The sequence below is a fragment of the Polypterus senegalus genome, unplaced genomic scaffold (genome assembly GCF_016835505.1).
Source record: "Polypterus senegalus isolate Bchr_013 unplaced genomic scaffold, ASM1683550v1 scaffold_31, whole genome shotgun sequence".
Classification (NCBI taxonomy): Eukaryota; Metazoa; Chordata; class Cladistia; order Polypteriformes; family Polypteridae; genus Polypterus; species Polypterus senegalus.
Window position 1 is genome coordinate 57,267 of NW_024380666.1, and position 67,161 is coordinate 124,427.

The 67,161-nt window shown below is 40.3% G+C and overlaps 1 protein-coding gene across 1 annotated transcript; it reads left to right on the forward strand.

The window, feature by feature from the left end:
• Nucleotides 1–16,633: 16,633 nt before the first annotated feature.
• On the forward strand, nucleotides 16,634–60,283 carry LOC120520277 (tripartite motif-containing protein 16-like). Its single transcript, XM_039742773.1, has 6 exons — nucleotides 16,634–17,289; nucleotides 23,988–24,083; nucleotides 25,484–25,717; nucleotides 26,918–27,077; nucleotides 37,663–37,728; nucleotides 58,384–60,283. The coding sequence occupies exons 1-6, from the start codon at nucleotides 16,708–16,710 to the stop codon at nucleotides 58,935–58,937; spliced, it is 1,692 nt and encodes a 563-aa protein (XP_039598707.1). The 5' UTR covers nucleotides 16,634–16,707; the 3' UTR covers nucleotides 58,938–60,283.
• The last annotated feature ends 6,878 nt before the right edge of the window (nucleotides 60,284–67,161 follow it).

The following is a 67,161-nucleotide window of genomic DNA, read 5'->3' on the forward strand; positions in this document are numbered from 1 at the left end:
ACAGTCTTGATTCACTTGACTCATTCCCTTTTCTAATTTTAAATACTTCAATCATGTCTCCTCAAGCACAAAAGTTTATAAACATTGACTGAGCTTTTTTAGAGTGAATCATGCCATCCACTGCCATTACCCCCCAATTCTGTATTACAAACCCCCTTTTCAACGACATTTTGCAAACAGCACACATTCTGGATTTTAAGTTGCTTAATCTTTATTATTTACGAAAAGTTCCATAAAGATTAGCATAGCCATTTCAGAATAATGCACCATTTTTGGGTTGAAATGCCATGAAGCTTACATTTTAAGTTGGACCAACAGAAACCTTTGATGACAACTGATTCATCTATTTTTGTGTAATTAGCGAACAAACAAATTGACAAACAAACAGACAAGATGAGATCCTTAGTGTGCGAAATGGGTCAACAACACAACACAAATGTGAGAAATTCAACAGACAGACAGACAGACAGAGGAGTCAGGGTTTTATTTATGAAGCTCACTAGCATTAAATAACAGGAATCCATTAACAGACATCACTGGCTTTCAAAATGAAAAGTGACAACCGTCCTGCTGCTTCACTTTATTGACTTGCTAAACCCTACATGCTTTTTGTAAGCTGGCAGTCATTTTAATGTTTAAATGAAGTCAGATGTTTATTCAGTGTGTGGATTTGTGAAAGTATTGCACATTTTACAGCTGTAACTCTTATTTTTCAATGTTTAGTACTCAGTTTTATGAGCTCATGTCTCTTTTAAATCCTCATGTGCTTGAAGAAACTCTCAATAATATGGCATAACATGGCAAATCTCTTAATCCATCTTCCTAACCCGCTTATCCAGAGCAGAGTCGTGGAGCAGAAACAATCCTTGCCCTGGGCGCCAGTCCATCACTGATCTTTGTTAAAATCAGCGTCTCCCATTCAGAGGACACAGCAGTAAAGCCAACAAGTTTACTTCTCAGCAGAACTCTTGTGGTGGTCACCGATTTGTTAGGACGTTCACAAAGCTTTTCAGTGGCACTCAAATAAAAGTGCAGCTGTTTGGCTTGTGGAACCAGTTCAGTTCATTCAGTTTTTTATTTTTGTATAGCATCCTCCATTGAGTGCAGGCTCAGTGTGTTGTAACACGGGTAATACAATTATAAGCTTTACAAATGACTAATTACATAGCAATTACGGATTGGTTTAAAGCACACGACTGTATCTTAATCCGACTCACAGCCATAGCCCTCCATATTGCTGGTACTCTTCGCTGTGAGCTGCAGAAAGGGGTGTGGCTAAACATGGGGCCAATTTAATTGTTTAATATGCTCAGAGGTGTCCCGCTCCCATCCTGCATGCTGGTAGTGACAGTCAGGCTACAGCAACTCTAAGTGTGATATTCCAGCTTACATGATCTTTAAAATTGGAGTTGTGGGATGGTTATAACAACTACTGAGTAAATCAAGTGCCATAAATTAGTAAATAATATTCTTTTCATCATTTGCGTGTATCAAGTCTCGTCTTTCCTGTCTAGTATAGAGCTCAGCATAACCCAAACACATGATGTCTATGAATTACAGTGGGAATTGAATGTTTAACCCTGTCCATGTTTAGAGACCACCCATTCCATTTGCTGCAGTGAGGACCTTCTTGAGGACCCACTGGGCCAAGTCGAGTAAAAAGGGCGGGTGTGGGATTGCTTCACATTTTTAGTTTCACAGAGCAGACCAGTTAATTCAAATAATAAATATCCCCCTTAACAAAAGAATTGGTGTCTGCTTGTGGGTCCGTGTGTCCACCCAGTTGCTATATCTCTGTTATATGCCATTTGGTTTGGGGTTCATGAGAGCAGTGCTAATGTTTGTGATGCGCCATTGGTTACAATGAACAATGAAACACATTTTTTTACTAAATGCATTACAAAACCTTAGTATGGGATTTGTAAAATCAGTGATAATGTTTGTGGTGCACCAATTGTTAGAATGAAAAGTGCAATCCATTTTATTACTACATGAATTATAAAAATTCAAGCATCTATCTCTGCAGCCTAAAGCTTCCATCCTGGAGCTCCAAGGTGGGGGAGTTGACTCTATTGGGTGGGAATAGACTCCAGATGGAGGAGTGACATGTGTGTGTGGTGGGGGGGGTGCTTTATAGGGTTAAGCCCCTGATCTTTTTCTTGATTACGTAATAAGTGAACCCCCCTAACTCTTCTGTCTTATATTTTGATAAGACAATTGCAAACCTTCAAGGGCCAGCTGCACCACAGTTTTCTGTTTTATACATTGGTAAGATAACCATGAAACTTCTAGAGGGACCTGACCACCCAGCCCCTTCTCTTCGGTTTTATATCTGAGTAAGACTTCACATAAATAAGACACAGGAGGGAGCTAAGACCCTGATATCTGCAAATTATAGAGACCCCCAACCTACAGACCTCCGGAGCCTCACACAGTTACAGTGAGGTTAATGTTAAGGTTGTGGAAGGCTTATCAGACTAAAATACTGATGTCTGTCAATTAAGTCAACTAACTCCACCCACTTGGAGCTCCAGGGTGAAATCTCCAGACTGCAAAAATCTGATATGGGAGTTGTAAAAGCAATGCTAATGTTAGTAATGTGCCATCTGTTGGAATGAAGAACACAATGCATTTTCTATGAGAGTCTAATGGATGGTGCCCTGCAAACAATTCATCTCAATACGTTGAGGCGGTCATTGATTACTTAGATTTCAACCCGTCTTAGATAAATAACACAGCTAGTCGTAATAAACAAATGGAGATGCACAAGATGCTGTGTCTAATCCTGTTTGTAAAGTTACTGGTCAGCATTACAACTGATGTTATTATTTGAGTGTTTGTGCCCTGTGATGGAGTGGCGTCCCAATATGCGGTGTTGGGGTCTGTCACTACAACAAGTCAATAGCAACGAGCCCAAATTGAGCAGAGCAGGCCATGCTGCAGAATTAACACCTGGCCGACTGAGAGGACAGGACAGGACAGGATGGGGACTCCCTTTGACTTGGGCTGCTAAAACTCACACTTATGCAAGATCAGCGTTCAAATGAAAGTGAAGGCAAACTCCTTAAACTATTTAGGGCTACACAATGTCTAATTTAATTCATTTAAGTTAAACACTCACATGGGAAGAAGCACCAAAAACGAGTGCCTGATGGCCTTTTTTCTGTTGCTTTCTGTTTCATTAACTGTGTGGTAAAGACAGACCCGTTACAACGTGAATTTTACACTAAATTAGTCTTATTTGGATTGTCTCCAATATTTTAGCAAATGTTCATTGAATTCATGTTCAGATGTCGATGGGCTTCATTACTAAAGTGGCAGCTCTGAGTCAATACTTTCATGTTTTTATTTCTGATTAATCTGAAAATCAGTGGGTGTTGGAAAAAAAAGGCCCACCGGCTCATGAGTAGTGCTGGTTACTCTGATGGCTGAATTTAAACAGACCCCTTGTGAATGTGAGTGTTTGTCCAGCAGTGGTCTCGTGCCCCACCCAAGGTCTGTTACTGACCTGCATTTCTTTTTGAGGGCTAATCAAATAAATGTGTGAGTGATGACATGACATGAGAGATGAGGGGACATCACATGCAGTTCATATTAACAGACCACCTGTGTAACAAAAATAAACACACACTGGCACAGAGAGCTAGAAACACTCGTACAGACAGCAACACTTCACTAAAGTGTCATTTAGGACAGAAGTGACGATGAAACAAAACCCCCAAACTCACGCAAAGTCCTTCACACAACGTAATTAGGTGTAATTCATGGCAATTGAATCAAAAACGCTAACATACAGGCAAGAACTTCTCACTTAGATATCAGTCAGCCAGTCAGTCAGTCAGCCAGTCAGTCAGTCAGTCAGTCAGTCGGTCAGTCAGTCAGTCTCTAACCTGCTGTGTCCTGAACAGGAATGCAGGGGTCTGCTGGAGCCTATCGCAGATAGCATGGGGGGCAAGGCAGGAACAAACCCTGGACAGGATGCCAGTCCATCACAGGGCAAACACACAAATGCGCATACACACAAACACATTAACCCCAAGCACACACTAGTGCCAATTCAGGACCACCAATGCATATCTTTGGACTGTGGGAGGAAACAGGAGACCCTGAAGACACCATGTGGACACAAGGAGTTCATGCCGACTCCATGCAGGGAGGACCTTAGATGTGAACTCTGCTCTACTTGAACTGATGAACTTTTTTGTAAATATGAAACAAAGCAGGATCACATTTTTGTGACCTTGTAACCATTTTTAAAAACCTTGCTTAACATCCATCCATTCATTATCCAACCCGGTATATCCTAACTACAGGGTCACGGGGGTCTGCTGGAGCCAATGGAATAAATATAAAATGACAATTTCTGATTGTAATAAAACTCTTCTTGAAAAGGACAGAAAAGGAAATTCAAGTGCAAGTGTGGCTAAGTTAGTTTATTATGTATTATATTTTTGTGAACATTCTCAAAACTATTTTTTTAATACTGAAATTCTTCTGGTTTATATATTGTGAATTTTGTTTAATGTGAATGCAATCATTGTATCTCTTGTATATAGTTCCTGTTTGCCTGTTGTAGTGGGGGGGGACTTTAATTAATGTAACACCCATAGGACGCACATATAGTGTACAGCAGACTCCTGGGAAAAGCTGGATGACGCTTTTGCAGGTAAGGCGCTTTTCAATACTCTCCGTCTCTTGTATAATCTGACAAGTTTTGAATTAGTGTTTTCTGTCTGAAACTGCATAGCAAAATCACATCATGTGGTTATTGGTGTGTCTTGAGGTTCTGTCGTGACTTTTGGTCAGCAGAAATGGATTTTAAAAGTGTTTGGTTTAACGGAGATCCAGCCTCATTAGTATATTGTTTGGCTTGCTACAGGAGACTGAGAGAGAGAGCGCCTGTCGCTGCGTGTGCTGACTGTGCCCCTTACTGCTCATCTTGTAGTTGGATGACATTGTTGCAGAATAAACAGCAGAATCCAGATATTGGTGTGTCTGTCTTCTTTCAAATCATCAGCAACCATTTTAAAGCTACCACTCAAGCACAGAATTGAAGCTGAGATCCTCTAAAGTAACAAGCTGCGCCCCTCAATGTGCCCCCTCTGCCCTTTCCAGCCAGCGCCTACCTAAAGGTCTCCACACGTCACTTCACACTGTTTTCTGTGGCAGGCTGGTCGTGTGTTAAGATGGATTGTGTCAAACTCTTCATAATCTGCTCTTCAAATGTCTTTCATGGCTTTGCTCTCCCACTTCCCTCTTCATGTTACTGGGCTCTCAGGTGCCATCTGCTGGTGAAAGGCATGCAAGTACATTGAAAGAACAGAAAAGGGTTTGTGTCTCTCGGGCCACTAGCATGGCATGACAGACTATGCTAATGGTTAACAAAACGTATCAAATAACTGGTATTTTATATAGTGCCTTTCAGTAGTGCTGCTCCAGCAGGACCACAGGCCTGTCGGCCTTAACAGGTGACATTCAGTGACACTCAGGGGACACAGCATTTGTTGGGATGTCAGCCTGAAGCACATGTGGCTGTGAACTAACAGTGACCCCCTGCTGGTATTTGTAGGTCTGAGGTGTCTCTACCACTCATTATGACACACACACACCTGATTGGTTACTCACACCCAATAATAATGGACCCTGACAACCACACCCTGCATTCTCATCCCTGTCGTGTAGAATTCTTTTTGACTCCAAACTACAAACACAAACAGTACCTATGCTTGTGGGGTCATTGAGTGACTGGTGGAGGGTACTGGTCAGTGGTCACCTGGGGCCTCATGTATAAACTGTGCGTATGCACAAAACTGTTGCGTAAGCCCATTTCCATGCTCCAATCATGATGTATAAAACCTAAACTTGGTGTAAAGCCACGCACATTTTCATGGTAGCTTCAACCCTGGCGTATGCAAGTTCTCCGCTCGGTTTTGCAAACTGGTGGCCCCCAGCATCAAAGCAGTGCTGCTGTTCCTGTGTGGTTTCCCTTTCTTTTTTACATTCACAACGCCGGCTTCATCAAATACACTGAAATTAACCACATTGTTAATAAATTTATAACACCTGATTGTAATCAATCTGTAACAATATAATTGTGCACAGAATGGCCAAACTATTGCACTGCCATGGCTGCTTTAGTGTTGTTAGAGGACATCACAAATGGAAGGATTAGAAGAGAACGTGTATTCAGAGATCATACTGATTTCTTGGCACATGATGACGACTGGCTTCTAAGTCGATTTGTATTTCCAAGAGTTCTCCTCTTGGCGCTGTGTGCTGAACTGGTGCCGGCTTTACAAAGGCAGACATTGAAGACTTGTGCTCTACCAGCTCCTTTATAAGTTCTGTTCACTCTCGGATTTTTAGCCACAGGAGCTTTTCAGCGTGAACAATTTCTAAATGATGACGCTCTGAACCATTTCTAGATGGTCATAAAACTGTATGCCTATCTATATTTGTGAATTTCCCCTTGGGATTAATAAAGTATCTATCTATCTATCTATCTATCTATCTATCTATCTATCTATCTATCTATCTATCTATCTATCTATCTATCTATCTATCTATCTATCTATCTATCTATCTATCTATCTATTATACAGTGCCTTTCACTATATCTATCTATCTATCTATCTATCTATCTATCTATCTATCTATCTATCTATCTATCTATCTATATCGTGCCTTTCATCTATCTATCTATCTCTGAGCTGAAAATGGGTCTTTTAAGTCCCTGAGTACTGTGGCCTGTTCTAAACACAACTGACACAATTATTACACTGCATCTCAGTTATAGCAAGAAAGTTCTATCTCTTACTAACTTATAGGGGGAAAGACAATACCAATGTCTATAACTATGAAAAAATTATATTCTATTCTATTTAAGCAAACATTAATATGGGTTTAACTCAAAACTTTAACTTTCTAAGATTGGCTCTTACAGTTTTATTCTGTCAGTGACGTTCATGTGTTACAATGGACTTGCCTCTCCCTCTCTGAGTCAGCGATGACCACAGTTGGTACTGTGCTTGATGCCTGCTCAGAACTATTTGCTGTACCGACAATCAAAGATACGATGTCCCACGACCATTATCAGAGATGGGAGAAAGGCAGGACTGTAACAACAGACAGCTTCTTCACAGCACTTCAGAGCAGCGGCTAAAAGACTGCTGCACTGCAGTGCAACTCTGCTTGGCACCATAAGTAAAATGGGACTTCCACCTGCAGCTAAAGTCACTTTAGTACACGAGCAATTCGCCACGCTAGTGTTTATATCTGGCACTGCCATGCTTTTGGTGTATCAGTCCACTCCACTTCCTTGTTTGAACGTCACTGAGAGAATAAAACTGAGTAATAAAAAACAAGTGCTAACTTTTATACTGTATGTAGCCAAAATTTAGACCGGGTGTTACAGACTGAAATCAAATGTATGTTTTTATTATATTACAGTAAACCCTCGTTTATCGCGGTTAATCCGTTCCAGACTCTACCGCTATAAATGAATTTCCGCGAAGTAGGATTCTTTATTTATAAATCGAATATTTTCGCAGTTAGAGCATAGAAAACCTGTTTACGACCTTCTAAATACGTTTTTTAACATTATTAGAGCCCTGTAGACATGAAATAACACCCTTTAGTCAAAAGTTTAAACTGTGCTCTATGACAAGACAGAGATGACAGTTCCGTCTCACAATTAAAAGAATGCAAACATATCTTCCTCTTCAAAGGAGTGCGCGTCAGGAGCGGAGAATGTCAGAGAGAGAGAGAGAGAGAGAGAGAGAGAAAAGCAAACAATCAAAAATCAATAGGGCTGTTGGGCTTTTAAGTATGCGAAGCACCGCCCGACAAAGCAGCTGCAAGGAAGGGATCAATGTGAAGGTAGTCTTTCAGCATTTTTTAGAGGAGCATCCATACCCTCTAGGCCAGTGTACGAACAGCCCCTCTGCTCACAACCCCACCGTCAGGAGCAGAGAATGTCAGAGAGAGTGAGAGAGAGAAAAGCAAACAATCAAAAATCAATAGGGTTGTTCGGGCTTTTAAACATGCGAAGCTCCAAAAGGGGAAGTATATCGTATATCATTGAGGAGTTTTATTTAATACGTAATATGTGCTCTGATTGGGTAGCTTCCCAGCCATCCGCCAATAGCGTCCCTTGTATGAAATCAACTGGGCAAACCAACTGAGGAAGCATGTACCAGAAATTTAAAGACCCATTGTCTGCAGAAATCCGTGAACCAGCGAAAAATCTGTGATATATATTTAGATATGCTTACATTTAAAATCTGTGATGGAGTGAAGCCATGAAAGTCAAAGCGTGATATAGCGAGGGATCACTGTATAGTAATAATAATAGCAGCTCACTACTCAAAACGCGGAGCACCCGGCCTCAAACCTTTTGATTATAAGACAGCAGTTCTTACCTCAGCGCCATTCCAAGAATGCATATAAACTTTCTGTCAATAGACATTTGATCTTGGGTTTGTAACTCATTGACAGCAACATGTAAGTTGAATGATTTTTTTTTTACTTTGGTTATATTCGTGAATAAAAGCGCACGTGTTTATTTGATATTTGGACTAAAGTCTTCACACATTATGCACTTTGCATCATTTTAAGTATAACATGGAAGACGTTTCTGTTTTAGTTATGTGTTCAGCATTTCCTTTCATCCTACACTTACCCAGATCTTTGTAGACACGGGACACACATGAAATACATGTATTCCAAACAACGATATACTGGATTATTTACCCTCTACAACTCCAGGCACATCACACGCAGATAAGGAGCCTTGGCTTGAGCCAGGAGAACTTTTTGCCCAAGCTGAGCTCCGACAAGGCAGGTGCTTGCTGCTTGATGCCAGTGCTGATCGATACATTTACAAAACAAAAGACGCTGATGGCGAGGTGTGAAGGAATTTAAAGTGGGCAGCGATTACAAGTTTTATCGTAGGCTTCAGGGATTCTAGTGTTAAGTGCTAAATTTTAAACATGTGATAGTTTAATCTCTAATTGTTTTACCTAGATTATGCATAACAAAATCAGCATCAGGAAGCCTGCTAACTTTTATATTAATAATTTCTCAGTCAGGGGCAGAACAAATAGCAGTACCATTAACACCAGGTAGGTAGCTGCTGATTGATGCAACTGCTCTGAGGTCAAACATAAAAGGTTGAAATAATGGTGTCATAAGTACAGTATTAATACACTAATGTTGTATTTTGGTAGCCTTACCCCACTCAGCAGTCAATTAGGCTCGGCACTCCTCATTCTGAAGGTGTTTTGTCTTTGCTCTGTATAAATTCCTTCATTGATTCAAAAGAAAAGAAATATGCATGCTGATGTTAGGTCTAGATATTTAAATTGCATTTTTTTTTTTGTAGGACCCAACCAAATGTACAATCCCACTGGCAGGATCGCCTCTTTACATCATGCCAGTACACACAGTATCTGTTTTCAGGGACAGTCTTCATCATTTGCAAATCAATCAGTTGTGTGGGTCCTTATGGCTCTTCGGGTTGGCTCCATGCCCCCTTGTTGCTTCCAGGGAGCCTCTTGAATCCGAAACCACTGATAACATACCCAAGGATGAGCTAGGCAGATGAAGACACACGCAGAGTCAGCAAAGGGCTGGTGCAAAGTGCAAAGTGCTTTTATTAAAACCAAACAGTGTTCCAAAAGTGTAGCTCTTCAAAATTAATCAATAAATAAATAAATAATTAAAACAACAACGCCAAGTGACGGTTAAACAACTCCATAAAACAAGGTTAAAATCCTAAGCAGATTCTAGTATTAAAATAGTGACAAACTCCCTTTGCCTCTCTCTAAAATCTGGACTCTCCTCAGCTTATCTCCTCAGGACCTTGTAGCATGAGCAGATGCCAACCGATAGGTGCATGAAGGCCACAGTTATATATTGTATAATCTTTTCTGTTGACCTTAATAAAAATATCAAGAATTCAAGAAAGTGCATTTTAGTCCAGTTAAATTCTTACCGACATGAGTGGTGGTCAATTAATGAACTTGTAACAACAATATTTATTATAATTTTTAAAAAATATTCATATAGTGGCTGTAAGGCAGATTTCTATTGGCAAATGTTCTCCTGCTGCCCAAGGATGGAATGTCAGCCAGTCACTGCTGTCACTAGTGGGCTGCAGAAGAACGGTAAAAAGCTGATGAGTGAAATCCCAGGGGATCTCTGCTTAACTGCTGTTTTGGCCACCACCGGCTCTCTAGTGGTCTCTGGACCTTTGCCATTTCAGCAGTTCCAGTCTGACTTTCACCCTATCTATAGTACAGAGACAGCTTTGGTTAAAATCACTAATGATTTGCTAATGGCTGCTGACTTTGGACTGCTTAACATTTTGGTGTTGCTTGACCTGAGAGGAGTGTTTGATACAGTCAACCATAATTTTTGTTAGATAGTCTCCATTGGAATCTGTGATATTTCGTACATTTGGTTTGCATCATATCTCTCTGGTCATACACAGTTTGTTCAACTCAAAAATTTTAGAGCTCAGCCTGTCCCAGTCACTAGTGCTGTTCATATAAGTCGCATGCGGAAAAGTCATGCTATTGATCCAAGAAATTATGATATGCTAACGCCCACCTGAGAGAGTAACCCTGGAGCACACTACTTTTTTTTCTATGTATTGTGCCTACATGACCACACGGTAATACCCAAACTATTCTGAAGAGACGTTTGCACTGTTTTGTGTTTTTTGTATTTCGCACACTCATACACCTTATCTACAATGGAGCGTTCGATCTGATATTAAATTAAAAGTCATTGAAGTGGTAAAAGAAATTGGTAACTGCGCTGCTGCAACAAAATTCAATGTGTCTAAGAAACTGATATGAGATTGGAGGAGGCAAGAAGATATAAAAAAAAAATTAAGTGTTGCATTTTTGAATGGGCGTATAAGTTGGAGTCTGATTTTATGATCGATTTTTCGGGTTTGAAGACCTGACTTATATGCAAGTATATTATGGTATCTTCTACTGCTCGGCAAAATCTTTAAGAGATTTGGTGTTCAACAACAGTTAAACAACATTTATTTCTATAGCACATTTTCATGTAAATGGTGTAGGTTAAAGTGCTTTACAAGATAAAGAAAAAGGTTTATATGAAACAAAAATAAGATTAGGCAATACTAAGTAACAAAGCATAAAGTAGGGTCAGATGGACAGGAGAACAGAAAAAAAAGCTCCAGATAGCCTAGAAAAAAAAAATCTGCAGGGGTTCCATTGCCAAGAGACCCCACTGGGCATTCTAACTAACCTCAGTGATATTAATCAGTCCTCATGGCTTTCAGGCTTCACGTGAAAGAATTTGATGGTGATGGTCATGTGGACATTTGACCTTCAATCCATCAATGTAAGAACTGCAAGGTGCCCTAATCAAGTGGTGGTGGCGCAGATCACTACCACAGAAAAACTAGAAAAAGAACAGCAGAGAAAAGCAGGGATTAGTACTGATTGAAGAACCGTGATAAAAACGATAATTCAATGCACATTTAGCTTAACAGGAATACACTAAAATGAGAGACCCATGTTAACATAATGAATTTTTTAAAATGCTCCCCCATATTAGCATGGCGAACCTCTATTGGTCAGCTATTCCAGGTTCAGTTTCACTGTTACACTCATGACACACAACTGTATTTATCGACGAGAGCCCAATTCTGCCCTTCCTCCCCTCATCCTTTCTGACTGTCTTTCTGAAATAAAAACCTGGTTCTCTTCTAATTTTCTCAAACTTAATAATGATAAAACTGAGGTTCTCCTCGTTCACACTAAATATGCTCTCACCAAACCTGACAGTTTTTCCTTGAGCATTGATGGTTCTATCCTCAGATTAAGAGCTTGCATGTCATCCTCGACAGCACTCTATCTTTCAAAGCTCACATATTACCCATATAATAATATTACCCAGTCCACATATTTTCACTTCTGCAATATAAATGGTTGCCATCCATTCCTCAAACCTATTAGTACTGTTGTTCTTGTCCATGCTGTGGGAACATCACGTATTGATTACTGTAATTTTATATTGGCGGGTCTCCCTCACAAGCTTTTGCATAGACTTCAGCTGGTCCAGAATTCTGCAGCTGATGTTATTACTGCAACCACCTCCATAGAACACATTATCCCGGTTCTTTGTCAGCTTCACTGGCTCCCTGCTAAATACGGTATTAATTCCAAGATTCTGCTATTAACATGCACAGTTCTTCATAGCCTGGCACCTTCAAATTGTTCATATATGCTACATATGTATACACCTGATGGCACTCTTAAAGTATTCTTATGCCCTCTGCTCACTAACCATGGTCCTTAGCTCCTTTAGCTTTGTAGCACCTCGCCTCTGGAACTCCCTGACTCAAGATATCCGCACCATTGATTCACTTCCCATCTTCAAATCCAGACTTAAAATGTCTTTTTTTTAACCTGCCTACTCCCTTTGATTTTATGATCACATACATATAGTATTATTTTAATTATTGTATTATTTTATTTTTATTGATTATTTATTTTAGTATTTATATTATTTATTTAATTATTTGATTTGGCAAAATTTCTTTTGACTTTTTATAAGGTGTTCTTGAGTGCTTTGAAAGGAGCCTTTAAATAAAATGAATTATTATCACTATTATTATCATTATAATGAAACAACAAATAAGAAAATTGGGTAAAGAGAACAAGATTTATGAAAGAGGTAAACTCACCAGAAACCCCCAGAATGAATGGCGTGTCGCAAACCAATTTGTATCCAAAGTCCTGCTGCTTCCAACATGAGTGAGTGAGAGGCAGAGACAGAGAGCGTAGCGAGCCAGCAAGTCCTAGGCTTTCTAATCGAAGACATTTATAATTCCATCTCTCAGTTTTTGACCATTTAATTAACCAACCACACTCACAATACAAGCAGTAAATGAATGAGACGCGAGGCTAACAATACTAATACAGCGAGGGAGAATCTGTGAAACGTAAAGAGACTACCATAGGGAATGCTTACACATCACTTCATTTGTGTGGATTCAGCATAGTGCTTGGCCAACAGTAAATTTAAGTTTTGTTTTCTGAAACATTCTACATTTTTTTTCAGCTGTACAAAATTCTTGGGGGTTATGTTCCTAGAGCACCCACGAATTATGTAAAAACTGTGAATTTTGGATGTGGTTATAAAGTGCCTATTTTTTAGTTTAATTCCTGAATATGTCCCTAAAACACATTTTTTAAGGTAAACCCGTATACTGCACAGATATGTCACCCGCAGTGCTAGAATGTACAGTAAAATACCGATGTTACCGCTATATGTACTTGTAGCATGCGGCCGGGGCTCTTTCCCGGCTGGGATGCCTCCACACTGAGAAGACCGGGGAAGCAAGTGGGGCCAGAGCATTACCTCCCCCGGGACGCTAGACGGCAACCCCCCCCGGGTTGCAGCGGTGCCTCAGACTCCTGCAGGGCTGCATGGGAGTTGGAGTGTTGGGCAGCCTTGTTGGGATCTACAGGCGCCGCCAAGAGGTGCTGCAGCAGGAGCTGCTGGGCCATTATGGGCAGTTCTTCAACCACACCCGGAAGTGCTGCCGGAAACCAGTAATCAAACACCTGGAGCACTTCCGGGTGTGTTATATAAAGAGCCAGCAGCCACTACTCGGGGAGCCAGAGTCGGGAGAAGGAGTGACGAAGCTTGACCCGAGGAGTGAACATGAAGAAAGATAAAGAGAAGAGACGCATCGTATTGTGTTGTGCTTGTGCTTGGACTGTGTTATACTTGTGGGGAAAAAAGGAAAAATAAAACCAGTGTGCCGTGAACTTGTGTCCCACACGTGTCTATGTCGGGTTCAGCTGGCGGTGCCAGCCTGGTGGACCACATACTGTAATTCATGCAAGTGTGTTTTCATTGCCAGAAGCCTTAGAAGGTGCAGGGCATTTCGACGGCATCTTGGGGCTTTAAGCCTTAAATTGCCACATACTTGGGGTTTAATGCATCCCTGGACGCAAAATACTTTTTTGCTGCACTTTTTAAGTAAACATCACAATTCACAAAGAAAGTGAAATTTTAATTTTCATTTGCATTTTTTTCATGCAAAGAACATTACAATTACTGCAACACTGACCATTTTACACACTGCTAATGAACTGTAAAAACTATAAAAAAAGAAACCACAGGAACAATATGTACAAGATGCAACTGATGCCATGGATGAAGTCTCTTGAAATGGCTGCACGCAAACACACAGAGGCCAACGCTGATGCTTGCAGGCTCATTTGAATCCCAGAGATAGTGCGGCTGCAGTGCTGCAGGGGCCAGCAGTGGTCATGAGCTGGCTGCTCAACAAATGTACGGCACTGACTGATCAGCTGCGGCGTGCTGGTAAATTGCACTGGGAACAGACAATAGCCAGTTGCGGCAGTCTTAAGAATTAAGAAGAACAAAACGGAAAACACGAGAACACTCAGCTGGAGAGGCATCACAGAGCAGCAGTCAATCAGCAGCATGGAGAAATGAATAACGCCGTAACGGTCCGGTGCCGCTAAGATTCACACTGTCGAGAAGACAGCAATTTATTTATTTTTATGGTGGAGATTCCAGGGACGCACCCAGCCTTGACCTGACCTGCACACGCTCACAAACAGAGACAAAAACAAAGCAAACCCGTAATCAAACAGCAAATAAAGAATGTAATGAAAACAACAATACCTCCCCTGTTCCACTAACCGTGATTACACATTAAATACAACAAAGCACCAACAAAACACACACAGTAAAGTCCATGAAAAACGACAATGGATGAAATGTAGTGGTGAAGATAGAGAGTCTGCTGAATGAAAATGTAAAGATAGTCCTAACGGTAGTTCCTGAAACGGTGAAGATGGGTGGACGAGTTCAGCAGCGCTCCTTTCTTTGCAGGATAGCCATGAATCCACTTACAGTCCTCATGTACACAGGCAGACGGCAGACAATCCAGACGCCAACCACGAAACGATCCAGGACAAAACGAATAAGTACAGGTAACCCCACAGAAGGCAAGCAGAGAGACAGGAACTTGAAACACAAATTACAAAAAATTTTTTTTCTTTTGGTCACCGGCCCCCTTTTTTAAAAGCCGCACTGACATCCTTTGACCTCAACAGCCCCCACACCCTCAGCAGAAGACCAATCAGAGCCACTGCAGGGACTGCTGGGAGTTGCAGTTTCAAATTCTAGTGGCTACTTTCACCATTCCAAGCCTCGTTTTGCTCTACAGTTGCTTCCTGTTCTCTCTACAGTGCAGTATTGCCACGAAAAAAGCCATAAAAAATTGCGGAGGATATTTGCGGTTTCGTTAACAATTAGTTAGGTTCTAAGGAAAATTTGTGAATGACTGAAGCCGCGAACCCTGAACCACATCTTCATGAGGGTCTACTGTACTCTTTAATAAATCTTTAAAAATGTAATGTAAGCTGAATCCCAAATAATTACTTTTGTATGGTCAATATGTAATGTCGGTATAGCGCAATCATGAAGGTTCATTCATTAAGTAACGAGGGTTTAAAGAACTAAATCCAATGACAAGCCCAAGACAGGGCCCTACAGTCAGTCAGGACCCCTAGGCTATAGCCTAGGCTCCTCTATTCATTAATCTGCTCTTGGATTTATGTTACTGCAAACAGGGGTCTGGATTTCTCACAACCTGTCATACTCCAGATAGGCACACATGAAAACGTACTGGAAACAGTGTTATCAATGAGCGTCAATGGTATTGACTTTTTTAATATGTACAAAAGTTATACACCTACACCCTTTAAAACCTCTGGTGCCAGTATAGGGATAGTGGATATTGTCAAATTTCTCCCAGATCAGTTCAAACAAGGAAGTGGAGTAGACAAGAAGAACCACTGAGGGGAACACTCAAAACAATGGAATCCTCAGTGTCTGTTTTGCTCTTTTCATGGGTGATAAGAAATGTATAGGACAAGCCAAGCCAAGCCAAGGAGGAACACTGGAAATATCAAGGAGATGGTCAAGAAAGTGAAAGAGTGGACTGTCCATTCCAATTTGGTGAACCCCAAAGGACGAAGGAAAGGACAGTTTGTCCATGAACACTCAAGGGTTAAGAACTCAGTAGCAGATTTTTGACAAGACAGAATGTTTTAAGTCAAGAGGACCTCACTGCAATGGTGCTGAGCTCTACAGAGACAGCTGAGAGAAGAGGACTAACTGTGGAAAAGAGAATTTGTGTAATCAACATGGTTGAAAGGAAGAAACCAGTTTAATAGCTTCTGTGTTGGACTGTGGAGGACGGCCTGGTGCTCATAAAAAAAGATCTGTTGATACTGATTTATGTGTTGTGCTTTCATTTTCACTAATTTACATGTGTCAATGTATAGAGAGTCAAATAGGAACTTCAAAATGTGCATTACAGTGAACAGTGAATTGAACTGAATTAAAGATTAACAGACACCTCAGTACTGTTTACTTTTTCAGTTACTGGATGTCCTGTCATCACATTGTGATCTTCAGTATCAGTGGGCTCACATCTCACATTAACCATTAATCCTAGATATCTCCTCAGATGTTCTCTCTGTTTGTGCTCTCAGGTTTCTCTTTAAACCTCCTCCTCCTCCTCACTGAGCACAGACAAACTTTCACTTTTGCTTCTTCACAAGTCACTTCTTTGTTTGTCTGACTGATTCTCTCTGCCTGTCTCTCCTCAGCCTAATGATGGCCGAAGCACAGTTGTTTGTATCACAGGACGAGTTCACCTGCTCGGTGTGTCTGGACACCCTGACTGACCCTGTCACAATCCCCTGTGGTCACAATTTCTGTCTGAAGTGCCTCACTGACTATTGGGATAAGAAGCGAGTGTGCAGCTGTCCTCAATGCAGAAGGACCTTCACTGCAAAGCTTGACCTGCATAGAAACACTGTGCTGAATGAAGTTGTCAAGAAATTAAAGAATACAGCAATCAGTCCTCCTCCATCTCAGAATTATGCTGGCCCTGGAGACGTGGAGTGTGATGGCTGTACTAAAAAGAAGTTCAGAGCAGTGAAGTCCTGTCTAACCTGCATGGCCTCCTTCTGTAAGACTCACCTCCAACCTCACTTTGAAATAGCAGCCTGGAAAGACCACAAACTGATTGATCCTGATGGAAATCTAAAGGAGAAACTCTGTGCACAACATCAGAAAAGTTTGGAAATATTTTGTAAAACTGATGAGATGTGCATCTGCATGGTGTGTATGATGACTAGACATAAAAATCATGAAATGGTGGAATTGGAGACAGAAAGAGAAGAAAAACAGGTGAATGGGGTTTAGTGGTTAATGGAAACTAAATCAATAATAAGAGTTACATGATTTCTAAATATAGTGTAGCAGAAAAAAGTATTCATTCAATTAAAAAATCTGATGTTTAAAGTATGAATGGCAGGGTTTAGGGGTCTACCGCAGTGAGGCTCAGAGTATGGCTTGAAATGGCCGCGTATTATTTACATACAGTCAAGAGAGCTGAGCACTTTTATTAAACTGAGCTGAGTGTCTCTGTGCTCTGATCACTTGTGATTAGAGGGTCTCAGTCATCTTTAAGGGATATATTATGGTCAGATGTCAAATGATCTGCATTGTTTATCAGGAGTAAGTTCATGAATTTTAAAGTAATATTGCAGTTTAGATTTTCTAACTTTTATTAGTTAAAGAAGTAAGAAGAACATTTCAAAAATGAGCACCTTTGAGTTATAATAGCACCTGATGTTTGACTACGAGATGGACTCTGACCTTTAACAGTTTGGAAAACCCCTGCCAAGTTCAAAAGTTGTGTAGAACATTTGCACAAGGAGTCTGTTTGCACATCTGTGTCAACATTAAAATCAATTATCAATACAACTTCTAGTAAGGTCAGATTAACTCATTCAGATTAACTTCTAGTAAGGCGAATTAACTCAGTTATTATTCATGAATATGCAGATTACAGAGTCTGTTTTAATATCGAAAACGTTCAGCTCAAATGGTGTGAAATCCTCCATGTTCATGTGGACAAATGCAGTTCATCTCATAAAAGTGGCCACTTTCTTGACTGTAGGCTGGTATCATGTTTTTAAATTTGATGTCAATCAGATCATTAATACATGGATTCCAATGTAGGATCAGATTTTAATTCCCGGTCGATTTATGTTCTCTGTTTTATGGCTATCAGTTAATTTGGGTTTCATTAATCAGTTTCTGAGATACCCCAAAGACAGACATGCAGTATTAAATGTTTGACTCTTGTGTAGTATAATATGTAGTATCCATTAATTATCTTTGGATGCAGGGAAAACGTTTAATAAAGTTGAATGAAAAGATCTGTTTACCGTATTGTGCAAATTTTGGTTTGGTCTGAATGTTTGTGGGTGGACAATATGGTTGTCAAGAAGTATTAATTTGTATAAACAAAATATATTCTCACTATTTCAACTTAGAATATAAGATCATACATAAAGGGATTAAAAAAAGATTTTATTCTGCTGAAGATATGGTGCAATACAGGCAGTTATCATTTTGCATACATTTTTGCAAATTAATGCAATTTCACAGCCATGAAATGCAGAACTCAAGTAAAACATTTTTGAGTGTTATTTTAAATTTCTCTGTGGTGGATAACAAAACAAAAGACATCTCTCCATTTTCACATTTCTGTGTTTACCTGCATTTTCTTCTACAGGTAATTTAAAGCATGCCACTCAGATTAATTCTGTTTAATGGTTCTTGTTCCCATCAGGCAGTGTGACATAGTGATTAAGGCTTTGGCCTTCAAACCCAGAGGTTGTGGGTTCAAATAAATCCTTCTACTGACATTGTGTCTCTTTGCCTGCCTGTGCTTCAACAGGAAAATCAAAAGAAATGTCACCAGTTGTATCTCAAATGTTGTAAGCCACCTTTGATAAAGGCATCAGCCACATTAATAATAGTAACATCACCACAGAGTAGTGAAGTGTGTCATTTAAAAATGTGACATGCTGTATACTTTCCACATGAAGACACACCAAAATGTACCATTGTGCGTAATACTGGATTTTCTCCACAGGAAAACAGTGCGCTACAGATAAAGTCTCAGCACTCTTATTGTACCTAGCAAGCAAACCTCTCTGTCTCGACTGCTGAAGATGACAGGGAGGATATCATGTGCCAAATGCTGTGGAGGTTTGAGTATCGTTTCTTCTGCTAACACATCTTTCGGATTACGATCACTGAGATCATCTTAATCGGAAAACCACAACTTGCATCCAACAGCACAACTGATTCTTTATACACGGCAGGAAATTACTTTTTTTTCCCTCAGTGGAGTACTTTATTTAAACACTAAATGACAGGGAGATGCATGCAGAATTAAGACTAGGAAAACACTTCCATAAAGGAACTGAACACCTTTATTATTATCTCAATTGCACTAATTATGCTGGTTGCAAAAATATATATATTATGCAAACCTTTTCATCCATCATTAGTGCTTAATATCTTAGAACCACATCATTTCATTCATATTAAATTATTGGGTGAATTTCATAAGATCACTGGATTGAAAATTAATTTGAACATGAGCATTATCTTTTTATGAATTTTCTCACATGCTAAACAAAACTTGATCACCTTTTGTTTATTTTTTGGTTCAAATTCCTAGGAATACCAATTAGAGATAAACAAAGATTTCTTCCAATTCGTTAACAAAAATATACAGAATCACACCTGATAGGATGGCATTAAGCCACCTTAAATTGGAAATATTGAAATGGTATAATTGATAATTACCCCTAATGCTAACGTTAAACTTTGACTCCATAGATCCTTGTCTCACTGTTAACTCCTCTACCTGTGACTGAACTGGTGCTGCTGATTTTGGCCGACTACAGTGAGACCTAAAGGCTAAAGCTGAATCAGAAAATATTAAATTATCTAAGCAAACAGAGTCAGTCTAAATTTCACTATTTGCTCTCAGCCTCCTCCTAAGCCAGTTGTCTAAACCCCATACTAATTTCCAACCAACTGTAAGACAAGGCTGAATTTTGACAAGATATACTATGTTTACTGTTAGCAGGAAAAGTTATGTTGAAGTTATCATGGGGCACACAACTTATGAACATGCCGTCAACATGTAGAGAATGAGCTGAACTTTTCACAGATTCCAACTGATTGGCCATCTTGCTGCTTTTCTTCCTAGCATTTCCCTGCGTCTGTGCAGGTCCACTTGTTCCAATCTAAGGCATCATCAGAGGCAATGTTGACTTCTCACATATCTTTTTTCAGTCGATTAAGCCATCATTTCTTTGTTCTCTTGTATGGTAGAAATGACTGAGGCACAGGCCTGTCTTCACTACTAACTCAGTCTTACTGTGTACCACATGCCATGCTACCAGAGTAATGCTTTGTGCATCTTCTCAATGTTTTCCACAACTTCCATGATTCTTCTCAAGTTTTTTATTTATGTAGTGGTCAAGACAGGTCAGGCTGACAGTCCAGTGAAGCATTCATATTTCCATGGTATCATGCACTTGTTCATGGATTATTGTTGCTGGCCAGCATTCTGCACCATACAAGATGACTGGGTAGACAACTGTCTTTTATACCCTCACCTTGATGTGGTTTGGCATCTTTCAATCACAAATGATCCTAGTGACTTAGCACCATTGTAGTGTTAACTTGTGCTTGTATGTCTGGTGTAGTGTCACAATCAGAGTAGACATGCAAGCCAAGATTTTTGAAATGGCTGGCTTTGTTGAGGTCTTGATTGTAAATGTGTGTGGTACAGTCTGTTTGTGGGCCGCACTCCATATATTCCATCTTGATGTTCAATTGTAGTCCATTCTGTTCCACTCGTGGCTTGAACTGTTGCATTAAAAGCTCAAGGTCTTGGCGTGTTTCCTCCGGGAGCGGGATGTCATAAAGTAGTGTCTATGGATGTAGCATTTGGGTGTCTGCTCTAGCTGTGTCCATTCAGATGATAAGGAGGAAAGGCGAGAGGGTGGATCTTTGGTGAACATGAATGCCAAAAGGAGGTGAGATTACAACAAAACATTATTAGGTGCTTGTGATGTTGTTGTATAGGAGCTGAACCCATTGTACATGGGCGTTAGTCAAGCTGTCAGATTGAAGAGCGTGCCAAATAAATTAAAGTGGGACCCATGTCAAAGGCCTTATCCAGATATAAGAATGCCATGTGAAGTGTTTTATTCTTTTCAAAGTGTCTCTCTGTCAGCAGGTGAGTAGCATTAATGGTGTCAATACTGTAGTTTTACAGGTCTTGATGAACCTGAACTGGTTTGTAGTGATGGCGATGAGATTGTGTTTCTCAAGGAAGTGTTCAAAAGATCTTTATTGAATGGCACAGTAGACAAATAGTGGGGCAGCTCAACAAAAGTTGAAGGGGTGCAAACTGTCTTCAATGATCTTGAGCAAAGTGTTATATAAATGTGAAGAATTATTATTATTTTAAAACATGTTACAAGAAGGTCAGCGTGCCTTTGTCCATTTTACTTCAGCTGGGATATTTTTAAGGTTAGTTGCTGTTCCATTCTTGCAATGGCTGCTGTGACTTCTGAAAAGATGATTGGCAAGACTGAACCAGGAACAGGCCTTATACTTGGTAAAGGTTGGTGAGTAAATTCCTCATTATTGATCTTTGAGAAATAGTAACTCCTGCATTGCAGAATGGAGGTTTCCTCCATTGGGTGTTGTTGGACTTTCTTCTTGGTGTTCTTGACTGGGCCAATATCTTGAGTCAAATGGGGGCATGATTTTGCAGTACTATATATTTTATTTGCACCACCTGGCTTGTCCACCTGGCTGTAGAGATCTTGGTAGTGCTGGCCTTTGCTGTAGCCACCAGTCACTTTGATGCCAACTTCAGCGCTTTGTATTTTGGTGGTAAGTTTCAAGGCTCATTCGTTGTCAGAAATTGTAAGCCACTTTGTTCTCATTAGTGGTTACTTGGACTTTTTCATTCCACTGCCGGGTTTGCTTGTCCATAAGAACTTTTTAGGCTCTTAATCATGAGTAATAGACTGAAGGTGCACATCAATGCTTTAATAGAAATCAATTTTCTCTTTATCTAGGTAGCTCACTTAAGATGTGTAGCAGAAAATGCTCTGCAAGATGGTCAATCCAGAATCAATCTTGATGGAGATTAGCTAGTCAGATTTACGACACACCTCCAACAACACAATTAAACAACTTCTTGCTGACAAGAATATTTTGATTTAATGACTGATAATAACAGAAATGTTTGTAGCCATTGCCAATTTCATTCATCTTCACTCCTTTCCATTTTGTCTCCTTTCTGCATTCATCCAATGTTGATTTGGTGGTGTTTCCAGATGGCGGCTTGTTCTTAACTTCAGCTGGGGCCTCATTCATAACACCGTGCGTAGAATTTGCACTATAACATGATGTAAGCACAAAAGCAGAAATGTGCTTACGCACAAAAAAATCCAGATGCATAAATCTGTGCGAACGCCAACTTCCACGTTCTTCCGCTACATAAATCCCGGTCAGTGTGAAAATTAACGTACGTGCACGCGCCTTCTGTCCCGCCCCAAACTCCTCCCAGAATTATGCCTCTTTGAATATGCAAATCATATAAATAGCCCTTAAGCTCAGAGTTCTGTGAAAAGACAATGGCAAAAGCACGGGGAAAAATAGAAGAATTTCAGCAAATACCAAGTGGAGGCAAAGAAAAACGTACTATTTGTTGGTTTAAACAGTGATATAAACAACAAAAGGAAGTTGATCAAGTGACATACTGTGTCGGAAAAATTCAAAAGCTCAAGTTCACAAAGTCGCACAGTGCCAGAAATAAAAAAGTTGTCAGATATCAAAGTCGCCGTGAAAAGGCGAGTCATATGAAAGCTTATTAAGGTACAGAGAAAAAAAAAAATAACAGGCACACAGTGGGAAAAAAACTTGAAATATCAACTTTAATCTCTAAATTTCCACTTTAATCACGTAGTTTATTTTGTCATTAAAGTAGAACATCATAAACTTCATCTTAAAATCGTTTAATTTACTAGTTTCTCAAATCCCATCGTTGTTCATTTAATTTATCAGCAGGTTTATCTAAACTCATCAGACTCCTCTTCAGTCTTTAAGTTTGAACTCCTGAGAATTGCTTGCATTTCAGTGGCCTTATTTACCTTACTTGACTAAAAAATGATTGATGACAATTCTCATTCTAAATATTAAAATAGTGTTGAACATTTTACATTATGTGTTAAAGTTCTCCTGGGTTTTCAGGTTGCTGAAGACATTTCTTCACCTATAAAGTCCAGTTGCTTTCACGTGTGAACTTATGATTTTATGATTGTCAATGCAATGTTTTCTAAATATCAAGAACTACTGTGTACACTGAGCAGCACGGTGGCTCAATGGTAGCGGCTGCTGCCTCGCAGTAAGGAGACCCGTCTGGGTTCGCTTCCCGGGTCCTCCCTGTGTGGAGTTTGCATGTTCTCCCCTTGTCTGCGTGGGTTTCCTCCCACAGTCCAAAGACATGCAGGTTAGGTGCATTGGTGATCCTAAATTGTCCCTAGTGTGTGCTTGGTGTGTGTGCCCTGCAGTGGGCTGGCACCCTGCCCGGGGTTTGTTTCCTGCCTTGTGCCCTGTGTTGGCTGGGATTTGCTCCAGCAGACCCCCGTGACCCAGTGTTAGGATATAATGGGTTGGATAATGACTGACTGTACACTAGGGTGCCTTAAACTATCTTCTTTATTTGTAGCACTCTTCAACCCCAAACTCCATCTTCAATCAAACTGTTAAATGAAACCTTCCTTTGAATTCTATTTTGTTATTTATATTTTTGAATGAAATCTGTGTGTCACATACTGTGTCAATATGAACTTAAATGTGACAGAAAAAATAAGATGTGTCAAGAAATGCAAAACAAATGTGTTGTAAAAATGTCAGAACTCAAAACAAAAAATCAAAATGTGAAAGTAATTCTGATAAGACCACAAGCTTCTTCTTGTGTTTAAAAACAGAAACAGCTGGGGGTGGAATTGAGCAAAATCAGGAAGACGCTTGAGGAAAGAGAGAAGACACTGAAGAAGACAAGGACGGCAATGGAGCAGATGAAGGTGAGTAGAATAAACACAATGCTTCACATCAAAGAAAACTGAGGAAAGAGTTGGAAATTTGTTAAGGGCGGGTTTTCTCACAATCTCTGAAAGTTTTTCTTTACATGAAGAACCTTAGACATATGGAATAAACTTCCAAGTACTGAGGTTGAAAGTTGGACATTAATGACTTTCAAATCTCAGCTTGGTGAAATTTTGGACAACAGGAATGATGAGCTCATTGGGCTCAGTTCCAATGTTCTAATGGGAATTAAAAACTAAAAATAGAAGAACTGGCAGAGCTCCATAAAGACTCATGTTTCACAAAGTACCTTCAAACACAGAAGCTTTTCTTTACAATACCTGCAACTCTTCTTTTTCCACTCCCAACTACAGTTCACCTGGCTCAGCAGGAGAGACCATTTCCAATTATAGATCCAGGGGTACTTCCAGTATATGAGAGACGCACCCTAGAAGCACATCCAGGTTAGATTCCTCATAAGACAATGGAGTTGTCTCTCAGTAGATCACTCTAATGGCTCCAAAGAATTTCAGAAGATATTGTTGTTCTGATTGAATATCTCATGAACTCTTGGAGGTGCCCAAAATGGGACAAATGGCAGAGGGAAGCTGCTGCACAGCATACTGGATGAACACGCTGCATGAGGATTTTTTAACGTCCTGTGGCACGCGGCTGGGAGTGGTACCCAGCCGGGATGCCCAGGAGGACCGGAGGAGGGCTTGTGCCTCCTCCAGACCACGAGGGGGCAACTGCCCTTGTTGTGTTGGGGGCCACTGGTAGAGGGCTTGGAAGCCCAACCCTGTAGGGGCCCGTGGTCACTGCCAGGGGGCGCCCCAAAGCCTTGGGAGCCCTGGACCTCAGCACTTCCACCACACCAGGAAGTGCTGGGGGGAAGAGGATCAGGGACACCTGGAGGGCTTCTGGTTACACAGCTGGTGCTTCTGCCACACGAGGGTGTGTCGGCGGAGGCTCCTCAGGAAGCACCTGGAGCCCATCCGGTCGTGCATAAAAGGGGCCGCCTCCCTTTATTCAAGGCTGGAGTAGGGTGAGGAGAGGACTAAGCAGGAGAAGAGAGTGGAGGCTGTCTGAAGGAGAAAAGGCAAAGTGTGAGAAAGTACTGGACTTTGGGGGAAGTGGGTTGTGTGCACTTTAAGACTTGTAAATATTAGTATTGTAAATAAACTTGTGGTGGTGAATTTGCCATGTCTTCCTGTCTGTGTCCGGAGCTTAGTCCGCAGTCCTTATATTTTTTTAGTCTCCTGTTCAGGTAAGGAATCACCAAATATCTTGAACAAGATGCCATCAAACCCAAACTATCTTTTATAACATCAAAATGCTCACAAAAGTGTCTCATGACTGGTAATTCTTATTATGTCAATGTCTTTCTGTATCCAATCAGATTTCAGTGGAAAAAGAGGTAGAGGAAAATGAGAAGAGTTTCACTGATCTGATGCACTGCATTGAAGAAGCCCAGAAGAAATTGATTGAGAGGATCAGAGAACAAGGAAAAAGAGAATTGGAGAAGGCAAAACTAGTCACGGAGCGTCTAGAGAAGGAGATTGAGGAGCTACAGAGGAGAGATGCTGAGCTGAAGAAGCTTTCAGACACCAAGGACAACATCCACTTCCTGCAGGTGAGAGCAATGCTACACAGGGAATCTGAGCAGACTGGGCTTTATGAGAACTGAGAATGTTTATAGCCCATGGTAAAAATGATCGACCCACCACACTTACTTCATAACAAATAAACAAATCATAGATATAACAAAAAACAATTCTTGTTTTGTAGTTGAAAATCCTGGCATTGTGAAATATAAATCTAACAAATGTAATTATTTTCATTAATGACAAGTAGACAAAAAAGATATGGAATCAGTTTATGTTGTGGAAAAAATTATGGAATCATCAAGTAAAAAAAAAATCACAATATATACTTTGTTGATCCTCCTCAGGCTTTTATGATGGCCTGAATTTTTTGAAGTGTGGACTTCACAAATGTAATCAATATTCTACCTCAGGCCGGTTCCAATGTTTTCATATAGCAGCTAACAGATCAGCTTTGCAGGATGGAGCCTTGTCATGGCCCAATTGTTTAAATTTTCAGCAAAAATTATAAATTGGATTGAGGTCCAGACTGGTTGCTGGCCATGTGATTGAGCTGATACGGTTTTTTTTCTGAAGAAAAGCTTTAGTTCTTTTTGCAAGATGCATTATCATCCATAAAATGACTTCATCTTTACCACACCTAATATCTTTCAATGGAATAAAGAAAGTTCCCCGAATTTCAGTGTCAGACCTGTGCATTGACTGTTGAGGTAATGACTGCCATCTCCCCTGGTCCTTTACCTGACATGTGGATCCATATCATAAATGGGACAGACATTTTTATATGTTTCATTAGAACGGCACCAGACTGTATCATCTCCTTGGCTATTGCAGATTCACAATTCATCAATAAACATCACTTTCATCCAATCATCCACACTCCGTGATTGCTTCTCTATAGCCCATTGTGTTCTTGTGTTCTTCAGTTCAGGTATTAGTGGTAGTTTTTGTTTTGCTTTTCTAGATGTAAACCCCATTTCATGCAGCTGATTTCTTACAGTTCTGTCACAAACACTGATTCCTGTTTCAACCCATTTGTTTCTCTTGTTATTTGTTGTTCGTTTTCTGTTTTCAAGGCATATTTCTTTGAATTTTCTATTCTGACGCTTTAAAATCTTTCTTGGTTTGGTTGGACTGTCCACCACACTGATCCATTAAAGATCTTCTAACAAATGTTTCTTTTTGTTGGTCCTCACTGATATTTCATCCCCTCTTCTCTCCTGTCACAGACTTTCTTATCTTGCTGTGTCCTTCCTTCTTATCGAGACTCACTCAGCTTCACTGCCATGACTATGTTCTCTTTTGTGGACCTGAGAAAAGAGCTGTCCAGTATGAAGAAGCATCTGGTAAAGATCAGCCAGGAGCCCATTGTGACATTGACTCCATCAGGTACATCAACTGTTCATGCTGTGTCTGTTATTAAAGTCCATAAGAAGACCAGATTGACAATAATAAGGCCTGCTCTTTAAAAGTTACCTATCAGCTTTTGATATCAAGGACCTTTTATTATATATAGTGCCTTTTACGGTTACTGCCTGAGTGATATCACACTCTGATTGCAAACAACTGATTTTAATCTGATCTTTTTAATTTTTAAGCTAAATATTATACCTTTTAAATTGTTTATGTATACTTTCTCAAAAATTCTTTTTAATGTGACATTATGAATACAGTGATCCCTCGCTATATCGCCCGACTTCAGGCTTCACTCCATCATGGATTTTAAATGTAAGCATATCTAAATATATATCACAGATTTTTAAGCTGGTTCGCGGATTTCTGTATACAATGGGTCTTTTAATTTATGGTACATGCTTCCTCAGTTTGTTTGCCCAGTTGATTTCATACAAGGGACGCTATTGGTGGATGGCTTAGAAGCTACCCAATCAGAGCATGTATTACGTATTAACTAATACTCCTCAATGATATACGATATGCTTCCCGCGCGGTGCTTCATTGTTTGCTTGTCTCTGCCTCTCTCACCCTCTCTGACATTCTCTGCACCTGACGGAGGGGCTGTGAGCAGAGGGGCTGTTTGCACAGAGGCTGTTTGCCTAAAGGATATGGACGTTCCTCTAAAAAATTAAGTTTTTTCACGGTGCTTCGGCATACTTAAAAGCCCAAAAGCACGTATTGATTTTTTGATTGTTTGCTTTTCTCTTTCTCTCTCTCTCTGACATTCTCTGCTCCTGACACACATTCTTTGAAGAGGAAGATATGTTTGCATTCTTTTAATTGTGTGAAAGAACTGTCATCTCTGTCTTGTCATGGAGCACAGTTTAAACGTTTGACTAAAGGGTGTTATTTCATGTCTAGGGGGCTCTAATAATGTTAACAGTGTGGGAGAGTTTATAAGGACTTAAAATATATAAAAATAACCATACAAACATATGGTTTCTACTTCGCAGATTTTCATCTATAGCGGGGGTTCTGGAACGCATAACCCCAGCGATCGAGGAGGGATTATTGTATTTTAATTTGCTTTTTTTGATTAAATTCATTTATAAATTAAACTCGCCAACACTTTTCAGCTTGCAAATGAAGTGCATTACATTGTGTCCAATGGTTTCTATATTTTTTCACATTAGAGATCCTGACAGCTTCAGGACAAAGTGAATTTTGGACTGCCTCGGTTTGTATAAGTCAAATGGCTGGTTCTGTTTTCACTTCAGGCCCCTCTGTCACCCGCCTAATCAGCAAGAGAGGTTGGGAGTATACACTGATACAGCATGTTGCTACACCCACCACACGACAAACCACTTCAGGATTCCAGATTAGGACCTGAGCGTAATGTGTGGTCCGTGGTGCCGCGCTGAATTTAAATAAATAATCGTGCCCCGTGTAGGTGCAAACTCCAAGCAGGTTCCAGGGTGTGTGAGTGTGTTTCGCTCCTCAGTTAGTGGAGATACTGACTGGCCACACCGTACACACATGCAGAGTTGGGTGTGTCAGTCAGGTGCCTCAATGATGCCGCAGAGGGTGCAGCTCCTCACACCTGCACCCATTTAGACAGCAGATTTAAAAAAAGCCTTCATGGGTCAGAGGGAGAAGAGAGAGAAGAGCCAAGAATAGAGTGGAGGTTAAAGGAGAAGAGAAGAAGGAAAGAGAGAGAGAAAACAAGCAGGTGTAGAGAATGGAGTCTCAAGGAGGAGCGTGTGGCCATCACACAGGAGGAGGCTGTGGTTCGCTCCAGTTGAGCAACTTGGGAGCAGAAGCGACCATTACACTCCAGAGGTGCTCATGCCAGGTGGAGACAATGGCAGTGGTGGGAGTACAGAGCGCCCGGTTGGGGTGCAGCCAGGATCGGTAACAGTTTGGGTGGAGCAGGGCTTGATGGTTGTCCGCAGACACTTTGGGATTTGCAACAGGGACACAGACCGGATGAAATCGGCGTCTGCATCCATTGGCCAAGGTCTCTCTAGGCTGCAAGATCCAAACAAGATAAGCTGGAGAGGTATCAGTTTTATAGGAAGGCACCAGGGCTTGTGGATTTTAAATGAGTTTCTTGCACTGTGTCTTTTTAACCTCTTTTTTAATGGATTTTCTATTTATTAAATTTTAACCTCCACAGCACAATTTTTTATGGATTATTTATTTATTGACATTTTGGGCACTACACCTTTTGAACACTTTGATTTTTGAACTGTTTTCAATGAAAGCACTGAGCACTTTTTCACCACCCCCTTACTTTGTCCTCATCTGCCAAGCTCACTTGGTTACATTATCGACGATGTTGGGTCCAACAGGCTCTCAAAGTGGGAGCATGGAGCAGACTCGCACCATCACACCAAGTGCCGCCGTACAACAGGCGACACCTCAGCACCACACTAGTTCAAATGGAAAGGAACAGTGTGAGGATTTTTTGCTGTGGCTGGATTGCCAATCCTCCCATCAGCCCCCAAGTTTTCTATGCAGGCTGGAGGACCTACTTGCAGGGCTGGATTAATCTTCTACCCAGAACGGAGCGATTGCAGGTTAAGGGCCTTGCTCAAGGGCCCAATGGAGTCAAGTCACTTCTGGCACTTACGGGATTTGAATCAGCAAACTTCCTAATGGCAGCGCCGATCCCTACCTCAGGGCCACCACTGTGCCTAAACAGTAAATGTTCAAATATACTGGGACAACTGCATTTTTAAAGAAGAATGGTCTCCACTGAATTGGATATTTTACTTAATGTCAGTTGACCATTTAGGGCTCTATCCAGTCTTCATATCCTCTGCTGAAATCAGTGCAGAACATTAGAACAATCTAGACAAGAAAAGGCCATTCAGCCCAACAAAGCTTGCCAGTCCTATCCACTTATTTCTTCCAAGAAAACATCAAGTCAAGTTTTGAAAGTCCCTAACGTCTTACTGTCTACCACACTACTTGGTCGCTTATTCCAAGTGGCTATCGTTCTTTGTATAAATAAAAACTTCCTAATGTTTGTGCAAAATTTACCCTTAACAAGTTTCCAACTGTGTCCCTGTGTTCTTAATGAACTCATTTTAAAATAAGAGTCTCGATCCACTGTACTAATTCCCTTCATAATTTTAAACACTTTAATCAGGTCACCTCTTCGTTTTCTTTTGCTTAAACTGTAAAGGCTCAGCTCTTTTAATCTTTCCTCATAACTCAACCCCTGTAGACCTGGAATCAGCCTAGTCACTCTTCTCTGGACCTTCTCTAGCGCTGTTATGTCCTTTATGTAGCCTGGAGACCAAAACTGCACATAGGACTCCAGATGAGGCCTCACCAGTGCATTATAAAGGTTGAGCAGAACCTCTTGTGACTTGTACTCCACACATCAAGGCGCTATATAACCTGACATTCTGTTAGCCTTCTTAATGGCTTCTCAACACTGTCGGGGAGTTGATAGCTTAGAGTCCACTATGACTCCTAAATCCTTCTCATAAGGTGTACTCTCGATTTTCAGAACTGCCATTGTGCATTCAAACTTCACATTTTTACTTCCTATGTATAAAACTTTACATTTATTGACATTAAATTTCATCTGCCACAAATCTGCCCAAGCCTGTATGCTGTCCGAGTCCTTCTGTGATGATATAACGGATTCCAAATTATTTGCTATTCCACCTATCTTGGTACCATCTGCAAACTTAACCAGTTTGTTACTTATATTCCTATCTAAATCATTTATATATATTAGAAATAGCAGCAGCCCCAGCACTGACCTCTGCTGGTCACCACTCTTAACATCGGCCAGTAATGATGAGGTTCCTCGCACCATCACCCTCTGCTTCCTGTGTCTGAGCCAATTCTGCACCCATCGACACACCACACTCTGAACTCCCACTTCTTTTAACTTGATGCCCAACCTCTCATGTGGCACCTTATCAAATGCTTTCTGAAAGTCCAGATAAATAATCTCATAAGCTCCACTTTGATTGTATCCTTTTGTTGCCTCCTCATAGAATTCCAGCATGTTAGTAAAACACAACCTTCCTCTTCTAAACCCATGCTGACTGTTCAGAATAACTCCTGTCTTTGCCATGTGTTGTTCAATCTTATCATTAATAATTCCTTCCATAAATTTTTCTGTGATGCCCATTAAGCTTACTGGCCTATAGTTGCTCTGATCTGCCCTGTCACCCTTTTTATATAATGGGATGATATTTGCCATTTTCCAGTCCTTTGGAATCTCTCCAGTGTGCAGTGACTTCCTAAAAATATGTGTCAAGAGTTTATATCTGTACTCACTAGCCTCCTTAAGAACTCAAGGGTAAATATTATCTGGTCCTGGGACCTCATGTATAACGCCATGCGTAGAACTCACACTATAACATGGCGTAAGCACAAAAGCCGAAATGTGCTTACGGACAGAAAAATCCAGATGCAGGAATCTGTGTGTACTCCAACTTCCACGTTCTTCCGCTACATAAATCCCGATCAGCGTGAAAACTAACGCTCGTGCACGCGCATTATGTAACGCCCCAACTCCTCCCAGAATTACGCCTCTTTGAATATGCAAATCAATATAAATCACCCTTAAGCTCAGCCTTCTGTGAAAAGACAATAGGAAAAGCATGGGGGAAAATATAAGAATTTCAGGGAATACCAAGTGGAAGCAAAGGAAAAACATACTATTTGTTCAAATAAACCGTGGTATAATCAACAAAAGGAAGTTGATCAAGTGACATAGCGTGTTGGAGAAACTTGAAAGCTCACGTTCACAAAATCGCACAGTGCCGGAAATAAAAAAGAAGTCACATATCAAAGTCGCCGTGAAAAGCTGAGTCGTAGCCCACCATCTGAGTGTCACATGAAAGCTTATTAGGGTACAGAGAAAAAAAGGCACACAGTGGGGAAAAAGCACGAAATGTCAACTTCAATCTCGACATTTCCACTTTAATCACGTAGTTTATTTTGTCATTAAAGTAGAACATCATAAACTTCATCTTAAAGTCGTTTAATTAACCAGTTTCTCAAATCACATCGTAATTAAAGTAGCACGTTAAATGCTTTGTTTTGTATTTGATCTTCTATGTGCTCTATGTGTGTGAATCACTACTTGCTTCTTAAACCAGCTCTCTTCCTCCAACTGGACACAGAATCCATTACATTCGTGATATTACAGCTCTCTGAATAACTAAAATACTGAGATGTATACGTGATGTTATTTTCATGATGATAGGAGTTAAAGCACGTTATTAAACATGGATTTCATGGTGCAGTGATTGTGCACGACCTTCAGTGAAATTATTTATTGCAACAGTACTCAGGGGTGTCTCTAGGCTTGTGGCGGCCCTGGGCAGAGAAAGAATCGGTGGCTCCTTCGCCCGCCAATGTCAGTAAGGTATCTTATGCATGGTGGATGGCCACGTCCATTGCGGACACTGCATAGCCGCCTCGTGCTCATGACACAAGCGTTTAACTTTTGTCGAAATCTGGCGCTGCGTTTTTAGCTGTGTTGTTATTTTCTGTTTCTGTTTTATATTCAATATATATTGGCGTGGCCGCCCCTGCAGTCCTTGCTTTTCATTCTCCAAGTAACCGATCGCAACACAATCAGCTCTGTAATAGACGTTAAGCCATCTGTAAGCTTAGCGCCGATTCTTCAAAACGTTTAAGGAACATTGAAATATCTTCATAGTACATGTTTAATTATTCTATCCTTCACGCCAGTCCCAGTGAAGAATATAGATTATTTAAATGAAGTTAAAGTTTTATCTGTATAATTTAATAAACATATTTTGCTGCATTTCATCTTAAAAATGATATCGTCATCATATGTAAATACGCGCTTTATAAAGTGACTCAGGTTGTGCAATATTATTGGGGGGCAGGGAGTTTAGGACAGGCCAGATTTAGATCTATACATGGAAGAACAAACAATGGTGTAGAAATAAAAATGCATAGTAATGTAAATTTTAAGCAAACACGTAAAGGTAGGATTAACACATTAAAAATAGCTTGTCTTAATGCTAGAAGTATCAAAAATAAGGTAAGTGAGTTGGAGTTGTATGTAGCAGAGCACAATTATGATATTATAGCAATAACGGAAACCTGGCTAAATAACAAAGATGGGGATGAGTGTAACATAGAGGGATACACATTTTTTAGGAAGGATAGACAGAACAGAAAAGGAGGTGGGGTTGCTGTTTATGCCAAACAGGAATTAAATGTAAGTCATCTTCAGTTGGATGATGAGCCCCATCTTAGTGAGGACATGTGGCTTCGCCTGGAAAATATTAGGGAAAAAGGTCTCATTTTAGGAGTGTGTTATAGACCACCCAATTCAGACAGTAATTTCAACACACATCTTTTTAGTAATATCAAAAAGGCAAGTTTACAGGGGGATATTATAGTCATGGGGACTTTAATTATCCAAATATTAACTGGGATAACCTTACAGATGGAGGAGCACAAGAGCAGGAGTTTTTAGAAGTAATCGGCGACTGTTTTTTAACACAGCATGTTAAAGCACCAACAAGGGGTGAAGCCTATCTGGATTTAGTATTCTGTAATAATCAGGATAGAATTGAGGGTGTAGAGGTGATTGAACCACTAGGGTCAAGTGACCATAATGTAATACAATTCTCAGTATTTTGTAAGAGTACAGATGCAAAGACTAAAATTGTTAAGTTGAACTTTAGTAGGGCTAATTTTGAGCAGATGCGACAAAGTCTAAGTAGGATAGACTGGGATAAGCTTTTAAATGTGGAGACAGTCGAGGAGCAGTGGAACAGGTTTAAAAATGTTTTACATGTAATGCAGGACAGATACATACCTAAATTTGGAAGTAATAGGAAACTAAAAAATCTCCACGATGGATTAATAAAGATTTAAAAAGAAGTTGCAAAGGAAAAACTGCTGTATAAGGCATATAAGACTAATGACTGCAAAGAGAACCGTAGGCATATGAGAAATGAGGGCAACCATTAAGAAGGATATCAGAGAGGCTAAAAGACAGTTGGAGAGGAATATAGCAGATAAGGCGAAAGAAGACCCCAAGAGATTCTTTCAGTATTTTAGTAGTAAAAGAACAGTTAAGGAGGAGGTCAAGTTCATCAGGAATAGTAAAGGGAATTAAAAGATACAGACAATGAAATAGCAGATGCCCTAAACTTACATTTTTCTGAGGTGTTTACAAGTGAGCAAGTGGATAACCTGCCAGAGGTAAACACAACTACTAAGGAGGTACTGAGGGATTTGGAAATTGTAGAGGGAGAAGTGCTGCTCAGATTAAATAAGATGAAATCAAACAAATCACCAGGCCCAGATAATATTTATCCTCGTGTTCTTAAGGAGGCTAGTGAGTACATATATAAACCCTTGACACATATTTTTAGGAAGTCACTGTGCACTGGAGAGATTCCAAAGGACTGGAAAATGGCAAATATCATCCCATTATATAAAAAGGGTGACAGGGCAGATCCAAGCAACTATAGGCCAGTAAGCTTAACAAGCATCACAGGAAAATTAATGGAAGGAATTATTAAGGATAAGATTGAGCAACACATGACAAGGACAGGAGTTATTCTGAACAGTCAGCATGGGTTCAGAAGGGGAGGTCGTGTTTTACTAACATGTTGGAATTCTATGAGGAGGCAACAAAAGGATACGATCAAAGTGGAGCTTATGATATTATTTATCTGGACTTTCAGAAAGCATTTGATAAGGTGCCACATGAGAGGTTGGGCATCAAGTTAAAAAAGTGGGAATTCAGGGTGATGTTTTTAGATGGGTGCAGAATTGGCTCAGACACAGGAAGCAGAGGGTGATGGTGCGAGGAACCTCATCAGAACTGGCGATGTTAAGAGTGGTGTTCCACAGGGGTCAGTGCTAGGGCGCTGCTATTTTTAATATATATAAATGATTTAGATAGGAATATAAGTAACAAGCTGGTTAAGTTTGCAGATGATACCAAGATAGGTGGATTAGCAGATAATTTGGAATCCGTTATATCATTACAGAAGGACTTGGATAGCATACAGGCTTGGGCAGATTTGTGGCAGATGAAATTTAATGTCAGTAAATGTAAAGTATTACACATAGGAAGTAAAAATATTAGGTTTGAATACACAATGGGCGGTCGAAAAATCGAGAGTACACCTTATGAGAAGGATTTAGGAGTCATAGTGGACTCCAAGCTATCAACTTCAAACAGTGTTCAGAAGCCATTAAGAAGGCTAACAGAATGTTAGGTTATATAGCACGATCTGTGGAGTACAAGTCCAAGGAGGTTATGCTCAACCTTTATAATGCACTGGTGAGGCCTCATCTTGAGTACTGTGTGCAGTTTTGGTCTCCAGGCTACAAAAAGGACATAGCAGCACTAGAAAAGGTCCAGAGAAGAGCGACTAGGCTGATTCCAGGTCTACAGGGGTTGAATTATGAGGAAAGATTAAAGAGCTGAGCCTTTACAGTTTAAGCAAAAGAAGATTAAGAGGTGACATGATTGAAGTGTTTAAAATTATGAAGGGAATTAGTACAGTGGATCGAGACTTGTATTTTAAAATGAGCTCATCAAGAACACGGGGACACAGTTGGAAACTTGTTAAGGGTAAATTTCGCACAAACATTAGGAAGTTTTTCTTTACACAAAGAACGATAGACACTTGGAATAAGTTACCAAGTAGTGTGGTAGACAGTAAGACGTTAGGGACTTTCAAAACTCGACTTGATGTTTTCTTGGAGGAAGCAAGTGGATAGGACTGGCGAGCTTTGTTGGGCTGAATGGCCTGTTCTCGTCTAGATTGTTCTAATTCTAATTCTAATTCTAATTATAACTGTAGTGCAAATTTACAGTGGGGTGATTGTACTTATAAGTCCTAACAGTTCTACAAGGAGCAATTGATTGAGTGCGTTTAAAGTTCTTGGGATGAAACTGTTTCTGAACCGCGAGGTCCGTACAGGAAAGGCTTTGAAACGTAATGCCGTGGCTGAGGTAGCATGTGCTTGATGCTTTATACCGATAATTCTCTTTCCGATCAGCTGCTGCTGTGATTCACACTCAGATACAGTGATATAAATACTCCGAGTGGTGCAGTGAGAGTAATATGGAAAAAGATGATCCACTGTGGCAACTTCTAACGGAAGCAACTGAAAGAAGAAGAAGGAGAAGTGAGAGTAACAACGCTAAAACAGTTATGGTATTTGGAATACTATGGCTGTTCCCTGGACCATTATATTGTTACAAGTTAATTACAATCAGATGCGTTACACTAATAAACAATATGCGGTTAGTTTCAGTGTATTTATAAAGCCGCGTCAGGAAAATAAGAAGTAACCACACAGGAACAGTAGCACTGCTTTGACGCTGGGTGCCGCCAGTCTGCAAAACCGAGAGGAGAACTTGCATACGACAAGGCATGAGGTACCATGGAAAAGTGTGTGGCTTTACGCCAAGTGTAGGTTTTATACATCGCGATTTGAACGTGGAAAAGTTCTTACGCAACATTTCTGTGCGTACGCACCGTTCATACATGAGGCCACTGGTGATTTGTTTGATTTCATCTTATTTAATCTCAGCAGCACTTCTCCCTCTATAATTTCCAAATCCCTCAGTACCTCCTTAGTAGTCCCTGTTACCACTCTGAGGTTATCCACTTGCTCACTTGTGAAGACCTCAGAAAAATGTAAGTTTAGCTCATCCTCTGTTTCACTGTCTGTATCTTTGAATTCCCCTTTACTATTCCTGATGCACTTGACCTCCTCCTTCTTTTACTACTAAATTACTTAAAGAATCTCTTTGGGTCGTCTTTCGCCTTATCTGCTATACTCCACCCCAACTGTCTTTTAGCCTCCCTGATATCCTTCTTGATGGTTGCCCTCATGTTTTCATATGCTCCACGATTCACTTTGCAGTCATTAGTCTTATATGCCTTATACAGCAGTTTTTTCCTTTGCAGCTTCTTTTTTAAATCTTTATTAATCCACAGTGGAGATTTTTTTTATTTTCCTATTAACTCCAAATTTAGGTCTGTATCTGTCCTGCATTACATGTCAAACATTTTTAAACCTGTTCCACTGCTCCTCGTCTGTCTCCACATTTAAAAGCTTATCCCAGTCTATCCTCCTTAGACTTTGTCACATCTGATCAAAATTTGCCCTACCAAAGTTCAACTTAACAATCTTAGTCTTTACATTGAAATGAAGAAAGTGGAAGGAGTGGATTTTATGGGGTTCAGACAGGAAATGATGTCAGCAGCATTCCAGTGAGTTCTCCTATATTCTAGGGAAAACAATAATTGTGTTAATGGCACTATCACACCTAATGTCTTTCACATATTTCAAATTGGGCCTAAAATTATGAAACATACCAAGCACCTCTTGTGCTTGACAATAAATATATTAGCATGTGTGTATGCTACATTACTGTTGCCCCAATCTGTGATGTGACTTAGTTATTTGTCATTTTGTGTGTTTTTTTTTTTTTTAATTAAATTACATTTTTAGTAAGTGTTAAAGAATTTATCTAACCTTGTACAATGCCATCTTAACAGTTCTTCTCTTTTCCTTTCATTTTCAGGCCCTGAATCTGTACTTTTTGCCTTACAGCCTCCTGAACCTCAGAGCAGAAAAGAGTTTTTACAATGTGAGTTTGTGCTTTGATTGATTGGATTTTCATAACAGCAGTAATGTATCTTCTATTATCCCAGAACAGGCTTATTACATGAATGTGTAACTCCCAGAAAATGTGGTGTGAGTGTTCAGTGAGCCAAAAGTGATGGGGACTGTGACTGGTGCGTCATGGTTCAGGGAGATTTAGGACAGAGAAACATCAAATCAGTCTATGAACATCAGTCTGTTCTGTGTGTAGTGAACTCAAAGGAACTAAAAACAAATAACATGACAAATGAAATCCTGCTTACTACGCTAGGTTCACCTGTCACACAAGTCCTCTCTCCATTATTTTTAATCCTTTTCTTTTAGCTCAATTTTCTTTGCACTTCCTTTCCGTTTGCCAGTCTCTCATTTATGTTGGTTTTCTTTTTCAGCAATTTCTTACAATAATTTGAATAATTATATATTTATTGAGCACACTGTATGCAATCAAAATTAGAATATCCACTACCATTGACATATATATAATTTAACTTATGTAGACAAACCAAGTTTTGATCTTCATTTAAACAATATCTTCTCAAGCACTGTCCAGAATAATAAATGATTCACAGTGGATAACATGATGGTGAGCTGCCCAGGCCCTAATTCACAAAGCAGCCCCAAACCAGATCATTTCCACCATCATGATTTACAGTTTGAATCAGGTTCTCCTGGTCAAATGCTACTTTTAATTTCTGCAAAACGTGTCTTCTGGTATTGCGGTCATCTTTGACGTGTCTGTCCTGAGCACATTGTTCCAGAGGTTCTGGTCTTTGCCAAGGTGTTAATTGGCAAGCTTTAGTCTTACTGCAATGTTCTTTCTGTTTCATCCTGATGTACTTTCCATGTAGTTCTAATTGTGCTCTTGCTGGCAAATAAAAGTAGAGAAATTTCAAGAGGTAAGATGAGGCTGTTCCATTCAAACACTGAAAAAGAAGTAACAGAAATTTAAAATCAATTCTAAAACAAAACAGGAGCCAATGGAGCAAGATCAGTGTTGATGAAATATAGTCACACTTACTTCAATCACGTCTCCTCTTAATCTCCTTCTGCTTAACACTAGAATATCTGAAGACAGAAAAAATATTTGTAATGCCAGGTCACCTAAATTTAAGTATATCACTGCTTCAATAAGCACCTCTGTTTTCAAATGTGTCAATCGACCGCTGGCAGGTGGGCTGCTATCCCATCTCCCACCGAGGCAGCTGAAGTCAGATGCAAAATTCTCCCAGTTGAGGTCTGTTTATTTGGGAGTGAAGTGTCTGGAATTGTATAGGAAAATAAGATATTGTTATTCGAAATACATGCATTTAATGCTAGAATCCCTGAACCCTGTGAATAAAGTCATAATCGCCCACCTTAAATCCCTTTGTACTTCTCCGTCATCATCTTTGTTTTGTAAATACGTCGATCAGCACAAGCAGCAAACAGCCCGCTATACCATCTCCAGCCTTGACAGAGCTCAACTCTCCTAGATCAAGCCAAGGCTCCTTATCTGTGTGTGAGGTGCCTGGAGTTGTAGAGGGTAAATAATACAGTATATCATTATTTGTAATATATGCATTTCATGTGTTTTCCATGTCTACAAAGATCTGGGTAAGTATCCGTACTCCACGCTCTTTCAAAACACTGAGAATTGTATTACATTCTGGTCACGTGACCCTAGTGGTTCAGTCACCTCTACACCATCAATTCTATCCTGATTAATACAGAATACTAAATCCAGACAGGCTTCACCCCTTGTTGGCTCTTTAACATGCTGTGTTAACAAACAGTCACTGATTACTTCTAAAAACTCCTGCTATTGTGCTCCTCCAGCTGCAAAGTTATCCCAGTTAATATTTGGAAAATTAAAGTCCTCCAAGACTATAATATCCCTGTGACGATGTGGATTCTGCTCCATGCTCCCATCGCTGTTCGGGAATCCTTCAACCCTACACTGTTGATAGTTATAACTGAGGTGATCAAGACAGTGAGGCAACAATAGCAAGGGGATGGTAGAAAGGTACACAATGTTTATATTTAAAATCAAGTCAACAAACAAAAATGTTCAAAGTGCAGTGCATTCAAAATGTCAATAAATAATCCATAAAAGAGTTGTAAAATAGTGGAGGTTAAAAATACACAAAAAAAACAATCCTTTAAAACGAGGTTAAAACGTTGCTGGAAGCATTCTAAAAACAGTGACACGTCCGGTGTTTCTTTTACTGTAGCGTCTTTCCTGCTTCACCCATCTGGGCCCCGCAGCAGGAGAGTTGCCCTCTCTGCAACTCTCCTTTCTCCTACTTACATGGGTCTGGAGGCCTCCCAATCCCTGGCTTCAGTCACGCACTTATCCCAGGCCCGAGACTTAGTTCTTGCCCAACGGCCAGAATGCACACGCTGGGGAATCCACCACCAAGCCTCCCGGCTCCCGCTGCCTTTCTGGTCTTCTGCGGCCAGTCGCCCTTCACTGGTCACTCCCGCTACTTGATCACTCAGCGGGAGAGACCACTACTATGAATCCTGGGTGTCGGCCTAACTCCCAGGCTTCCACACAGCTGCCTGCGCGGATTCTCTTGCTCGCTCATTCTCCATCCACACACCGGCTCTCTCTCTATTGTGTCCTTCTTTCTCTAGCCACCTCTGTCTTTCTTTCTTTTCTTTGTTCTTCTTCTTTTAACCTCTGTTCTTCCTCCTAACCGACTCGCGCTTCTTTATATTGAGAGGGTCCATAGCAGCTGCAGCACATTAGCAATCCCAGGAACAATCACCAATGTGGGCAGTCCCTCACCTGTGCACTAGGTGAGAAACACCCACACCGCAGATCGCCCTGAGATCCGCTACAGCTACCACGCCCCCTCACTAAGCCACGAGCGCGGTGACTATTTATTTAAACTAAAACAGCCTTTGCTAAGAAAGCTGTGGACCTGCTATACCACAATCCCCTGTAAACTTGCAATTTTAATATTACTAATAATATGTGTGTTGAAATTGATGTCTGAATTGGGTGGTCTATAACACACTCCTAAAATAAGGCCTCATCCCCTATGCTTACCAGATGAATCCACATGTTATCAATAAGATTGGGCTCATTGTCCAAATGAAGAACACTTGAATTTAAAATTTAGTTTGACATAAACAACAAAATTCCTCTTCTTCTTTTGGCTGATTCCATTTAGGGTTTGCCATATCGGATGATCCATCTCTATCTGTCCCTGTCTTTTCAATTATTTACAGCTACACCAACTGCCTTCATGTCCTTGCTCACCACATCCATAAACCTCCTCTTTGGCCAATACTCTACTATCACAAATCACTCCTGTCATTTTTCTCCATCCAGTCCATCCTGCCTGCACTTTCTTCTTCACCTCTCTGCTACACTCTCCATTGCTTTGAACTGTTGAACCCATTCCTAAAAATGTGTATTCCTCTACACTCATCCCTATCTTTATTATTTAGCTAGGTTTCTGGTATTGCTATAGTATATTATACTCCACTATATACAACTCCCATTTACTTGTTTTATTTTTGATACTGTAGCATTAAGGCAAGCGATTTTTAACTTAAAATCGCAATTAGAGCTGTCAATCAAAATGATTAATGACTTTTAAGCCCCACCCCCTATGCCGTCATACCGGAAGTCCCGCCCCATCGCCTCCTGATGACGTCACGCCAGAATTCCCCGCCCCTCCACTTGACCTAACCCCGCCCTTTGGCGCCCCCCCGTCCGGATTGGTCCAGGGCCCCGTCACCGCCCGACTCCTCCTTGAACTTCGCCCCTGATTGGTCGAATAAACTGTCAAGGGGCCATTTGATGGATGTCTGACCGCTGGTTGAACCTGGCTTGCACCTGCCGGGTGAAATAAACTGTCAAGGGCAGTGTGATGGATGTCTGCCCCATGTTTGAACTCACCACCGCCCCCCTCTCCCGAAAGACATGCCCGGGCGTGTTACAGCCTTTACCTCGACAAGCTCAGACATGCCCGGGGCCTGTCCTGACCAGCTCAGACAAGCCCAAAGTCGCCTCAGCACCGATCCGAGGACGTTCCCATCCGTACCCCGCCGGCCTCCCCACAATGCCCGTCGCCCAGACTTCCCAGTCCCCACACTTTCCTGCCGAAAGCCTAAAAGCCAAGCATTTTGTTCTATCTACGATTTTAAGACATGAAAATATCTCATCTTGGCTTCAAAAGCTGCTTTTTCCAGCACACACACAGATAACAAACTGTCAGATCAAAGACACGGTCTGAGTCAGGCCGCATTTAACCATAGGCACCCCACACTTCCCGGCCACTTCTGAAACGGGCGGCATAAAACAGCCAAGCATTTTCTTTGGTTCTATCTATGATTTTAATATGAACACGCAATTAAAATATCTATCTCATCTTTGCTTTATCACTTACAGGTCCATCCTTTTCCATCTCACAGAAATTCCTCAACCAACATTGAATCAGGTTCCCAGTGACAGACTCTGCAGTAAAAACATTCTTAGCAATGGAGAAGCCCCGCTTTTAGCAGACCCCCCTTGCAAGCAGGCCTGTGTGCTCTGTCTCTCTCTCTCTCTCTCTCAGAGCACAGACACAGGCTGAGACAGTCCCTGCTGCAGCGTGGAGCGCGATCGCCTTCGCATAGTTGTGTGCTTCGAGCACCCATTCCCGTGGGGTGAGCCCCTGTGAGTTCGCCCGCTTATCAGCAGCTGTCTGTAAACTCCCCTACCCCCATATGTCAGTGGGCTCGAGACCGCGCAGACCCTCTGTCGATGGATCTTTTTAAAGTTAAGTGATTTTTAAAGATTAGCTTGTAAAGCTTGAGATAACTGCTAGTTCAGCCCTTTAAAAATCACACCTAGTTAAATAATATGCAGTAGTTCCCTTTTAAATCACGTTTGAGACTTCTAAAAAATCTAGCCTGGGCTGATTGGTGGCTGATATCAAAAATGTTCACATATATACAGAGCTTAACCTTAGGGTTTATTTTCCCGGGTCTGTCTAAAATCAGACAAAAGACAGTTACTAAAAAGAGAGCAAAACCCTAATTTCTTAATTACATTGTCCTCCTGGCTGAGTAATGAACCATGTCCTGTACTTTCGAGAGGCCGGCCCATGCCTGTCATCCCTTACACTATATAGCATGTTTGGTTACTCTTTTTGTAAGTATAATATAATGAAGTATCACCACACTGGTCAAGAGAGACGGATTCCACATGTGTTTTTGCTTAGCTCATTTCTATCACCTAGGAGCCTTTTGACAAAAGAAACCTCTCTAAATACACTTGTGCATTTCAACGGAGATTTATAAATAAGCAGGTTTTCTACCTTATCGCAGTTTTGTACGTGCATGTAAAAGCACTTACTGTTACACTAGCACAAAATTTTGATATTTTCCGTCTACTCAAAAAACTGAAATTATTTCTGTATACACAGGTGATAATTAGAAATCATTTTACTATTTTTAATTAAAAAGTTAAAAACAGAAAAGCCCAATTATGATTTTTGTTTTGTCATGGGATGGCCCTAGGGTGACACTTTTCCCCTTTATACTCTTACTTAAGTAGACCTTAAAACATATTCTTACCAAAATAGTTCATCACTTCCCAATTCCTGTAACATCAGGTAATTAGACAGAACTCCATGACAGGCAAGAGAAGATTATAGGTCAAATGTACAGTGTCATAAAATAAAATAAAGTGTGAACACCGCGCAGACCTCTGCCCATGACGGATGGATCTTTTAAAGTTAAGGGATTTTTAAAGATTAGTTTGTAAAGCTTGAGATAACTGCTAGTTCAGCCCTTTAAAAATCACACCTAGTTAAATAATATACTGTAGTTCCCTTTTAAATCACGTTTGAGACGTCTAAAAAATCTAGCCTGGGCTGTATAATTTGTAATTATATTAATTAATATAATTATAATTTGTATAAAAATCGATCTAAAACAAGCCCTTTTTCTATTCAAACTCACCCCACATTTTAAATACAGGTATCTTCAGCTGACCCTAAGGAAACATCTTGTGGAAGCAAGCGGCCCGCATGGCTCAGGGAGGGGCTGATGGTTCCAGCAAGGGCCGATTTCACACTTCAGCTAAATCAGGTTTCCCAGTGACGGACTCTGCAGTAAAATACAGTTTTAGCAATGAAGCTGATTTCCCAGAGAGAAAGACCAAGCGGCAGACCCAGTCAGCTTTTAGCCGACTTACCTGCGATCAGCCCCTGCTCTCTCTCTACACACAGAAAGTAAAGTCAGGCTCTGCAAGCACCCCAATCGGGGGGGACTCTGTGAGTTCGCTTGCAAACAACTGAGCCTGCCCGTTTCGAGCACCCACCCCCCGCTGGGTGACCCTCAGAGAGCTCACCGGCTGGTAGTCTCAGGAATTTGTTAGGATTATGTCATGTACAAACCTAAACTTTGATTTATCACCTTTAAAGACACGGTGCAGTCTCGTGCTACAAACGCATTGTGTCTCTTTTTAACACTTCTGCCTGTAAAAGCTCTCTATTCCTTCCGTGGCCTCAGGTTTAATAGGGGCTTGCACCCAGGCTAATGAGCAAGGTCCTGTACATGTCGAGATGCCGGCACAAACCTGCCATCCCTTAAAATACTTAACATTTTTAAATTACTCATTTTGTAAGTATAATATAATGAAGTTATTTTTAAAAGTAACCCCACACCGCACAAGAGAGACAGATTCCACTTGTTTTTGGATTTGCTGCGATCAGTGAATTTTAATTTTTTGCTTAGCTCATTTCTATCACCTAGGAGCCTTTTGACAAAGGAAAACTCTGTAAATACACTTGTGCATTTAAAAGGAGATTTATAAGAATGCACAGGAGGCCGTAGTGAGGTGTGCTGGTTTAACTAGAGGCAGGGGATGTAAGAAGCCCTTTTTGCCCCTCCGAAGTTCATCAAACTAAAATCATGTTTTTAAAATCAGCAGCTTTAGCTCATGCTAGTGACCTCATAAATGGGAGCCAACAGCTCAGCACGCTTGTATAGCTCACAAAATAGCAGAGCTAATTACTCTTTCTTCTTAAACTAATGATCAGATATTCGGGTAATTCTTGATGAAACACTAAAGCATTAGTGAACAAAAATACATGTTCAGTAGCCAAGTAAAAGGACCGGCTGCTTTAACATGAAAATAAAGCATCTTTAGAAAATAAAGCATCTAAAAGCATCTTTGTAAAGGTCCGATTTTAAAACATTATAAGAAAAATCCTTGTTTCCAAAAGGGTTCTACCCATTTTTCCAACAGTTTTCCTGACTGATCTTTGGAATCATCAGTGCCTTTCTGATCACATCCACCCCAAACAAAGCATAGAACTTAATTTCTGTACTCATTTTAAATGATAATAGCCAGTATAAAGTCCCTAAAGGAACTGGAGACATCTGATATCTTCTACCATATATCTTTTCTTGCTGGCCCAAGTCATTCAGATTCTGCTTACAACACAAATGTGCGATTATTTTTTCTCAAATGGCCAAATCTTTGGCTTGCTAATCATGAAAAAATCAGATTTTATTCTCATGACACTTATTTGCATATTTTATTATACCTACTTAACTTTTATCGACATTTATCTATCTCTATATTTATTTTTCTGTATCAGAATGTAGTTTAAGTTAATTTGTTTTGGGTTCAATAGATGTATTTTTCATATTTTCGATTCTTGTTTTCTTTTTTTCACATCTTCGAGTCCCCTTTTTGTTACTTCGCGCCCCCTAGCGTGGTCCGCCCAGAGTTTGAGAACCACTGTTGTAGGGTTTTATTTGTAAAACACTCTGCGGCATTTCAAGCTAAGTTAGATTCCCTTGTTTATTCAGCCGTCCGTCGGAGTTCCATATCTGTTATAAATTGTATTTATTCTCTCTTTATTTACTAAGCATTTTATATGCTGAATAGAACACAGTTATCTTGTTCAGGCTTTAAGTTAAAACAGCATTTTCATCAACAGGTTATAACCACTTTGGTACTCAGGGGGCTTTGTATAATACAAAGTTTTAGAAATTCTGTGAATGCTTGTGTTGTGATGTGGGATTTTGCATAACTTGATAAATGTTTTGTATGTCTTTATTTGTAATTTAGGCAAAGCAATGTAATTTAGTGTAACTTTGGTGAGAGGTATTCGTGTTTGCCCCCCCCCCCCTTTTACGACTGTCTCTTTGTAATTTTATGACAGGATTTGGGGGGATGTCTTAAACCAGTTTTCTCCCACACAAAGCCAGGTTAGCTTAACATATGGTCTTGGGGGGTTGAGGTGTTAAAATGTACTATTTCTCCCATTGGTCTGAGATATTGCTGTTTGGAATTGGCTTGTCTCAGAGGCCTTTAAGTACCATGATGTCCTATTGGTTCTAGGAATTGGAGACAACATCTATAAATGTACTTGCTCAACCACATTCTCTCTCTCTCTGACCCACATATGATGAAGAAGCATCTCTCTTGCTAACCTGTGAGGATGAAGACAACACAATGAAGAGCACAGCTCAGCAGCCATATTGAACAGACATGTGGCTGAAAGCTGAGCACCAACGATGCCTTAACTAGAGACATTTTAAGTAACTGCAAGTCTGTGTGTCACTTGAGTTACACATCACCATTTTATCAGGTTGTATGGTTGCCAATATTCAAATGTACTTTGCATTTTGTTATTATTTATGAATATTATCAGTAATACATTATTTTATGTGTAACTTAACTCCTGCTTGTCTTTTAACTAAATCTAATTGCCTGAGGTTATAGATATAGAAGGGAAGGTGGGGATAAGTTATATACAGTGGTAAGTCTGTGAGATTAGGCATTCTAAGGCTACATATTAATAATACAATAGGGGAAAGTAGAGCAATATATATATTACTCTACCAAGATAAAACAGCTTGGTAATAGCCTTCCATTTACTGTACATCAGTTATGAGACCCTGAAAATAAGAACGGTTATAGGAGGTTATAGGAGCCTATACACTACAGGGTTGATGATGATTAGGCTTTGGACACGTTAGGCCAATCAGGATGGAAAATGTTTTAGTGAATAGTTACATCTATTATATGTGTTAGCACAAGGAATAAAATTTTACTAAAACTGTGAGGTTTATTCTTTCTTTTAGGTAGTCCAGGATACATAGGACGGCTGTCATTGAAAACTGCTGTTCCCTTCTGTTTGTGAAAAAGCACCCTTGGTTTTAGGAGCATTCAGGGTCAAGGGGACGTAAGTTTAAACTGTGATTCCAAGACTCAACAAGTGTCTACAAACGTCTTGAATACGAGTCAAAGGACCAGGGTTTGTGTAGGGATCATAGTCAGGGGCAGAGTTAAGCTAGACATTATTATTTCAAAATGAAACATTGACTCGCCCCTATCAGAAAGATAAGACAGTACAAATTCTTTAAGAATTAGAATGCAAGGGCTGACAAAGAGTATCTCGGATGTCTATTTTATTTTAACCTTTTGACAAGAAGCCCCTGGTCAGGGAAATATACCACCTATATTGAAAATGAACAGCGCCGACATGCTAACTAAATAGATATAATCTAAGATATTTTAGAATATGGCCCTGGGCGCTAATCCCATGATTCTGACCAACTAAAGGGTCTACACTTAATTGTCCAACTTCCTGCGGGTGCTATGGATCTTGTAATGGAGACTGCAAAAGATTCTCTAATCTTTACTCTGTAATGGTCCATATGACGGAGATCTAGCACCTGTGTCCGCAGTGTTAACCAGTGTTAACATGCTAATTAAATAGATATAATCTAAGATATTTTAGAATATGGCCCTGGGCGCTAACCCATGATTCTGACCAACTAAAGAGTCTGCCCCACCGGTCTGATTGGTTTAGGAAACTGTCAAGAGCATTTTGATGGATGTCTCTTATTCGGGTCAATGAAAGGTACTTCGGCATAAAAAACCTAAGATCTCGGGGTATGGTCGTTGTGAATAGTGAATACAGTAAAGAGAATACAGAACACACGCCGCACTCGTCCTATCTCATTTGAAAAACCCTAGCTGAATTTTGAACATCATGTCCTATGACTGGTTAACACTGCGGACACAGGCGCTAGATCTCCGTCATATGGACCATTACAGAGTAAAGATTAGAGAATCTTTTGCAGTCTCCATTACAAGATCCATAGCACCCGCAGGAAGTTGGACAATTAAGTGAAGACCCGTTTAGTTGGTCAGAATCATGGGGTTAGCGCCCAGGGCCATATTCTAAAATATCTTAGATTATATCTATTTAGTTAGCATGTCGGCGCTGTTCATTTTCAATATAGGTGGTATATTTGCCTGACCAGGGGCTTCTTGTCAAAAGGTTAAAATAAAATAGACATCCGAGATACTCTTTGTCAGCCCTTGCATTCTAATTCTTAAAGAATTTGTACTGTCTTATATTTGTGATAGGGGCGAGTCAATGTTTCATTTTGAAATAATAATGTCTAGCTTAACTCTGCCCCTGACTATGATCCCTACACAAACCCTGGTCCTTTGACTCGTATTCAAGACGTTGGTAGACACTTGTTGAGTCTTGGAATCACAGTTTAAACTTACGTCCCCTTGACCCTGAATGCTCCTAAAACCAAGGGTGCTTTTTCACAAACAGAGGGAACAGCAGTTTTCAATGACAGCCGTCCTATGTATCCTGGACTACCTAAAAGAAAGAATAAACCTCACAGTTTTAGTAAAATTTTAATCCTTGTGCTAACAAATATAATAGATATAATGTAACTATTCACTAAAAACATTTTCCATCCTGATTGGCCTAACTTGTCCAAAGCCTAATCCTCAGCAGCCCTGTAGTGTACAGGCTCCTATAACCTCCTATAACCGTTCTTATTTTCAGGGGCTCATAACTGCTGTAAAATGGAAGGCTATTACCAAGCATTCACAGAATTTCTAAAACTTTGTATTATACAAAGCCCCCTGAGTACCAAAGTGTTTATAACCTGTTGATGAAAATGCTGTTTTAAATTAAAGCCTGAACAAGATAACTGTTTTCTAATCATCATATAAAATGCTTAGTAAATAAAGAGAGACTAAATACAATTTATAACAGAAATGGAACTCCGACGGACGGCTGAATAAACAAGGGAATCTAACTTAGCTTGAAATGCCGCAGAGTGTTTTACAAATAAAACCCTACAACAGTGGTTCTCAAACTCTGGGCGGACCACGCTAGGGGGCGCGAAGTAACAAAAAGGGGGCTCGAAGATGTGAAAAAAAGAAAACAAGAATCGAAAATATGAAAAATACATCTATTGAACCCAAAACAAATTAACTTAAACTACCTTCTGATACAGAAAAATAAATATAGAGATAGATAAATGTCGATAAAAGTTAAGTAGGTATAATAAAATATGCAAATAAAGTGTCATGAGAATAAAATCTGATTTTTTCATGATTAGCAGGCCAAAGATTTGGCCATTTGAGAAAAAATAATCGTACATTTGTGTTGTAAGCAGAATCTGAATGACTTGGGCTGGCAAGAAAAGATATATGGTAGAAGATATCAGATGTCTCCAGTTCCTTTAGGGACTTTATACTGGCTATTATCATTTAAAATGAGTACAGAAATTAAGTTCTATGCTTTGTTTGGGGTGGATGTGATCAGAAAGGCACTGATGATTCCAAAGATCAGTCAGGAAAACTGTTGGAAAAATGGGCAGAACTCTTTTGGAAACAAGGATTTTTCTTATAATGTTTTAAAATCGGACCTTTACAAAGATGCTTTTAGATGCTTTATTTTCTAAAGATGCTTTATTTTCATGTTAAAGCAACCGGTCGTTTTACTTGGCTACTGAACATGTATTTTTGTTCACTAAGCTTTAGTGTTTCATTAAGAATTACCCGAATATCTGATCATTAGTTTAAGAAGAAAGAGTAATTAGCTCTGCTATTTTGTGAGCTATACAAGCGTGCTGAGCTGTTGGCTCCCATTTATGAGGTCACTAGCATGAGCTAAAGCTGCTGATTTTAAAAACATGATTTTAGTTTGATGAACTTCGGAGGGGCAAAAAGGGCTACTTACATCCCCTGCCTCTAGTTAAACCAGCACACCTCACTACGGCCTCCTGTGCATTCTTATAAATCTCCGTTTAAATGCACAAGTGTATTTACAGAGTTTTCCTTTGTCCAAAGGCTCCTAGGTGATAGAAATGAGCTAAGCAAAACACTAAAATCACTGATCGCAGCAAATCCTAAAACAAGTGGAATCTGTCTCTCTTGTGCGGTGTGGGGTTACTTTTAAAAACAACTTCATTATATTATACTTACAAAATGAATAACCAAACATGTTATATTTTAAGGGACGGCAGGTTTGGGCCGGCATCTCGACATGTACAGGACCTTGTTCATTAGCCTGGGTGCAAGCCCCTATTAAACCTGAGGCCACAGAAGGAATAGAGAGCTTTTACAGGCAGAAGTGTTAAAAAGAGACACAAGGCGTTTGTAGCACGAGACTGCTCCATGTCTTTAAAGGTGATAAATCAAAGTTTAGGTTTGTACATGACATAATCCTAACAAATTCCTGAGACTACCAGCCGGTGAGCTCTCTGAGGGTCACCCAGCGGGAGGGTGGGTGCTCAAACGGGCAGGCTCAGTTGTTTGCAAGCGAACTCACAGAGTCCCCCACGATTGGGGTGCTTGCAGAGCCTGACTTTACTTTCTGTGTGTAGAGAGAGAGCAGGGGCTGATCGCAGGTAAGTCGGCTAAAAGCTGACTGGGTCTGCCGCTTGGTCTTTCTCTCTGGGAAATCAGCTTCATTGCTAAAACTGTTTTTTACTGCAGAGTCCGTCACTGGGAAACCTGATTTAGCTGAAGTGTGAAATCGGCCCCTGCTGGAACCATCAGCCCTCCCTGAGCCATGCGGGCCGCTTGCTTCCACAAGATGTTTCCTTAGGGTCAGCTGAAGATACCTGTATTTAAAATGTGGGGTGAGTTTGAATAGAAAAAGGGCTTGTTTTAGATCGATTTTATACAAATTATAATTATATTAAGTAATATAATTACAAATTATACAGCCCAGGCTAGATTTTTTAGACGTCTCAAACGTGATTTAAAAGGGAACTACAGTATATTATTTAACTAGGTGTGATTTTTAAAGGGCTGAACTAGCAGTTATCTCAAGCTTTACAAGCTAATCTTTAAAAATCCCTTAACTTTAAAAGATCCATCCGTCATGGGCAGAGGTCTGCGCGGTGTTCACACTTTATTTTATTTTATGACACTGTGTATTTGACCTATAATCTTCTCTTGCCTGTCATGGAGCTCTGTCTAATTACCTGATGTTACAGGAATTGGGAAGTGATGAACTATTTTGGTAAGAATATGTTTTAAGGTCTACATAAGTAAGAGTATAAAGGGGAAAAGTGTCACCCTAGGGCCCTCCCATGACAAAACAAAAATCATAATTGGGCTTTTCTGTTTTTAACTTTTTAATTAAAAATAGTAAAATGATTTCTAATTATCACCTGTGTAATAGAAATAATTTCAGTTTTTGAGTAGACAGAAAATATCAAAATTTTGTGCTAGTGTAACAGTAAGTGCTTTTACATGCACGTACAAAACTGGGATAAGGTAGAAAACCTGCTTATTTATAAATCTCCGTTGAAATGCACAAGTGTATTTAGAGAGGTTTCTTTTGTCAAAAGGCTCCTAGGTGATAGAAATGAGCTAAGCAAAAACACATGTGGAATCCGTCTCTCTTGACCAGTGTGGTGATACTTCATTATATTATACTTACAAAAAGAGTAACCAAACATGCTATATAGTGTAAGGGATGACAGGCATGCGCCGGCCTCTCAAAGTACAGGACATGGTTCATTACTCAGCCAGGAGGACAATGTAATTAAGAAATTAGGGTTTTGCTCTCTTTTTAGTAACTGTCTTTTGTCTGATTTTAGACAGACCCGGGAAAATAAACCCTAAGGTTAAGCTCTGTATATATGTGAACATTTTTGATATCAGCCACCAATCAGCCCAGGCTAGATTTTTTAGAAGTCTCAAACGTGATTTAAAAGGGAACTACTGCATATTATTTAACTAGGTGTGATTTTTAAAGGGCTGAACTAGCAGTTATCTCAAGCTTTACAAGCTAATCTTTAAAAATCACTTAACTTTAAAAGATCCATCGACAGAGGGTCTGCGCGGTCTCGAGCCCACTGACATATGGGGGTAGGGGAGTTTACAGACAGCTGCTGATAAGCGGGCGAACTCACAGGGGCTCACCCACGGAATGGGTGCTCGAAGCACACAACTATGCGAAGGCGATCGCGCTCCACGCTGCAGCAGGGACTGTCTCAGCCTGTGTCTGTGCTCTGAGAGAGAGAGAGAGAGACAGAGCACACAGGCCTGCTTGCAAGGGGGGTCTGCTAAAAGCGGGGCTTCTCCATTGCTAAGAATGTTTTTACTGCAGAGTCTGTCACTGGGAACCTGATTCAATGTTGGTTGAGGAATTTCTGTGAGATGGAAAAGGATGGACCTGTAAGTGATAAAGCAAAGATGAGATAGATATTTTAATTGCGTGTTCATATTAAAATCATAGATAGAACCAAAGAAAATGCTTGGCTGTTTTATGCCGCCCGTTTCAGAAGTGGCCGGGAAGTGTGGGGCGCCTATGGTTAAATGCGGCCTGACTCAGACCGTGTCTTTGATCTGACAGTTTGTTATCTGTGTGTGTGAGCTGGAAAAAAGCAGCTTTTTGAAGCCAAGATGAGATATTTTCATGTCTTAAAATCGTAGATAGAACAAAATGCTTGGCTTTTTAGGCTTTCGGCAGGGAAGTGTGGGGGACTGGGAAGTCTGGGCGACCGGGCATTGTGGGGAGGCCGGCGGGGTACGGATGGGAACGTCCTCGGATCGGTGCTGAGGCGACTTTGGGCTTGTCTGAGCTGGTCAGGACAGGCCCCGGGCATGTCTGAGCTTGTCGAGGTAAAGGCTGTAACACGCCCGGGCATGTCTTTCGGGAGAGGGGGGCGGTGGTGAGTTCAAACATGGGGCAGACATCCATCACACTGCCCTTGACAGTTTATTTCACCCGGCAGGTGCAAGCCAGGTTCAACCAGCGGTCAGACATCCATCAAATGGCCCCTTGACAGTTTATTCGACCAATCAGGGGCGAGTTCAAGGAGGAGTCGGGGCGGTGACGGGGGGCCCTGGACCAATCCGACGGGAGGGGGCGGCGCCAAAGGGGCGGGGGTTAGGTCAAGTGGAGGGGGGAATTCTGGCGTGACGTCATCAGGAGGCGATGGGGCGGGACTTCCGGTATGACGGCATAGGGGGTGGGGCTTAAAAGTCATTAATCATTTTGATTGACAGCTCTAATTGCGATTTTGACACATACCCCCCGCCTATAACTACTCTCGTTTTACTTTTGTATTTAAACATTGGGTTAGAATTTATATTACTATCTGTATTTTTTTTACACTATTGCTTATTCCTCCTATGGTTCTGAGACTGGCCTGTCCTAAACTCCCTGTCCACCCATACCCTAGTTTATACAATCCTCAACTAACCTACTCATATGCCTCCCAAACACATAAGTACCCCTCTGGTTTAGAAGTACCCTGTCATAGTGGAACAAGTCCCACTTATTCCCAAAGGAGTCCCAATGCTCCTCAGCCTGGCACCTAACTCTTTAAATTTGAATCACAGAACTGACAGACTACTCTTATGTATGTCATTTGTTCCAACATGGACAATGACAACTGGATCCACCCCGCTCTGGCCAAGAGCCTATCCACCCTTCCTGGGAGGTCTCCCACCTGAGCTCCCAGAAGGCAACACACTGTGCGAGACTCTCTCTGTCTGGAGCACACCTGCGCTTCAATCCCCCTAATGATTGAGCCCCCAACTATCACTACCTCTCTCTTTCTGGGAACTGGATTTTGAGGTGGCCCATTAAGCTCCTCATTCCTGCCTACCACCTCAGAGTTTTCAGAGACACCGTCCAGCTCCACAAGGATATGATAACGGTTTGACTCTTCTAATTCTGGGGTTGATGCCCCCCGACAGTGTGCACCCTTTACCTTGCGCCTTGTGACTATAACCTCCTATTTCTACCTGTCTGGTCTGGAATCTCCTCCTGCGCCACCTTGGGGGTGCACACTATCTCTCTAAAGGACACCAGGGCCAAGTCAGCCAATTCTCTATTACAATGCAGGTTAGCCAACTCCTCCTCCAGTTCAGTGACCCTGAGCTCGAGGTGCTAGATCAGCTGGCATCTCCTGCAAATGTAGCCCTCATAGACAACTGGCTCCTCCGAGCCATCCAACTGAATTTGCATTGCACTGGCCTTAAAATTTGGCTTTGGATTACTAAATTTTTATTACATTTAACTAATTTAAGTTAATTGAATAAGTTAATAAATTAATAGATTAAAAAAATACTTCAGTTACTTACACCTACTGGCTCTTTAAGTTCCTGTAGTACTCTCCCCCATGACTACCTGCTGTTTGTTTTTTGTTGAAGTTATTAAACTTTACTTTTCCAGCCTTTTTGTTTAACTTTGTGCCCCACTTAAATCTTTTGGATTGCTTTCTATTAATGAAACCTTATGCTGAACTAAGTCCAAGAATTGTTCTATCAAGAAAAACTTTTTACACCCAGCTTCCTTCTTACTGAGAAAACTCACATACTGATATCATCCACTAATTACAGTATTTCTGGACTCAGATGTTTGTTTCTACTGCCACTTGTGCCTGATCAGTGCTCTCTCACTAGATGCCTGTCTACGTACTGCAGAGTCCCTTTCTTATCCACTTTGAAGTCAGTTGCCTACCTGTACTGAAAATAAATACATTCTTCCTAAGGAATGAATGTGTATGGCTCCACTTTCTACTAGTGCTAAGGAGTTAACTTTCGAGTGCTAAATGGTACTCTATCTAATTATTTTTTGTATGCCATAACTCTTTCCCACTAAAGAATAGCTGTCATTTTTGATGCTATAATGCCATTTTTTTAACTTAGGGATATGCAGTTTCAGCTACCACATTTTGCTCTGCCTTCCTGATGCTAGTTTTGAATAGAAGTAATAAGAGCAGGTACAAGTGACAAGTGTATCTAAATTAACTGTCACACAGCAGTAGCACAACACACTCTGCACTTCTTCTTCCAATTCATCTTGTGAGGATACTGTCAGCACATCTCACTCTCCAAGCACATCTCAGTTTATGGTTAGGGTTTATATTAGGGTTTGCTATTTTCAAGCCTTTACAGAGATGTTCGATTGGGTTCAAGTATGGGCTCTTTCTGGACTACACAAAAACGTTCCCAGATTTGTCCCTAATCCGCTCTGGTGCTGCCTTTGATTTGTATGTAAAGTTACTTACATGTTAATTTTCAATCCAGTTTATGGTTCTAAGATCTCTGGAGCAGTGTTTCATTAAGACCAGTCTCCCAGTCTCTGATGCTTAATAAACAACCCTACAGCATGATGACTCCACCAACATGCTTCACGGTCAGAATGGTGTTGTTTAGGTGATGAGCAGTGCCTGGTTTTCTCTAAATGTGATGTTTAGAATTGAGGCCAACCAGTTCAGTGCTGGTTTCATCTGACCAGAGAATCTTGTTTCTCCCAGTCTATGAGTGTTTTAGGTAGCTTTTTGCAAATTAAATCATACATTCATAAAGCACAACTGCAGTCTTGCAGTTGTGATTGCCCTTCTAGAAGTTTCTCCCATGTCTACTAAGATTCTGATATTCAAATTTTATACATGAAAACAAATGAAAATGGCAGGGAGAAAATTATTGGGAGTCCTCAGAAGTTAAAAGACCTCCCTGGACTGTTGTGACATTTCAAGCAGACTCTAAAGAGTGTCACCGGGATCTTCAGTCAGTCGGCAAAGTCCTCACTCAGCTGTGTGTCATTGTGTGCCTCACACTGAATGAGGACAAGAGAAAAAAAGGAAAGGAAGAAGGTCACAGCCAAGCATAGTCAAGGTGAAGGGTATAAGACCATCTCCAAAGAGTTTCACATTCAGTGACCACAGTAGCTAATATTATCAAGATGTTTAAGGTCCATGGGACTATAGCTAACTTTCCTGTTTTTAAGCATACGAGTAAAGCTGACCCCAGAATGAATAGAAGGATAATTTAAATGGAGGAGAAAGAACCAAGTAAAACAGCAAGACAGATTCAAACCAACCTCCAAGATCAAGGAATATTTGTTTAAATTTGCAACTTCAGTAACTCTCTGAATAAAAGTGGACTTCTTGGTAGAATACCCAAGTTCTGAATGAGACACCAAAGAGTCTGACTAGAGTTTTCTAAAATACATGTTCACAACCCTGTGCTGGAGAAGGTCCTTTGGACCGATGAAACTAAATGAGAGCTTTATGGTAAGTCGCAGCAGCTCTGTGTCCCCAGACAACAAATTGATGTGTTCAAAGAAAAAACACAAAACATGGAGGAGGCTCATTAATGTGATGGGATCGCAGTGCTGAATCTGTACGGGGCACAAGAAAATCAGAAGATCATCAAGACATTCTGGAGGGCATGTCACAAAACTCTGTCTCAAGTGCAGGTTATGGGTCCTGCAAAACACACAAGACCACCCAAATACAGTGGACATTAGATCGTAATGTACTGAAGTGGTTTGCTAAGAGCCCTGAACTGAATCCAAGTCAACATCCATGGAAAGAGCGGGAAGTTACAGTTGGGAGAAGAAGTCCATCAAAGCTCAAGAAGAGTGGGCCAAGTGGACAGTAAAAGGAGAAGAAGTTACATCAGAGCTACAGGAAGTGCTTGATGGCAGTTCTCACCTGAAAACAGTGGGTTACAGAATACTAGGTGAAGATCTCCCATATAATTTTGTCCATGCTATTGTCATTTATTTTATTGTGTGCATCCAAAATTAAAAGCAAAGAGTCTGTTCTGTGAATTAAAGAATGGTGGATGACAATCACTGTTGTCAGTTTCAATGTATTAGATAGATAGATAGATAGATAGATAGATAGATAGATAGATAGATAGATAGATAGATAGATAGATAGATAGATAGATAGATAGATAGATAGATAGATAGATTGGTAACTTTTACAGAATTAATATAAGTTCCAGTAAGCAGAGTGCTCATTCCGAGAACACACCGAGTCCGTTTTACATTTTCAGAATGTCAGACATTTTCCTCACTGACTTGTCCTCAGGCAGCTTTACATGTTTATTGATTTGTGTCATTCAATAAAATGTTGTTGATCATCTTTATGGACTGATTCATTCAGGTCAGCAGACAACCATTTCCATGGTGGGATTACACTGAAGTGATTTTAACATAACATTGTCAAACCAGTTTAATCCAGTACTGGCTGCATTGTGGTTAAGTCAGGTGCTCACAGAGCCACAATCACACACAGCCAATTCAGAGTCACTGAATAACCCAACATGTACGTCTGTGGGATGTGCGATGAAACCAGCAGTGATAAAGATGATGAAGACCTGATAAAGATGATGATTGGGTGCTGAATTAAAAGCCATGAAGCTGAAACTATGAGGCTGAATCTCCAACACCTCGACCATCATGCTGTCCTGAATTGAGTTTTTCAAGCTTAGTTCCTCTTCTTTACATGTCTAATTTTTTTTTACCCACTTCTTTTTATTTTAAAGTTCATTTCTACTTTACTTCATGATGACTTTCTTCAACTTGTTTGTTAGCCATTAAATCATTGTGCTGTCAGTCACAAGTTTTATAACAATTCATTACAAACATTTCATTCTTAGGCAGTTCTCAGCAAACCACATGCATTTCAGAAGAGGTCCTCCACCTGAAGCTGAACATATTCAGGCCCAGCCAGTGCTTGGATGGGAGACCAACCAGTAAAAGCCTGGGTTGCTGATAGAAGAGGTGCTGGTGAGGCCAGCAGGGGGCACTTACCCTGTGGTTTGAACGTGGATCCCAATGCCCCAGTGCAGAGACGGGGACACTGTACTGTCAAAATGGCATCACCCTTCAGATGAAACATAAAACTGAGGTCCTGACTCTCTGTGGTTTTTAAAGATCTCTGGACATCCTTTATGAAGAGCATAGTGTATCCTGATGTCCTGGCTAAATTGCCCACCACAGCCTAGTCATTCTGGCATCTTAATCAACCCCTCATCAATCTCTCACCCCTTCTCCACCTAATAGCTCATGTGTAGTGAATGTACTGTTGCAGAATGGCTGCCATCGCATCTTCTACGTGGATGCTGCACATTAGAGGGGGTGTAAGTGTAAAGAATTTATTATTATTATAATTGTTGTTGTTATTTATGTTTTATTTTCACACTCTGAGTAGCCCTGACCTGCAGGTTGGATCCTAAACATTTAGTAGGCCACTAGAAATGAAAGTGTGACAGTAAATTGATTTTAAGAATAAAAGTTGAACATTGACAAAATAAGTGTCATTTTATTAAAGCCAACAGTAAGTGTGGACAGTCCATTAGAACTCTGAACTCGACAGTGACCTTATGGTGTATTCCATAATTCCCGACAAATGAGATTCCTTCTGAATATCTTTTCTGACTTTCACTTCATTGTCTATAGCTGTCTTTTTGTAATTTCATTTTGAATTCCCACAGATTCATTGCAAATATGAGTCTCATCACTGCAGCTCCTGACTGGTTCTTGTTAATTGTCTGTGTTGTGCCCCGCTCCCCAGCCCCATTACACCTCACTTGTTTTCTTTTGTCTCCTTTCAGACTTCTGTCCTCTCACAATGGACATCAACACATCAAACAGACTCCTCCGTCTTTATGAAGGGAACAAGAAGGTGATGTGTCAGTGGACAAAGGCCGAATATCCTGATCATCCTGAGAGATTTGATGGCTGGGCACAAGTTCTGTGCAGAGAGGCACTGACTGGGACTCGCTGTTACTGGGAGGTGGAGTGGAGTGGACATGTGATGATGATTGGAGTCGCATATAAAGGACTGAGCAGGAAAGGAGTGGGCAAGGAGTGCGGACTTGGATACAACAACAAGTCCTGGTGTTTGCGGTGTTCTTTTTCCCAGTACTCTGTAAATCATAATGAAGAAGAGCTTGTAATCAGCGCCCCCTACAGCCCCAGAATAGGCATATATCTGGACTGGCCTGCTGGCTCGCTGTCATTTTATAGTGTCTCGCACACAATGACCCTCCTGCACAGGTTCAACACCTCCTTCACTGAGCCACTCTATCCAGGGTTTGGCCTTGGGCCTACACTTTGGGGTGACTCCAGTGTAACAATCTGCCCTCTGATGCCATGTGACCACTGACCAGTGCCACCCACCAGTCACTTGATGTCTCCACAAGTGCAGGTCCTCTTTGTATTTGTAGTTTGGGTTCAAAATTAATTAATTTTTATAGAATGGTGGGGGCAGCACCTCTATAGACAGATATATAGATAGGAAAGGCACTAAATAATAGGCTCTTGAGTACTCAAATCTGAAACCAGAAATTGGGAAACACTCAGATAGTCGCACATATTGAAACTTTAGCAGGAGTAGGAGAGGGGTTTAATGAGGTATATCTGCTCCCTCTTGTGGACACACTTTATGCTACACAAGAGGGAAATCTCAGGTAGCGAAAAAGTGTACATTGCTTTGAAACATTAGAAAAATCTAGACGAGAACAGGCCATTCACCCCAACAAAGCGGACCAGTCATATCCAATAAATTCTTCCAAAATAGCATCAAGTGTAGCTTTGAAGGCCCCTAAAATCCTACTGTCTACTTCACTAGAGTTATCCCTTGCAATTCATGGGGTTTAGGTGTGCTGGACCCTTACAAATCAGAAAATCCGCAAATACTTTTGGGCTCACGATTACTGTATATTCCAAGTTGATTTCACTAAATAAGATGTAAAAAATTGTGAAAAACACAAGATAGAAAGATCACTGCGCAAGCAAATCATGTGTCGGGCTGGGTGTCTAGACAAACTGTGTGGTTCAGCAGTTCTTCAGTAAGCGTTAAGTTTTTACAAAGTTTAAATTATAATAAAGTTGTGTGTCCAGTCCAGTTTTGCAGAGGCAGATGATAGTGGTATACTTATGAAATCCTCTTTAAACAGCCAAAGTTATGTAAAGTTTTGTAAGGCCGTGATGCCAATGTAGAAGTAGGGAGCAGTACCTAAACAAAGTCATTTTTCAAAATGAACAAAATTTCACGCATTATCATGCATAGGACAAAAACATAAATCCAGAGAAAATGGTAATCCAGTGGGTGTGATTGTAATCCAATTATGCAGTGAAGTGTTGAAACAAACACTATTCATTGTGATCCTTCCATCTCCTTATCGCTCATTTGTAAAGCTAGCGCCATCATCTTGTTAAACCCAGCAGTCCTTTTGGCAACCACAGAAGCTGCCCTATGATGCAGTACTCCCAGGGTTGCTGGTATTTGCAGTCTATTTAAGTGGCACAGCTTTAGTACCGTCAGCAGTTTTCAACAATAGGACACAAAACTCGCAAAAAAATTTCCATTTACTTATTAAAAACAAATCCACGAAAAGGCAGATCTGCGAATCCTACAAATCTATTGTCTGTGGTTCTCTGTGTGAAGAAAAACGTACTAATATTTGTGTGACATTTACCCTGCGTCCCCATGTTCTTGATGAACTCATTTTAAAATAACATTCTTGATCCACTGTACTAATTCCCTTCATAATGTTAAACACTTTAGTCAGGTCACCTCTTAATCTTCTTTGTCTTAAACTGTAAAGGCTCAGCTCTTTTAATCTTTCCTCATAACTCATCCCCTGTAGCCCTGATCAGCCTAGTCGCTCTTCTCTGGACATTTTCTTGTGCTGCTATGTCCTTTTTGTAGCCTGGAGACCAATACTGCACACAGTACTCAAGATGAGGCCTCACCAGTGTGTTATAAAGCTTGAGCAGAATCTCCTGTGACTTGTACTGCACACGTCAAGGCGCTATATAACCTGACATTCTGTTAGCCTTCTAAATGGCTTCTTGACTCCGTCTGACAGTTGGCAGTGCTGAGTTCACTACCACTCCTAAATCCTTCTCATAAGGTGTACTTACAATTTTCAAACTATCCAAATTGTATTAAAATCTGACATTTTCACTGCCACAAATCTGCCTAAGCCTGTATGCTATCCAAATATATCTCTAATGACTCAATTAGCTGCCACCCTACCTATCTTGGTATCATCTGCAAAGTTAACCAGCTTGTTACTCATATCCCTATCCAAATCATTTATATATATAGTATATATATATACACACACATATATATATTAGTATTAAAATAGCAGCAACCCTAACCCCTGTGGAACACCACTGTTAATATCACCCAGTTCAGATCCATCCATCCATTTTCCAACCAGCTGAATCCGAACACAGGGTCACGGGGGTCTGCTGCAGCCAATCCCAGCCAACACAGGAACCAATCCTGGGCAGGGTGCCAACCCACCACAGGACACACCAAGCACACGCTAGGGCCAATTTAGAATCATCAATGTACCTAACCTGCATGTGTTTGGACTGTGGGAGGAAACCGGAGAGCCCGAAGGAAACCCATTCAGACACGGGGAGAATATGCAAACTCCACGCAGGGAGGACCTGGGAAGCGAACCCGGGTCTCCTAATTGCGAGGAAGCAGTGCTACCACTGCGCCACCGTGCCGCCCCCCAGTTCAGATAAGGTTTCTATCCCCATCATCCACTGTTTCCTGTGTCTGGCTAATTCTCATGTGGCACCTTATCAAATGCTTTCTGAAAGTCAAGATGAATAATCTCATCTGCTCCACTTTGATTGTATCCTTTTGCCTCCTCATTGAAACACAACCTCCCTTTTCTGACCCCACGCTGACTGTTCCTAATAACTCCTGTCCTTGCCATGTGTTGCTCAATCTTATCCTTAATAATTCCTTCCATTAATTTTCCTTTGATGCATGTTAAGCTTACTGGCCTCTAGTTGCTTGGATCTGCTAGGTCACCTTTTTTATATAATGGGATGATATTCCATTTTCTAGTCTTTAGGAATCTTCCCAGTGCTCAGTGGCTTCCTAAAAAAATGCATCAAAGTTTTATATCTGTACTCACTAGCCTCCTTAAGAACACGAGGATAAATATTATCTGGTCCTGGTGATTTGTTTGATTTCATCTTATTTAATCTGAGCAGCACTTCTCCCTCTACAATTTCCAAATCCCTCAGTACCTCCTTAGTAGTCCCTGTTACTGCTCTGAGGTTATCCACTTGCTCACTTGTGAAGACCTAAGAAAAATGTAAGTTTAGGGCATCTGCTATTTCACTGTCTGTATCTTTTAATTCCCCTTTACTATTCCTGTTGCACTTGACCTCCTCCTTGACTGTTTCTTTACTACTCAAATACTGAAAGAATCTCTTGGGGTCGTCTTTCGTCTTATCTGCTATATTTCTCTCCAGCTGTCTTTTAGCCTCCTTAATATCCTTCTTAATGGTTGCCTTATATTATATAAGACACTCCTAAAATAAGGTCTATTTCCCTAATACTCCTAATACTAATATTTTCAAGATAAAGCCAGACACCCTGACTAAGATAAGGATTATTTTACAACTGAAAAAAACTTGCATTTAAAATTCTATTTTGATATAAACAATACCCCCCTCCTTTCTGTCCTGTCTATTCTTCCTAAAATATGTTTCCCTCCATGTTATACTCATCCCCATCTTTGTTATTTAGCCAGATATCTGTTACTGCTGTAATACCATAATTATGCACCGCTACATACAACTCTAACTCATTTTTTTTATTTTTGATACTTCTAGAATTAATGCAAGCTATTTTTAATGTGTTGCTTATTTTACATTTTACAGTTTTTTACCTGGCCTGATGTAAACTTCCTTCCCCCATGACCTAGCTTAAATAATTCTTGACTAACCTCCTCTACATATTAGTGCCCCTCCATTTCAGATGTAGCCATTGCTGTAGAACAGGTTCCATCTGTTCCAAAAGTTGTCCCAATGCCTCATAAACCTATTCCCTTCTACTCTTCATAAAGATTTGAGCCATGTGTTAAGCCTTCTAATCTTTTCCACCTTACCTGGATTGGTTTGTCAGTGTCACTGTCCAGGTCCAAAATGGTCTGAAAATGGTCTGAGACTTTGAAGTCCCAGGACAGCATGCACCCTTTATTTTGCACACATGTCCAACTGTGACCCACCTTTTTCTACCTGTGTGGTCTGGAGTCTCCTATCACTCCACCTTAGTGGTGCACACCATCTCCATAAAGGACATCAGGACCCAGTCCAATAATTCTCTACTACAATGCAGGCCAGACAACTCCTCCACCAGTTCAATAGCCCTGAGTTTGAGATGTTAAATCAGAGAGCATCTCCTGCAGCCTTCAAGGAAGAATGGCGTCTCCAAGTCCACCTCCAAAACTTACTACAAATACGGCTTGCATTGTATTAGTCTCATTTTTAAAATCTGGATAAAAATTACTGTTGAGTCTGCTTTTTATTTAAAATATTCACCTTTAATTTGATATTCATTTCATAACTGTAATAATTTAAGAAACTGATAAACATATTTCCCAATTGCTGGGTCCTGAAGTTCCTGTAATCCTCTCACACATTGAATGTCTGCAGTTTGTCTTTTTTTTAAGCTATTTAATTTTACTTTTCCCATCTGTTTCCCTAACTCTGGATCCCTCCTATTACTTTGTTACTTTCCATCTCACTGCCTATGATTTTTATGCTAGCACTAGCACTAACTTTACTGAGTGCTAAGAACGTTTAAACAAAGTAATATAATGTAAATGTTTGATTGATTTAAATTCAATTTATAATATATGGAGCAGTTCTAATTTGACAGACTTTGAGCTCTGTAGACATTTATAAATGCAAAATAGTGAAAATAAAACACAACACATAAATGAAACTGATTTTGTTTTCATTCCTGCCATGCTGCTGCTTCTCTTGATTGCACAAATTCTCTTTCCATCAGTAAGTCCTCCTCTTCTCTCCATTGTCTCTGTTACCCTGTAGAGTTCAGCCCCAGTTCAGTGAGGTCCTTTTCCATTGATTTTATAATCCTTTACTGCTCAAGGACAAACTGTCCTTTCATTCTTCTCATGGTATTTTTCTATTAGAGGTCACCTAACTGGATTGGACGGCTCTCTCCTTCACCTTCTAGGTAAATTTCACCTGCTCTGGTATGTATGATGTCAATCCTAGGTGTATTTGGTGCAATGGTCCTTCACTTTCCCGTGATAAGAGCAAAACAAGCTCTGACATATCCAGAGATGTCAGTATTTCCCTCTGCGGTTCTCATTGTCCACTGCATGTCCTTGTGTGAACTGCTTTAATAATTATACAGATTCCTCCTTAATGTTTGGGACTAAGACACATTGATTTCACCCTCTGCTCCACAGTTTAAAATTATAAATCAAACAACTCAGATGTGATAAAAGTTCAAATTGCAGACTTTCATTTACTGAGGATCTTTTCTGGTGATGCTTTGCCAAGTCTCTTATGCAGCCATCTTCAGGTCCAGCTTGTTTCCGGGGTTTGTCTCTTTAAGTTTTCTCTTTGAATGCCTCAAAATCTAAAGGCCTCATTGTATGTTTCAATGAATTTTAGCTTGTACTGCAATATGTTTCCTGGCCAAAAGACGAAGTAGAGAGCCTGTGGTGGATCAAGGAGGGAGCGAACCCCTGAACTTGAACTATTGTTCTGCCCCATCTAGGTTTTCTGAAGGGACAACAGAAAAACTAGTGTGCAATGTCAAGTCTTAGGAGTTATGTAAACATCAATAGACACTACACAAGAATAACAAATACTGAGAAGGTACTGAAAAGTGTATGAACAGCCACTAAAACCACAGAAACAGCATCTAAAATTATAAGACAGAAATAGACAGGGTATGCAGTGTCAAAGCTTGTGATTCTACTTTATAGCCATCAGCACAGACAGCATGTCATGTCAAATAATAAGAACAAGGAAAGTCTTAACCTTCAATAGTCTGTTTTGAAAGAGAGAGAGTAGATCTGATACATCCACCTTGAGCCATGAAGATCAGTTAATGGCAGCTCTCCGAAGTTGTTGTAACACCACACATATTCTGAAGTGGCATCAGAATTTAGTTTGTGCAGAATCATCACCTTCATGCACTTCACTACAACTATAACTAGAATCAGTATTACTGTCAGTGGTCTTTGCTGAAAAGCTGCCTCAACAAATCACTTTCTTCGGCACTTTGGTTTAATATAATACTGCCATGACAATATGTAATTTATTTCTGTCATGTCTGTTTTTCTTCTTCTCTTCCATACCACAACAGCCAAGTTTTAGTACATGTTGGAAGGAGGGGTAGAAAGAGTGTTTTCCTCTAGGGGTCGCTAGCTCCCTAGTTGGAATAAGTTATTTTTAATTGCTGCATTTTAAGTAACTTGAACCTAAATAGATATAATATTAAAAGGCGATACCTTTCCCATAGTGATAAGGTGGTAAGAAATCACATAAGAGAAAATAACTTAGCTTTCTTTACTGATAATTTACACGCCATTACAGATAAAGGAAGCCATAGCAAGAGCATTTTTGAGGTGGGATCTCGATGTCTACAGCCATTTTCGTCGCTACACTGGAAGGGTTTTCAGGACCAGATGACGATATCCCCATCCGTCCGTTGGCTTCAAGGTGTTTGGGCAATGTTCCAAAGCTTTATACTGTTTTATCCATATGCAGGCTTTTACTTAGGTAAATCATGCCATCCCAAACAAGGCAAAGAGAAGATTCAATTTCATGCACATAGAAATAGTACAATGCCCATTTTTGTAGTTGTCCCTTTCTCTCCTCAAATGCTTGCCTAGCAGTTCTAAATGCTGAGCCCCTCTGTGCTAACTCTGTCCAGTACATGAGAGTGGATTTATAAAATATTTTATTTTGTACAGAGCACAGTGACATTAAACTTATATTCTTATTACAATCCACCCATTGTCACTGTATCTGTTACAAAAACAATACATAGGTCTTATCCACAAAGCAAAAGGTACTCAATCTCCCTACACAGTGTAGACAGTTCCTCAAGAACATTTCTGGAAATGTGGAGTGTAGTGCCACTATAGCTCCTGTTTCATTCATCTAATATACCAGCATAAATAAATATTGACAATGATAATTTACAGTACAATTGGACGAATAATTACATGTGACATGGTGTTACTAAATAGTGATCATTGTATCCCACCGGTGGTGTAGGTGGAGATCTCCTATTATGTCTTTTTATTACTTACATAGTCAGTGTTGTGACTGAATATCACATGGCCCATGCAGTGGGTACCATAGCCTCCGATTACATTATACTGTACATTTATATAGCATCTTGATGAACTTTACTATCCTTTGGCATTCTTTGGTGACATTTCTAACTGCAGTATGTTGATATACAGTATGTGCCCACCCTTTGGTTTTTGATCCCTTTATATGAGTTACACTAGTTGTAACATAAATCAGATGCTATTCTAGATCTATTACTATGATTATTAATAATTTTTCTTAACCAGTATTATTGCATAATTGTATACTATCTTTTATCCTCCTCAACTTCACTATCAGATGTTTTATTCCCTCTCAGTTTATAAAATAACCTCATTGGTGGTAAATGATGCATATCCTCATACCGTTGAGCCCCCTTATAACACTTTCAAGTATATTCCTAAACTTACTATACACATGCCTTGTCCAACCCAGTGGTTTGTAGACAAACTCTTTTGCTTGGTGGCTTTGCAGATCCCTCTGAACAAACGTGTGGCTGGTACAGAAACTAAATAGTCTTTGCCATTACTGGAACAGAAACTAAACAGTTTGATTGCCATTAGAGAGCTAATGAGATGCACACATGGTGACTTTCCATTCAGCAGAGGAACACTTCACTTCAGTCCTGCACTGGATACAGCAGTCCATCATGGGAGCCTTCAACAGCTGTCATCTCACTTCAGTGGCATTTTCACAGTCTGTTTGTGTTAAACTCCATAAAATCTGTTTCTGCAGCAAATGTCTGCACAATCATATCATAGTATCAGATTTACTTAGCTGGACTTACAATCTTTGTTTGACTCTGCACTCCTTCCACTCTGGATAAGCGAGTCGTTTCTTCACCATCTAATATCAGGTATGTGCAGCAGACCAAGAGTCATTAGTGCAGTACAGTCACTTTAAGTCTTCATTCGTAGAACACCACCTTTTCTTCATTGATAAAGCTCCACCACTGAGTTGGAGAGGTCTGAACAACCACTAAACTGAGTGCAAAAACTAAAATACTTACTATGCTAAATAAAGAAGGGTGAAGGGTAGAAAAAATGCATCATATAAAACAATGCTTTATCAAAAATATGTACAGTATAATACAATACACAGCACTATTAATGGGGATTCTAAGTTCCCAGTCTCATATCATACATCATAAATAACAGTTAAAGATAAATTAATATGGCAAATTATTACATTTAAACCAGGCTAGAGAAAATGTTTCAGTAGGATGATACACTAAAAATAAAAAC

Excerpts from the sequence above, each read along its gene's own strand:
- LOC120520277 (XM_039742773.1), top strand. The coding sequence starts at position 16,708 with ATGATGGCCGAAGCACAGTTGTTTGTATCACAGGACGAGTTCACCTGC. Across the intron at positions 24,084-25,483 it reads CGGCAATGGAGCAGATGAAG|ATTTCAGTGGAAAAAGAGGT; the intron begins GTGAGTAGAATA and ends GTATCCAATCAG. Across the intron at positions 27,078-37,662 it reads TGTGACATTGACTCCATCAG|GCCCTGAATCTGTACTTTTT; the intron begins GTACATCAACTG and ends TTTCATTTTCAG.